Source organism: Pongo abelii, chromosome 11 (genome assembly GCF_028885655.2).
Source record: "Pongo abelii isolate AG06213 chromosome 11, NHGRI_mPonAbe1-v2.0_pri, whole genome shotgun sequence".
NCBI classification, from domain to species: Eukaryota; Metazoa; Chordata; class Mammalia; order Primates; family Hominidae; genus Pongo; species Pongo abelii.
Genome location: NC_071996.2, coordinates 106947990 through 107020078, shown reverse-complemented (window position 1 = coordinate 107020078; position 72089 = coordinate 106947990). Strand labels below are relative to the sequence as shown.

At 40.3% G+C, this 72089-nt stretch overlaps 1 protein-coding gene, 2 long non-coding RNA genes and 1 pseudogene across 4 annotated transcripts in view; 2 read left to right on the top strand and 2 right to left on the bottom strand.

Annotated features, from left to right (window-relative positions):
- CD28 (CD28 molecule) overlaps window positions 1–20652 on the bottom strand; it is a 32578-nt gene extending 11926 nt beyond the window's left edge. The window contains exons 1-2 of one of the 2 annotated variants that reach the window (XM_024243488.3): window positions 20559–20652; window positions 130–486 (exon numbers count right to left, since the gene is read on the bottom strand). In XM_024243488.3, coding sequence (XP_024099256.1) covers window positions 130–486; window positions 20559–20652 — 451 coding nt within the window. Of the gene's footprint in view, window positions 1–129; window positions 487–20427 lie in introns of both variants that reach the window. The other variant, XM_024243489.3, reaches the window with a different exon arrangement.
- Window positions 20653–31110: 10458 nt separating this feature from the next.
- Window positions 31111–41880, bottom strand: LOC134759562 (uncharacterized). The gene is made up of 3 exons (XR_010135912.1): window positions 41600–41880; window positions 36745–36929; window positions 31111–33749 (listed from the first exon to the last, which is right to left on the bottom strand). It is a non-coding gene; the product is annotated as an uncharacterized LOC134759562 (long non-coding RNA).
- A 4-nt stretch (window positions 41881–41884) lies between these two features.
- LOC129057883 (uncharacterized) lies at window positions 41885–55955 on the top strand. The gene is made up of 3 exons (XR_008522661.1): window positions 41885–41970; window positions 54796–54962; window positions 55809–55955. It is a non-coding gene; the product is annotated as an uncharacterized LOC129057883 (long non-coding RNA).
- On the top strand, window positions 55331–55658 carry LOC112132401 (cytochrome c oxidase subunit NDUFA4-like; annotated as a pseudogene).
- Window positions 55956–72089: the final 16134 nt, after the last annotated feature.

Below are 72089 nucleotides of genomic sequence, written 5' to 3'. Positions count from 1 at the left end.
TTATTTGTCTTTGTTAGTATCAAATCACTTAGGCCTTGTTCCACCCCACCACCGACCACGACCCAGTTTTCAGGACTGCATTTGAAAACCATTACTTTAGGGTGGTACACTGGTAAAGTTGTATGTTACCTTTCACATGGATAATGGTTCCATTGCTCTTCTCATTGTCTAGGTAAGGAGGAGGATACATGACTTCAATTTTGCAGAAGTAAATATCTGTTTGGTTAACATACAAATTCTGGAGGTAGAATGTCACTGATTCATTGCCCAATTTCCCATCACAGTTGAACCCCGTTTTTGAGTAAACCTGCAGCTGCTGGGAGTAATTCCCATACACAACACAGACTTCCACAGCACTATCCAGTCCTTTATGAAGGGATGCCCGGAACTCCCTTGAGAAGAGATTGTAGGAATACTTGCAGCTAAGGTTGACCGCATTGTCGTACGCTACAAGCATGGGCGACTGCTTCACCAAAATCTTGTTTCCTGGGGGAAAAAAAATCATTTGCTTAGAACAAGAATATACGGATAATTTTTCTTCCTGAAAGCAAAATATATTAATTAACTAAATGAACAGATCTCCAGCAAAGGTTTTCTCTTGGCAGAAGATGTAGGACCTCTTCAGGGGATAATTATACTGAGAGTTCAAAAGTTAACATTTCAATATTATTTTCATCCTCTTTTGAATGGAACAATGGAGCATGTTTTCACCCGGAAGGCAGTACATGGCTTTCTGTTAGCATTGAGCACCACAGTTAGGCACTCACAATTTTTAAATCTATATTCCTAAGACATTAATATTAATCATGCATTGGGCCAATTTCCTGACTGATATATTTGGAGATGGCTTTACTGCCTGACACAGACACACAAATAGAGCTGTTTCTTTGTTTGTTTGTTTGTTTTTGAGACAGAGTCTTGCTCTGTCGCCCAGGCTGAAGTGCAGTGGTGCAATCTCAGCTCACTGCAACCTCCACCCACCAAGTTCAAACAATTCTCCTGCCTCAGTCGCTTAAGTAGCTGGGATTACAGGTATGCACCACCACACCCAGCTAATTTTTCTATTTTTTTAGTATAGACGGGGTTTCACCATGTTGGCTAGGCTGGTCTCGAACTCCTGGCCTCAAGTGATCTGACCGCCTTGGCCTCCCAAAGTGCTGGGATTACAAGCATGAGCCACCACGCCCAACCTACAAATAAATTTGTTTTTAAGTTGTGATACAGGTTTTTGTAAAGGAATTAAAATATTTTGAAACATTTTTACTTTGCTTATTGCCCATTCCAAGAGTGGGACGAAGAGATAAGAAAAAATATAACCCAAGAGTTTGCTTTAATTTGTTTTCCACACCAAATTCAGAGAATAGCCTCCCCAAGAAATTCATAGATATATTCCCTTAAATCATGAAAGGTGAAAGACTCCAGAGGGGAGTTATCTCTCTGGTCCATCGTCTACCTTTACTGCTATCCCAATAAAAGGTCAAAGAATCTGGAGACCATTTAGTTCAATCTTTAAAAGCAAAGAACCTGAAACTAGTTTATCAACTCCATAAGGGAAGAGAACACATTGATCTCATTACCCATGGTATCCTCATTGTTGGCACATGACAATATTATTTCTCTTTTTTCTTTTCTTTTCTAATGACTGTATAAGGCCTAGAAACATTAGCTGGTTTGTCTGAAGTCACCAAACAAATGGCGAGCAAAGCCAGAACTAAAACCCAAGTTGGCTACGACCACCTGAGAAATAGACCACGGAAGCACTGAGAAACTGAGAATCAACTTTGCAACCAAGACACCTTCCAAAATTTTTCTTTTTTTTTTTGGAGACGGAGTTTCGCTCTTGTTGCCCAGGCTGGAGTGCAATGGTGCGATCTCAGATGACTCCAACCTCCGCCCTCTGGGTTCAGGTGATTCTCCTGCCCCAGCCTCCCAAGTAGCTGGGATTACAGGCATGCACCACCATGCCCGGCTAATTTTCTGTTTTTAGTAGAGACGGGGTTTCTCCATATTGGTCAGGCTGGTCTCGAACTCCTGACCTCAGGTGATCCACTGCCTCAGTCTCCCAAAGTGCTGGGATTACAGGTGTGAGCCACTGCGCCCGGCCCTCAAGAATTTTTCTAAAACAACAAACCACTTTGTGTCTTTGATTCAAATTTCAATGCAAACAAAAGCATTTTTTGGCTCGTTTTGGGGTATGTTAATAATTATTTACCTACTTGCATTTCTTTTAAGTTTATTTGAAGCAACATCCCGTATACCCACACTGAAGAGACAAATACAATCAGATTCATTTTTAAATGAAATTTACAATTTAACTGAATTTGAATTCATATACACAGGTGTTTTGTTTTGGTTTTGGTAAGAAGGGAATGGCATAGAACTAAATTAATAGTAACTTTTTGTCTCCTGTATAATCAATAATGCTGGCTGGGCATGATGGCTCACACCTTTGTGATCCTAGCACTTTGGGAGGCCAAGGCGGGAAGAATGCTTGAGCCCAGGAGTTCAAGACCAGCCTGGGCAACATAGAAAGAACCCATCTCTACAAAATTCTTTTTAAAAAATCATTACTGGCTTTATATCAATAACTTTAAAATGAAAAAATATCTGTGCCCAAGTCCTCCCCCTTCTGGAAATTCTGATTTAATTGGTCTAGGCTGGGGGGAAGGATTGATACTAAGTTTTTTTTCTTTATTTTAGATAATAACTTTATTGAGATATAATTCAGGTACTATAAAGTTTGCTGTTTTAAAGTGTAAAATTCAGAGATTTTTTAGTATATTCACAAATTTATGAATGAATCACCACTATCTGATTCCAGAACATTTTCATTACTCCATAAAGAAATACCATACCCATTTACCATCACCCTACTTCCTCCCTCCCTTAAATCCCTGGAAACCGCTAATCTACTTTGGCCCTATGAATTTTCCTATTCTGGACCTTTTTTATAAGTAGAATCATACAATATGTGGCTTTTTGTGTCTCACTTCTTTCACTTAGCATAATGTTTTCAAGGTTCATACATGTTGTAGCATGCATTAAAACTTCACTCTTTATAGCCAAATAATATTCCATTGTATGGATCTACTACATTTTGTTTTTCTATTCATCACTTTTTGACTATTATGAATAATGCTGCTATGAGCATTTGCATACAGATTTTTGTGTGGACATATGTTTTCAACTCTCTTAGGTATTTGCCAGCAGTAAAATTGCTGGGTCATATGGTAACTCTATGTTTAACTTTTTGAGGAACTGTCAAACTGTTGCCAAAGCAACTGAACCATTGTACATTCTCACCAGCAGTGAATGAGGGCTCCAATTTATCCTCACCCTTGACGACACTTGTCATTGTCCATCTTTTCTATTATAGCCATTCTGGTGGGCATGAAGTGATATCTCATCATGGTTTGATTTGCTATTTCTCTGATAACTAATGATGCTAAGCATCTTTTCATGTGCTTATTAGCCATTGGTCTATTCTTTTTAGAGAACTCTCTATTCAGATCATTTGCCCATTTATTAACTGGTTAGGCTATTTATCTTTTTATTATTGAATTATTAGAGTTCTTTATACATTTTTTATACTTTTTTCTTTTTATTTTTACAGAGTCTCACTCTGTCACCCAGGCTGGAGTGCAGTGGCATGATCTTGGCTCACTGCAACCTCTGCCACCCAGGATCAAGCAATCCTCCTGCCTCAGCCTCCCGAGTAGCTGGAATTGGAGGTGACCACCATCACCCCCAGCTAATTTTTATATTTTTAGTAGAGATGGGGTTTCTCCATGTGGGCCAGGCTGGTCTCAAACTCCTGACCTCAGGTGATCTGCCTGCCTCAGACTTGATACAAGTTTCTTATCAGATATGTGATTTGTAAATGTTTTCTCTCATTATGTGGATTGTCTTTTATATTATCTTAAAAGTTCCCCCACTTGATTCTAATATTCAGTTGGGTTGAAAGCCACTATGGCCTAGTGGAATTCACCTGACAACATCTTTAGAATCACCTGGAAAAATCTAAAAGCCTTTGGTTTTCCAAGGCCAATTAAATCAGAATCTCTAGGTATAGGACCCAGGCATCCATTCATATTTTTTAAGTTTCTCTAGTAATTCTAGATGGCAGTCAAATTTGAGAACCAGTGGCCTAACAGAGGAAAACTAACTTCTTATCCTCAAATCGGCCTCCACAGGTTTTTCCAACCTCATTTCCTCAAACCAAAGCCCTCCTAATTAGACCATTTAAGCCAACATCCCAAGAACACACTGTGAGCATTCCTACCTCCATGCTTTGTCTACTAACTCTTTGGCACAGAGCACCACTCCCTTCTCAGGTCTCAAAATGATTACTATCTGTATCGCTCACTTGACATTTGGTCGAGTTCTACCTTTTAAACAACTCTTGTTTCACATGCTTCAATTTGCTTAGCTTTGGATTCATGTGCATTTCCCCTAGGCCCCTGGTTTCCAAGTCTCTTGATAGAAAGGACCACATGTTATGCTTCTTTACATAACACAGTATGACTAATAGACTCTCATTAAATAATTGTTGAGTGAAAGATGGTGATTCGGCTGTATTGTTATCAGCAGCTAGGTTTGACTACCATCTCATTAAATCCTTTTTGGAAACCTGTGTCAACAACTTTAACTTCACTTATTATTTGTTCCACAAATATTTTGCAAAAGCACTGAAAAGTAAACATGCAAAGAATCAAAAAGTTTGACCTGTCTTAATACAAACATCCAATTTGTTTTTTTGTTTTTGATTTATTTTGTTTGTTTCCTTTTTTTACTTAGAAGGAGTCATTAGGTCAGTTCTAATTGGAAGAGCAACCAACTCCAGCAAGCAATGCCTGCATCTCTCCTCCTTTTCAGAGAGTGAGTGCAGGTTAGGCATTTGTATTCTGCTTGCTCACCACCCTGAGAATTGTGTTTCTATTGCTAATTATTTGGATTCTGTTTTAATGCACATTCAAATTCTTCCTGATCTGCCTTTGTGAGCTGATTTAAAGAAAAAGATGAGAATGAGAATAGGACTTCTTTGTGGAGATAAAGGGAGTGTGGGTGGGCTGGAGAGAAACCCCAGATGCCTCCCCAGTTTGACTCCCTCTCCCAGCACACACAGTGAGGTGGAGAGAGGGAAGGGAGAGAGAGGAAGGAAGAAAAGCTGTGGCATCTAGAGTCCAGTGGTTTGCTGAATATGTCCTGTCTAACTCAGGGTGTGACATGTTCCTAAGATGCACATGGGAAAGAAGAATTGATTTCCCAAAAATGAATGCTGCTCAATTCCTGTCCTAGGGCAGCTCATGATCTGATGGGGAAGAAAGATGTAAATAGACCCTACTTTAAACATAGTGACACAGTGATCTGCACAAAACTTCCGGGGGCAACAGGGAAACCAGCTAAGGATCTGAGGAGATGACTGCTGACCTGAGTCCTGAAGGATTATGCATACATGGATTTGACCAACTTTTACTAAGTAAAAGTTAGCCTGGCTAAGATGTGTTTTTGTGTTGGGGACTGGGGTGAGGTGGGAGAGTGTGTGTTTGGCTGGGGTGAGTTAGGGGACTGTGGGGAGGATAAGACAAAGAGAGAAAAAGAGTAGTCTGGGCAAGGGAGATGAGGAGGGTAAGAAAGAGTGTGGCAGACTTAGGGAATTACAGCTACCTTCTTTTTGCTGGGCCATGAGTTATGAAAGACAAGATTGTCAGAGCAAGCATAATTCACTCCATTAGAGAGCTTGGGCTCTCTTCTGAAGGTGATGAAGATCTACTGAAGGCTTTTATGCAGAAAAGTGCTAAGATTTTGCTGGAAAAGAGCTTGAAAACTATTTGTTTTCGATAAGGCCATTTGAGGAAAAGCCATCCAATTTATTGTTCATGTTTACTTTCCTCCCTTTTGTCAACATAGATCATTTTTAAATTAGCTGGCTCTCAAACACAGATACTATGCTTGAAATAGTTTGCTTACTATGTGTTAACATGTAGCTAACAGCCTCCTAGTTTAGAGTTCGAGCTGAGTTCAAGGTTGGCTGATAAAATCTTGTTTCTCAATATTTATATCCTCACAGCATTTGGTCCCACCTTGGTTCATGTCAGTAATTCAGAGAAGCCTAAATGGGAAACTATCTCACAGGATCTCAAAATCTCTATCTGCTTTGCAAGACAGTAAATGAGAGAAATTTACTTTTGGTGCTAGAAAAAGATAACCAGTGACTCTAAGTGATACTGAATATGTGTGATCATTGTGACTTTGAGTAAACACAATAATTCTGATGTCTCTTATTTTCTTTTAAAATGGGGCATGTGTAAAAATGCACACCCCTTGCTCTATGAAGTAAAAACATGGAGAAATCAAAGTAGCTGACAATCAGAATATCAGATGACATTTGGCTTTGATATGTATTTTGGGTCTCTGAGTTTCTGAAAATCTACAGTACTTCAAATAATGTAAGGACATATTACAAATGCAAGGACATATCTAGACTCAGAAGAAACGCAAATATGTAGCTCCCTCGTCCTAACTTGTGTTTGATTTCTTTTTGCTTTCCAGTTCATGCTAGGAGTGGAAGGCATTCTTCTTAAGCTACTTGGGTATTAGGAGACCCAGCCCTTTCCCTGTGAATATTTGATTTTACTTCTTGTGAGTGTTCAGGGAAGGCCTACCTAGGTCAAACCTACTAGGTTACTAGGTTAAAAGAAACATTGTCAACCCATCCATTTTCTTTGCTTACGTTATCAAAAGATTGGTCTGACTGACATTTCTCTAACTGAATTGACCAGTTGTTTTGAAGATGAATTTAGTGCTTTGCTTTTCAAAGCCTTTCCTAGCAGCTAAACCAGCTAAAGGTGTGGAGACAGGAAGCACTAACCTCAAACCTCTTTCTCTCACAGCTCCTGCTTAACAACAGGCAACATGAAGAGTGAGATCGGAGGTGAGAGGGTACTTATCTGCTGCTTGTGAGCAAGGTACTGAGAGCTAAAAGATTTCCCACAGATAATCTGTGAATCTTGTGATACAGCCGACTTCAGGAAAATTGAAAGTTGCTTGAACTTCCATGAGAATGGCAGTGGGTGGTGGGGAAGCTTGGTTACAAAAAAAAAAAAAAAAACAACTCTTGCCGTTTACACCTATTATAAACTGGTCAATTACCATATTTAGTAATGAGGTCAACCCTCTGCATAGGTGGGGTGGTAACCACCTCTAAGGTGTGGCTCCCAGCATCAAAGAACCCTGACCTTAAAAGGACCCTCCCACCAGCTCAGTTAATGCTTAGATTTCCAAAGAAAATGAAGCCTAAAATGCAATATGGGAAACATATTGGCTTAATTTAGTATCTATGGCTTACATTCACAGGGCTATAAAATGCTCTCTCTTATCTCATCTGAACTCCATATTCAACGGTGAAGTAAATCGGCAGGACAGTCATCTTTATGCCCATCTTACAGATGGGGAAACTGAGGTCAAAGAGGTAGATGAGTTGTCCAAGGTTACAGGAAACATAAGTGATCCTTGAAATTTAAGCTCATACCTCATGACTTCTAATCTATTGTTCATTTCCTTCTGCCATGTTGCATCAAAATTTCAACACCATTGCAGTGATTGGTTCTAGATCCTCTCAAAGTTGGACTTGATAGGGAGGATGGTACTAGATGTCTGGAGTGAGGGTTAGGGAGGAGATTACCATTAAGTAGGGGAGTGAATGGAATGGGAAGAGGATCAGAACAAAATAAATTTCATTTTCCCCACTATTTTATTAGAGTCTTAGCCTGCAAAAAAAAAACACTCAGCTGGAAGGAAACTTGGAGATGATCTACGCCAATCCCTTATTTTAAAGAAGAGGCCATTGGGGGGAAAAAAAAGAGAAGAAGTAAATGACTTTTCAAACAAGGTCACAAAAATAATGGAAGAGCTAAGATGTAATTTATTTATTTAGACATCTAGGAGTAATGTTTTAAATCATAAATGGACAGAAAAACAACTTTGTTCATCCAGCAAGACTGAATTTATTTCATGCTCATATCTAGAAAAAAATACGTTTCCAAATTTTTTGCCTCTAATGCACATATACAAAACATTTTGCTTACAATTTTGAAGATTTCCTGAAGGTCATAGATGGATCCCAGATAAGGCTTACAGGCAATATGATCACATCAAATGATCTTATAAATTATTTCTGATGCACAAGTAATAATTATACCATTGAGATCTTCCATTCTAGCTTACCCAAGTGTACAAAAGGGATTGAACATAGACATGAGTCAACACATAAAGTCACATTTCAGTCTGAACTTCACTAGGAAAATCCTTAACTTCAGGGCTTTTGTGAATTACATTTGTTTGTCATAGTTTTTTCTTTTCTTTATCGTAGCACCATAGAGAAATAAAATGGCACATAGACACTGGTGAACCAGAGAGTAAAGTCAGCAGCACTCAAGAGTGGAATATGTACTGGGAAGCTAAAGAAGCAGTTAGAGAGCTGGAATACATGATTAATTAGCAAAATGTGATTTTCCTCCAGAATCTTTAAGAACTTTATCAGGTTCCATTTATGCACATCATAGTCTGACTTTCTTTTGCAGTTGAAAAATCAGGTTGTAAGATTCTAATTATTTTGTTTCCTTTTAAAAATTCGGACTGAACAGAATTTCACGTGTTAGGTAGGAACCAAAAACAATGAAAGCTTCTACTTTCAGCCATCTGGCCCTATGATATTTGTGAGCACACTGTGAAGGTGATGCTGATTTCCCTGGCATAGAAGAGCACCTCCCTCCTGACCACAGAGCTGGTTAAGTTACTGTAACTTTCCTCTGAGTATATTTCCTGTTCAGGCCCAGGATGCCCTTCAACATGTGACCATCTGACCACTGGCTCCTTTTCAGGCTCTGTAAGGGATAGGCTCCCCCACAAGACAACCCGGTGGTTGCTCAGGAACCTGTGAGACAAACTGTGCTCCCTGAGAAGAAAGGGGGACTCAACAGTCTATGACTCTGATAACCTTAGCTGGTGGCCTGGCTTCCTTCTGATAAGAGAAAGAGAAGTACAAAACATTCACCAGACTGTAGCACCTTTCACCATCCTCTCTGAGCTACAATGAAGATAAAAACAAAGCTATTCATGACCTACCATGCTTTGAATGGACCCAGCCTTTCTCTCCCAGAAATTCATGTTAAAATGAAAAAATGGTAATAATAATGATAATAATGCAGGTTATGGTTTAAAAATAGTTCTGTGGTCATTTCGTCTAGTTGTCTGTTGACTGTTATCTTGAAAGTCTTCCCATTTTCACAAGAAATGAAGATTTAAGGAAAATCTCTTCACACAAAAAAAGGGGGCTTTGAATAAGCTTGATAAACATGCATATACAGTGGTCCTCTGGATCCATGGGGTGTTGGTTCCAGGACCCCTGCAGATACCAAAATCCATGGAAGCTCAAGTCATGCAATTGTTGGTCCTCTGTATCAATAGATTCTGCATCCCACAAATACTGTTTTTGATCCATGATTGATTGAATCCACAGATGCATAACCCGTGGATACGGAGGGCCAACTATATGTTGTCTCATTCCAGATCCCAAATAAAAACAAATGGCACACACAAAATTGGGCAACAGTAGGAGGGTTATTTATGAAAGGGCTGTTGGCAAAGGTGTGGCAATAGCAGGACCACGAGGGGTAGTGCCAGAGCCTGTGACTTGCAGCAGCAGAATTATGACCACCCTTAGGTCTAAAGAGACCAGGGGACAGCGAAGTTACCAGAACCAGAAGGAAAGAGAGTTGTGTAGAGGAGGCCACCATGACAGAAGCAATGACTTCCATCAAGAGAAGCACACCAAGCAGCCAGCTTTGGCCAAGATTGTGTATATCACAACTATCAGTTATACCAAGCACATTCACTGTTCTTGACAGAAAGTATGGTTTTAAAACAAAATCTAAAGAGGTTTTAATTTGAACAAGGACAAATGATTATAGGTAACAATAGAAATAGAAATAGAATCCTGATTAATAAATTTACTAAAGGCCTGGCACAGTGGATTACACCTGTAATCCTAGCACTTTGGGAGGCTGACACAGGTGGATCGCTTGAACCCAGGAGATGGAAACCAGTCTGGGCAACATGGCGAGACCCCACTTCTACAAAAAATACAAAAATTAGCTGGGTGTGGGGGTACCTGGCTGTGGCGGCATGTGCCTGTAGTCCCAGCTCCTTGGGAGGCTGAGGTGGGAGGATCACTTGAGCCCAGGAGGTCAAGGCTGCAGTGAGTGGTGATTGCACCACTGCACTCCAGCCTGAGCAACAAAGTGAGACCCCATGTGAAATAAATAAATAATTTACTAAAGAAGTTGCTTTTGGTCAGCACTAGTCTAAGCCCCACCTTTAACCTTTATTTGTGTTCCTACACAGGCAGACACTATAATGTAGAGGACACTTGTTCTTGTCCTCTTAAAAAAATTATTGTGCTACATGTAACTGTCAGAAAGTAAGTCAAAGGTCAGATAGTTCAGTAGCAAAAAGTCCCATCTGAGCACCAAGACCTAAGGCATTCATTTTTGAGAGGGAAAAGTTATCAAAAACAATCAGTGAGTACTTTCTGAGAAGAAATTTTGATGTGTCAGAGAATCGTCCTTTGGTATTCTGACTTCTGCTGTGACAGCGTCATTCATTCATTTATTCATCAAATAAATAAGGGACCTAATGTACTTGATTCTTAGGAGATGGGAAGATGTAAAAGACAGAACTGTTTCATCCTAGGAGAAATCCGAAGGCAGGTACACAATCAGCTACTCTCCGAAGCCATCCGTGGTACATGAACCCTTTAAAGGGTCATTGACAGGCACGTGAAAGAGGCCTTGTTTCCAGACAGGATGATTCTGGAGGCTTTTGTAGAGACTTCACATTTAACTGGGCCATAAGGTCTGGGGCAAATTTAGACAGGCTAAGATCATGGAAATGACCTTAGTGTGACAGTTTATTGGGAACTGGCAGAGTATTCCATTTATGTAGGATGGAAACAGATGAAGATGGCTGATACCAGTCATGGGGAGCCTTAAATGCCAAGAAAAGGCACATAGATTTTACCAGAAAGGCCATGGGAGATGTTGAAGATGTCTGAGTTGAGAATGTTGTGGTACATGCTGCTTTGGGAAGGTTAGCACAGCCTTGAGGAGTGCAGCAACCAATCTTGACTGCCCTTGGCTTGGAGCAAGGGAAGAGCTGAGGCAGAGACCAATCAGGAGGCTGATGCAATAGCACTGATGTGAGTTCATAAGGCCTGAGCTGTGGAGGTGGCAGCTGGTATGAAAGGGTCAAACAAGGCATTGGTGCTCGGTTTTACAGACTAATGGTGAACAGGAATGGAAACTGACCCGGAGTTCACGCACCAGGTAAGGGTATGAGTGGAGGCACCATTGACAAAATGAGGTAAGTTAAGAGGAAATTTGTTCATCCTGGGGGAAAGATCCAGAAGGAGTTAGAAGTATAGGACTAGAGTTCGAGGAAGCCAGTTGGGGATAGAAATGTACATTAGGAAGTTCATCTGTATTAGGATGACAGTTAATATTAAAATTGCTAAAAACCATCACCTGTGCTGTAATCCATCCCTACCACTCAGAGACACCACCCAGCAATGCAGGATGTGAGTGCTCTGGGACCAAAACTTCCTAAACCCAAAGCAACATAAACGCAGGTGCAGTGTGACCAAGTCCCTACCGTTCACAGGTCAGGTCTGCAATTTTCCTCTGATCTCCTAATGTTAGAAAGACAATCTAAGGGGACAACATAGCAAGAGCACCTTAACTTACATGAAAGTGGAACCCATACCAAGAGCCACCAAACAACTCCCCAAAATCAAATCTTACTATTCTAAAAGGTTGCCTGTAGTCCAAATAGGAGATAGCCAGGGAATTACAGCTTTCTGTACATATATATTATTATAGTAATTCAGTTAACGGATCAAAAGAAAACCCACAGGTATAAAGAGACCTCCTCTATTAATTTATTATTTTCTAAATATATGTTTTAATCTAGTAACCAAATTTGAGAGCCATATTTTCCTCCTGAGCCACGATTATCCTGATCCCTCATTCAAAACAACTCTGTAATGAAGACAACAGTACATTTTTCCTGTCTGTTCCATTCTGCCTAAATCACATACCTCTGAAGAATCTGCTCAGGATCACCTTGTCATATACAGAACCTCCAGGTAAATGTCATGGCCCAGAAGTTTAAATAATTACTGTGTTGGACCTTAACATTGCACAGGAAAATAGGAGACAGCAAAGGCAGCATTGCCCCCTCAAAGTCCAGCAGTCATTTCTAAGCACATTAGCAGCATCTAGGATCCCGGTTAGCAATCCCTGCAAGAGATTTCAGAGATGGCTGGTTTGTAATTTCTTGTATTTGCTCTATCAGGTCATAAGAGCATCCACAAGGAGATGGGGTAGTTAAGCTGCCTTGTTAGACCCGACAAAAGTTAGCTTTTTAAAAAATTCCACTTCAGAAGCACTTTTAAGCCGGAAAGTAGACCTGAGATATCCTCCAGCCCAAACTCTTCATGTATCAGATGAAGAAACCGAGGCCTAGAAAAGTTCTGTCATAGTATGACAGACTAATACTCCTAATCACATCCCCCACCTTGAGAAATCCTTGGGATTAGCTTTTGAGTTTGAAAAAAGAGAGGGCAAAAGAATAGCGGACTGGCCTCCCCAAGCCAAGGTCAAGCAACCATATCCTTGTTCCAAAACACACAGGGAAATGCTAAGATTAACATCCCTGACTGGAAACTGGAGCCCCGCCCATAATGTTGGGCAGGGTTGGTTTGAACCCTGTGACCCTGTGATCTCAGCCATGAGCTGAGGTCAAGCCTAGCCATAGTGTGCATTGTTGAGGACTCAAGCAAGAATTTAAAGTACACATGGGCAAAGTCTTCAGAGAGAAGGCGTGTATTACCCAGTAGCCCTTGTTGATATAGGTTTAACATTATGACCTACTCTGAGAGATTTGTTTGTTTTTAACCTCAGGTTCATCAGTATAGAATCACTCATCTACCATAGCTTCATTCTAACTTATCTCTACCCCTATAAGTCTCTTCTCTTCCTCCCCATCTTCTTAGAGATTTGTCCTCCTCTCTCTAATACACCCATCTCCTATGCAACAAATCTCCCTCCCTATCTCCTTGAGAAAACTGCCCCCACCCTCTTTTTTTCCTCTCCCTCCTCCTCCTTTCTTTCCTAATAATAGCCTTCTCTACCTTCAAGCCCTGCAATGCTACACACACACACACACACACACTCTCTCTCTCTCTCTCTCTCCCTCTCTCTCTCTCTCTCAGGTCCAGCACTTGGCTCCTTCCACATGTCAAACATACTTAAGTCACTCAGCCATTTGCAAACATTTATTATTACATGCACAAAATACCATGGTACACATTTTAGGTGATATAAGTTCCTAATTGTCTTTACCTTATCTATTTCCTCTCCTTTTCACTGTCTCTGTTTTGTCCCCCTCCACTTTTTCTTAATCCTGTGAAGTCTTATCTTCCTTCTCCATGTCTTTGCCTAAACTCAAAAGTCCCAGCTGGTGTTTCAGCCAAATCCAAAGCCATTATTCACTCCTTTCCCTCTTATGTTTAATGCTATTAACCACTATCTTTTTGAAACTCTTTCCCTCATTGGCTTTAGTGGCATTCCACTAGCCTCACTGTGTCCCCCTGCCTCTCTCACCACTTTCTCTGTCTCCTTCACTAGCTAACCATCCTTTTCAGCTGACTCCCATCAGAGCCAGTTTCCAGATTCAGCTCCACTCTCTGTTTTTCTACAGTTATGCCCTCTCCTTTCAACTAGCCATCCATTCCCATAACTCCAGCTTCATTCCAAAGATAAGGATTCTGAAATATTTTCTTCTTACCCAGGCCATTACTTCAAAATGACTTGAAAATAAAGTTTGAATTTCTGTTATCAGTATTCTATCCTTTGCTTAACTGGATTCTCCCCTGCTTCTCCATGACCTCACACATTCAGACTTGCCATCTGTTCTGAGAACATGAAACAGTATTCCTGGTTTAATTTCTTTATTAATCCACCTTTTCCTTCCTGAGACAACACAGCATTGGTAAGAACATGAACCCCAGAGCAAGACCATCTGGATTTACATACTTAGTAGCTTTGTGACCATAAGCAAGATGCTCTACCCACTCTGTGCTTCAGTTTCCCCATCTATGAAGTAGTATAATCATAGCAATCACAGTAACTACCTCATAGGACTTGGGAAAGATTAGATGACTTAATACAGGGAAAGCCAGGCAGAACACTACCTGGCACATTATAAGTGCAAAATAAATGTTAGCTAGCAATTATTATTAATAACGTTCATTCAAATCTTGTCTACTGTCCAGTCTAATTCCCAACTCTCCATAAAGGCTTACCTTTCAACATTAATCTTACCAGAGTATTTATTTTATGCTTCCTCATTTTGTTACTAATTCATTCATTTCCTTCTTCAACAAATATTTATTGAGTAACTATATGCTTACAGCATTGTGCCTAATACAGAGGTTAGAAGGATGAATAAGACATGATTCTGCCCTCAAGGAGTTCACAGTCTAGTGGAAAAGAAAATAAATGTGTCAATACACAATAATAATTTGGAGAAACTTGAGAGGGAAAGAAGTCCCTCTCTTTGCCATTTGGGGTCTCAGAGAAGGCTTCTTCAGGTGAGAGGTGTAGAGAACATTTCAGATTATCAAAATAATGTATGCAAACCAAAGTCCTTAAGTCATCAAATAGCATGGTGAGGTAGTGACTGCCAAGTGTTAGTTATCTGTTTCCAGATGTTACATCCTCCTGTTATATATAATCTACTCAACTAAATCACAGGGGCTGTAAAAGCAGAGAGAACTCAGTTAACTACCTAATTACTTGTACTACACAATACTTGTGTACTGATTTTATATTTCTTTTCTTTTCTTTTTTTTTTTTTTTTTTTTTATTGAGATGGAATATCGCTCTGTCACCCAGGCTGGAGTGCATTGACACGATCTCTGCTCACTACAACCTCTGCCTCCTAGGTTCAAGCAATTCTCCTACCTTAGCCTCCTCAGTAGCTGGGACTACAGGTATGTACCACCACGCCTGGCTAATTTTTGTATTTTTAGTAGAGATGGGGTTTCACCATGTTGGCCAGGCTGGTCTCAAACTTCTGACCTCAGGTGATCTGCCTGCCTTGGTCTCCCAAAGTGCTGGGATTACAGGTGTGAGGCACCATATCCGGCCTATATTTCTTTTTATATTCTCTGAGACTCTGATGGAGATTAAAATATGAGAGGTTTAATAAATATTTGTTGAGTTGAGCTACACTTCCATCAGAACTCCTCTTCCAAGACCACAATAAAGTCTGAAGTATCCAGAAGCTTCTTCAAGGAGGTGGATCTTTCACCAAAAGTCTAACATGAAAGACAAGTAGATTACATGGTGGATTGTGAGCCAATGAGGTGATTCAGATATTGCAGAAAGGGGCTCACAATTAGATCAGAGGCCAAAGTGAACTATGAGTGAGTAATTCTGAATGACACCATCAGGAACCATTAACCTGGTTATACTGTCAGCCACAGTACCCAAGATAATGAAGATGATGACAAAGAAAAAGATGACAGTAATGGTGATGCAGAGATAAGGGAGCAGCTCAAAGTTAAGTAAGAACTTCACCACCTTGCAGGTTCTCTTCCAGTAATGAAAACAGAAGCACATATAACCTGCATGGTGACACCAGACTAAATAAACATGCCTTTGAAATTAACATTGAAATAGTGAGAAATCTAAACTCTTTTTTCCAAGCCTCTACCAAATGACTGAGTAGTTCTTGATCCTACCCAGTGCACTTCTCTTCTAGTGTTTGGAGTTCTCAAAATGAGATTAACAAGGAAAAAGTTAGACACTTGCATGCAACCACCTTTCTGTGGGGCCTGGGTTACCTTCCCCCCAGCTTCAGGCACCAATTCTCATGCTATAATTATCAGGCTCAAAGCTCTGAGTGAATTGTCTTGGTTTTTTTGGTTTTGGGTTTTTGGTGCTAACATCCTGTCATTGGCCAAAAACGGCCAAATAAATCACCGTAAAAGAGACACAGATATCTTAACACAGCTTAACCAGAGACCCATTCAGTCAGTCACAAAACCACCCAGATGTAATTTTTCCAGATGCTCAGCTCAACTATGTACTGAGAAGAAAAGTTCCAGCCTCTGTGAAGTTCCATAAATAATAAATTTCTTGAAGAAAAAGGCGAACAAAAATTTAACCAACATGAAAAAGAGAAGAAGAGTCTATCCCTTGCCATGACCTGCTGGGAAACAATTGTGCTTTGAAGGAGTGTCCGTCCTCTGATTTTTAGACAACCAAGTCTGACATGAATTGTGTATCCTCATCAATGCCTACACTAGTTAAAAAAGGGCTTTTGTGTTAGAGATGATAAACCACAACAAAATTTTCTTCTGGGATGTTGGTGGCATAAAAATTTTCCTTTTGTAAATGTCAGCACACTGCTTGCAGGAAATACTTGGAGGAACATATCCACACAAGATAAAAGCCAAGTGGTAATCATATGGCATTTCTCCACCCTTGAAAAAAGGAATAAGATGTTAAAAAGGAGGAGGGTCTATGTCTTAAAGAAGGGGAGGCAGCGAGATCCTCTCCCCACCCATAGTAAAAGTTTGAATGTGAGAGCTTTGGAGTTTACAATCACAGATTCATTTCTATTTCTAATCTATCTGTGGCAATGACTCATTCCATTTCCTGGTATTGATATATTGATATTAATTTTGCAGTCCTTGCTGGATGGTTGCCTTAAAAAACACAATGTGTTAACTAGGGCACCGTAGTAGAGTAAAACAAATCCTTAAGCAATGCCTATACTTTTGAAATATCCATCAAATTTACTTGAAATGACAAAAACATCCAGTCAATTTCTTTTAACAGAAAAACTGGCCACAGCATATTGGAAGTCATGTAAATATGGCAATCTGTTGATTTTTCGACATTCATCTTTTCACCTTACTTTCCCAAGCCCAGTCCCAGAGCAACACTTAACTGTGAGAAACAAATTACTTCTTTCCGTATACAACTAGCTCAGGGGAATCGTTGGCTGAAGACTAGAGTACAAATAAAATTTTTAATTGCTTTGCTGATGACTTTTTATTAAATGTCAGTTATTTTCCTGCATTCCGTGCCTCTCTCAGAAAAATAAGTGCTAAGGGAAGGCGCTGGAGAAATTAGCTTTGTCCAAACTGGCCATTTTGACAGTTTTTTGCCCAAGTTTTGGAGAAGTGAAAAGGAATGATCTCATGGAAAAATAAGTGGTAATATTCTGATTTTTCTCTTCATACTGGATGATTAGGCTTGCTAAAAAATAGCCAATATGGCCTGCAACATGTGACCAATGTCAAGTATTTTGTGCATACCATCCTTCTATCATCAATCCCAGAGCATTTCCCTTTTAAGGCTCTGTAATTCTGGGCTGGACTCCTATCCCAAAGTCCAGCAAAATCCTCTCTGTGGATCTCAGTTGCACAATTATCCAAGTCTAGTAGAAAACATGCAAAGGGCTTATCTAAGTTAAGGTTTCCGCACTCTTCCTAAATCACACTTCTTTAACTTAGCCATAAATATCTCTCTACACTGTCATCCAACTCATAAGGAATCAGGTTAGACTTAACCTTTATAGAATAAATATTTTAAGCTATGCTATGAACAAGTAAGTTACATTATTAAATTAATGGAAAAAAGAACTATTTTTCATATACATACATACACACACATTATTAAATTAATGCAAAAAAGAACTATTCTTCATATACATACATACACACACATACACGCACACAGATACACATCTCAACACAGGCATAACAGTGGCTTCTCAGACCTAGGAAGGACAATTACACTTTGACCAGAGAATTTCCCTATCTATAATTTCTTAATGGAAGGTGTATACAGACAAAGGGAAAGCACACAAGAAGCTTTGCACTATTTGATTAGAATGCATCATTTTTTTTTTCTTCTTTTTTTGAGACTGTTGCCCAGGCTGGAGTGCAAGGGTGCGATCTCAGCTCACAGCAACCTCCGCGTCCCAGGTTTAAGCAATTCTCCTGCCTAAGCCTCACAAGTAGCTGGGATTACAGGCGCATGACACCACACCCTGCTAATTTTTTTGTATTTCTAGTAGAGATGGGATTTCACCATGTTAGCCTGAATGGTCTCCAATTCCTGACCTCAAGTAATCCACCCGCCTCGGCCTCCCAAAGGGCTGGGATTACAGGCGTGAGCCACCACACCAGGCCAAATCACACATTTTTTATGTTGTCATTCTTTTCTTGCTCGTAAGTTTTCTTACTGGAAAAGACTGTAAAAGTGTCCCCTTCACTCCCATCCCTTTCCTTCTTCATTAGATAGCCACTCAGTATCAAATGCTAAAAGTTATTAGAAAAGTGAATTGGCATTTGAAAAGTAAATATATCTTAAAGTAGAAAACAAAGGCCCTATGTGTGTGAACTCTCCAACCACTTATCTAGCTAGCCCCCTTTTAATAAATGTTCTAAAGAAAACATACAAAGTTTTGAATCTTACCAAAAACTCTTCAAAAGAGAGTGAATAAGTTGATGACAGATAGGTGTCCACAAAGCACATCAGAAAAGTATTTAGTGTACAATTACCAATTTTATATAGTTTTCAGTCAGGGTAGGCTTCCCTTGACTGTCTAACAAATTAAGAAATTTTAAATATTCTTTAAGTTTGAGAGATCTCTTAAAAATAAGGTTTAGACCTTTTTAAAATAAATGTTAAAGATTCTTGTAGAATATATTTGGTAGCTGTAAATGCTTGGTACCAGATCTCATTGCCAACTCATGTCTTTCATTATATCAACACGTTTTATAAATATACACAATTTGTGCTCACTGGCACGTCAGACCATAAAATAAACGGGTATATATGCAACTACCGTACCTCTGCAGATTGGGAAATTATACTCTTTGGGCTACGTACACTTAATGTTTAAGAATAACAACAAATAATGCAGTCTCTGTACTGCCAAAATAAGAAAGAAAATTGAAGATACTGGCTTTTCAATGTATCTTTCTGGGAAAAATAACTGTCCTTATTTAAGCATGACTGTTGACCCCTATCAGTCCAGTTTTTTAACCAAGCGGGGGCCTTTTTCTAACTCTGAGAACAAGTTGAATGAGCATCTTACTCCAGCCCACCCAAGTAACAAATTCTTTCTGTTAGGAATTGTGCTTGTGATTTTCCAAAGTTAATTTAACCCTGGATTTACCTGAGTCCATGAAATTACAAATCACACCATGTTAGATGAATAGTATACTAATCAACAACACTGGCTCTGGAGTCAGACTAAGGTGGTTCAGACCCTGCTTCCTATAGCTGCCACCTGTACATCCTTGGGCAAATCCCTTAATGTGCCTACCCCTCAGTCTCTTCATCTGAAATGAAGTTAACTGTAATACCTACCTTCTAGTTACGAGAACTGTGTGCTGCTCAAAGTGCTAGATGTATTATCCTCCTCATCATCGTCATTGGTAACTTAAAGAACTTTAATCTAAGAAAATACATTTTGGCCGATTGTAAAAGAAAACTAATTTATTAATATTGGTATTGTAGCAGCTTCTGTGGTGACTCCAGGATTCATGTTGGAACTCATTCAATTCAGGTAGATAGAGTAACTACAATTCACATTTATCTTGCAAGCCAAGCACTGACTGAGCTAAGCCCTTCACACGGATTATTTCATTTTACCTTACAATGACCTTGAGGTGAGGTTTATTATTATTCCCACTTTACAGATAAGGAAACTGAGGTTTAGAGAGTTTAAATAATAGCTAAGCCTAAGCTTAGCTAGTGAGAATTGGACCTGTGATAGGAACATAGGCAGCCTAAATTCAAAGCTTCCAGAACCAATCTACTTACAGCAACTTTCTTAAATTAAAAAAAGAAAGAAAGAAAGAAACGATACATAAGTTAAAAATTCTTGGCCGGGCATGGTGGCTCATGCCTGTAACCCTAGCACTTTGGGAGGCAGAGGCAGGTGGATTGCTTGAGCTCAGAAGTTCGAGACCAGCCTGGGTAACATAGTGAAATCCCGTCTCAATTTTAAAAATAAAAATAATAAAAAATTCTTGGGACACTATCAACTAATAGCTAGAGAAACTAATAGCTTGGAAAATTTATTTCCAAGGGACTTTTGTTAGGATACTATATCGTAGTCTGAGAATCAATGATTTTCAAAATAACACGTTACCCTATTACAGCAAAACTACACTTCAAATATTCAAATTTCACACATTGTTAGAAATTTAAAATAAACTAAGCCGATTGGAAGACCTCAAAAAATATTTACAGAAAGAAAGAAATTAACATTGTTTACCTGTTACTTGAATTGAAGGGAATAAGTTGAGAGCCAAGAGCAGCCTGAGCATCTTTGTCCTGACGATGGGCTAGGGTTCCAGCCCCTCCTCCCCAAGGAACCCGAAGTGTGAGGGGAACTGAAAGACGCACCTGCCAAGGCCTGAGAGTCTCCGTCATCCACGGCCACCACCACCGCCACCATCCCCTTAGGGCACATGATCAAGGCACTCAAACCACAAGGCATCCTGACTGCAGCATTTCACACAGGATATAACGTTGTTTTGATGACTTTAGACTTTTACTTCTATTTTTAAAGACTTTTTTTTGTCACTGAAAAATAGTCGGTCACTACATGATGGGCTTATGGGAATTATTCTTTATTGATGGATATCAAGAGTTGTGTAAAAGGGGTGCTTGCAATCCAGCAGAGATTAAAGGGGAGACAAAGTGTTCTTAAGAAGGAACAGGCCGGGTGCGGTGGCTCACGCCTGTAATCCCAGCAATTTGGGAGGCCAAAGCGGGTGGATCACTTGAGGCCAGGAGGTCAAGACGAGCCTGGCCAACATGGTGAAACCCCGTCTCCACTGAAAATACAAAAAATTAGCCAGGCATGATGGTGGGTACCTGTAATCCCAGCTACTAGGGAGGCTAAGGCAGGAGAATTGCTTGAACCCAGGAGGTGGAGGCTGCTATGAGCCGAGATCATGCCACTGCACTCCAGCCAGGGCAACAGAATGAGAAAAGAAAGAAAGAAAGAGAGAAAGAAAAGAAAAGAAAAGAAAGGAGGAAGGAAGGAAGGGGAGAGAGAAAAGAAAGAAAGAAGAAAGAAAGAAAGGTAGAAAGAAAGAAAGAAAGAGAGAGAAAGAAAGAAAGAGAAAGAAAGAAAGGTAGAAAGAAAGAGAGAAAGAGAGAAAGAGGGAGGGAGGGAAGGAAGGAAGGAAAGAAGGAAGAAAGGAAGGGAAGAGAGAAAGAGAAAAAGAATAAAGTCTCTAGCAGAGGAGAGATTTTCATAGGATGGGGACAGGTTGTGTCAAAAAGATAATGGTAAGAATTCTATTGAGGAATTGGGAAACATCTGCATAAATGTTTAAAGGAGTTACAAATATTAGAAACGTAACATTTGTGTGGGACATAAGGTAGCCCTCTGGAGCATTTAGCACACAGTGCTTGATTTATGTCAAGCCTCCTCCAACTCACTTCTAGGAACTTTGCAAAATCCATTCTACTTGCAAGCAGCCAGCCAGCTGAGTATATGGGGGAGGTTCCCTAAGAAAAGGGAAAGTCAAAACAACGTTCTATGTTCTTAGTGGGACAGTAAGGCAACCAAAAGCCCCTTGGTGTCTCATGCTCTCTATGTCCCTCAAGGTTAAGTAATAGGGCACAAAAGGAGGCTCTGTGGCAGGATTTCTGAGACTCATAACCACCACCCGACTGCACCCTTCTTCAACTCCCAGGCCCTTTGCAGACAGGGTTATTCCACCAGCACGGCCAACTGCTCTCTTCTTCCGGCACCTACGTCAGTATCTTGTACTCAATGACTTCTTCAAAACTTTTCCAGTAATTTTTTTCTTTTTTTTGATAATCTAAGCTTTGTGTAATTACTCTAGTTTGGGGTTTTGTGTATGTGGGTTGTTTTAAAAGATAACTTGTATCGCTTTTTATTCTGACTATAAAAGTAAGGCATATTTCATAGAGAATGTTTAGAAAAATTATAAGCATTAAAACAAGATTCATCCATATTCTTACCACCCTAATATAAACACTGCTAATATTCTGGTCCACTGCCTTGCATCTGTTTGTCTGTTAAGATTTTTACATGTTTAATATCATGTTTTACTTATAGTTTTCATCAGATATTTACTATTATTTTTTATATCTTGAACATTTTCCCATGTCATTTAAGTATCTTTATAAACATTATTTGTAATTGATGCATAATATTCCATTCTATAATTATATCATAAATTGTTTAACAAACCCCTAGTGTTGTTACCTTTTTTTTCTTTGCTATTTTAAAATGCTATAGTCAAACTCTTTGATGACCTAGCTGTAAGAGGAGGCAGGCTTCATGTCCCTGCCTCCTGATCTGATAAATGACAGATCAAAAGTATTTCCTCTCCTGGTAGACCTTCTTTGTTCACACTTCAATTTTCCCACAAACATAGTCTTTGTGAACCCCTCTTACTAACACATCTTTTGGTCCTTTGGAGAAATTTGTCCTTGGAAATGATTCACTCACACTTCTGAACTGTAGGTAAGTGACAAAGCTATGCCCTGAGTCCTGGAGAAGATTCACTTCTAGAATTTGACTCAGCCTTCCTGGCTCTGATCCTCTATCCAGTTAGGGGAACCCATGCCTTCCCCAGGGCCTGAAGTCTATCTGGGGGAAAATTTACAGATGAAGGTGACCTTTCCTAAAAAGTCATCCATATTCTAGAGCCACCACACTACACAGATCTTAAAACAAGAGGCTCTGAGACTCATTATACATACTGAGAATATACACAGTAGAAACAAAGATACCCAGCAGTTTTCCATGATCAACAACAAAAGGCTAAGGAGTGAGTTAATAACTGTCTTCAAGCATATTAAAGATGACTACATAGCATCTAGTTAATACTATGTAAATAGTAGTAATCAGGTCAAACTTAGCTGAAAAAGAAACAGTTCACTCATCTGGTCTAACTCCCTTATCTTGCAGAGAAGGAAGCTGCAGCCCAGAGAGGTCAGCTGACTTATATGAATTCACAAAACAATAATTAAATATTATTGGCCTTATTATTTGACCATCCATATTTAATTTTCATTCCATAGAATAAAAAGAAACACAAACTTTGACATTTGCCTTCCTATGTTTTAACATGTATGATACTAAAGAAGCAAACCATTTCATTAGAATTCTTTCACATTTGCTTTTGAAATCCAATAGCATTCACATATACCAAGAGGTAGAAATGACAGAAATAAAATGAGGACCTTAAATCCAGCAATACACAAGATACTGAGACCCTACAACATTTTCAGTAAAAATAATAGCATTTCCATACTAAGAACTTTACATTCCAGATCTCATTTAATACACAACCTGTGAGGAAGATTATTATTATCTCCATTTTACAGATGAGAAAACTGATCTGAGGTGGGGTTAAGAATTATCAGAACAAAAGAATGTCATTTTTCACAGAATTTGAAAAAGCAATCCTAAAACTCGTGTGGAATCCAAAAAGAGCTGAATAGCCAAAGCAATCCTAAGCAAAAAGAACAAAGCTTTGAAGTGTCACATTACCTAACTTCAAATTACATTATAAGACTATAGTAACCGAAACAGCATGGTACTAGTATAAAAACAGATACATAGAACAATGGAACAGAATAGAGAACTCAGAGATAAAGCCACATATCTACAACCAACTGATCTTCAACAAAGTTAACAAAAACATATGCTGGGAAGAGGACTCCCTATTCAATAAATGGTGCTGGGAAAACTGGCTAGCTATATGCAGAACAATGAAACAGGGCTCATACCTCTCACCATATACAAAAATTAACACAATATGCATTAAAGCCCTAAATGTAAGACCTGAAACTATAAAAATCCCAGAAGAAAACCAAGAAAAAACTCTTCTTTACATCTGCCAAGGCAAAGAATTTATGAACAAGCAACAAAATAGACACATGGGACTTAAATAAACTAAAAAGCTTCTGCACAGCAAAAGAAACAATCAACAGATTAAGTAGACAATCTATAGAATGGGAAAAATATTTGCAAACCATACATCTGACAAAAGGCTAATAACCAGAATCTATATGGAACTGAAACAGCTCAACAAGAAAAAAACAACCCCATTAAAAAGTAGGCAGAGGACACAAACAGACATTTTTCTTTCTTTTTGTTTTTTTAAATTTACTTTAAGTTCTGGGATACATGTGCAGAACATGCAGGTTTGTTACATAGGTATACATGTGCCATGGTGGTTTGCTGTACCTATCAACCCATCATCTAGGTTTTAAGCCCCATATGTATTAGGTATTTTTCCTAATGCTCTCCCTCTCCTTGCTCCCCACCCCCTGACAGGTCCCAGTGTGTGATGTTACTCTCCCTGTGTCCATGTGTTCTCATTGTTCAACTCCCACTTATGAGTGAGAACATGTGGTGTTTGGTTTTCTGCTCCTGTGTTAGTTTGCTGAGAATGATGGCTTCCAGCTTCATCCATGTCCCTGCAAAGGACATGAACTCATACTTTTTTATGGCTGCATAGTATTCCATAGTATATACGTGCCATATTTTCTTTATCTAGTCTATCATTGATGAGCATTTGGGTTGGTTCCAAGTCTTTGCTGTTGTAAATAGTGCTGCAATAAACATACGTGTGCATGTCTTTATAGTAGAATGATTTATAATCCTTTGGGTATATACCCAGTAACGGGATTGCTGGGTCAAATGGGATTTCTGGTTCTAGATCCTTGAGGAATCGACACACTGTCTTCCACAATGGTTGAACTAATTTACACTCCTACCAACAGTGTAAAAGAGTTCCTATTTCTCCACAGCCTCGCCAGCATCTGTTGTTTCCTGACTTTTTAATAATTGCCATTCTAACTGGCGTGAGATGGTATCTCATTGTGGTTTTGACTTGCATTTCTCTAATGATCAGTGATGATGAGCTTTTTTTCATATGTTTGTTGGCTGCATAAATGTCTTCTTTTGAGAAGTGTCTGTTCACATCCTTTGCCCACTTTTTATGGGATTGCTTTTTTCTTGTAAATTTGTTTAAGTTCCTTGCAGATTCTGGATATTAGACCATTGTCAGATGGATAGATTGCAAAAATTTCTCCCATTCTGTAGTTTGCTTGTTCACTCATGGTAGTTCCTTTTGCTGTGCAGAAGCTCTTTAGTTTTAATTAGACCCCATTTGTCAATTTTGGCTTTTGTTGTGATTGCTTTTAGTGTTTTAGTCATGAAGTCTTTGCCCATGCCTATGTCCTGAATGGTATTGCCTTGGTTTTCTTCTAGGGTTTTTATGGTTTTAGGTTTTACATTTAAATCTTTAATCCATCTTAAGTTAATTTTTGTATAAGCTATAATGAAGGGGACCAGTTTAAGTTTTCTGCATATGGCTAGCCACTTTTCCCAGCACCATTTATTAAATAGGGAATCCCTTCCCCATTGCTTGTTTTTGTCAGATTTGTCAAAGATCAGATGGTTGTAGACGTGTGGTGTTATTTCTGAGGTCTCTGTTTTGTTCCATTGGTCTATATATCTGTTTTGGTACCAGTACCATGCTGTTTTGGTTACTGTAGCCTTATAGTACAGTTTGAAGTCAGGTAGCAGGATGCCTCCAGCTTTGTTGTTTTTGCTTAGGATTCTCTTGGCTATACAGGCTCTTTTTTGGTTCCATATGAAATTTAAAGTAGTTTTTTCTAATTCTGCAAAGAAAGTCAATGGTAGCTTGATGGTAATAGTATTGAATCTATAAATTACTTTGGGCCATATGGCCACTCTCATGGTACTGATTCTTCCTATTCATGAGCATGGAATGTTTTTCCATTTGTTTGTGTCCTCTCTTATTTCCTTGAGCAGTGGTTTGTAGTTCTCCTTGAAGAGGTCCTTCACGTCCCTTGTAAGCTGTATTCCTAAGTATCTTATTCTCTTTGTAGCAATTGTGAATGGGAGTTCACTCATGATTTGGCTCTCTACTTATCTATTATTGGTGTATAGGAATGCTTGTGATTTTTGCCTATTGATTTTGTATCCTGAGACTTTGCTGAAGTTGCTTATCAGAAGGAGTTTTTGGGCTGAGACGATGGACATGAACTCATTCTTTTTTTATGGCTGCATAGTATTCCATAGTATATATGTGCCATATTTTCTTTATTTTATTTTATTTTATTTTTTAATTTTTTGAGACAGAGTTTCGCTCTTGTTGCCCAGGCTAGAGTGCAATGGCACGATCTCGGCTCACCACAACTTCTGCCTCCCAGGTTCAAGCAATTCTCCTGCCTCAGCCTTCCAGGTAGCTGGGATTACAGGCATGCACCACCACGCCCAGCCAATTTTTGTATTTTTAGTAGAGATGGGGTTTCTCCATGTTGGTCTGGCTGGTCTCAAACTCCCGACGTCAGGTGATCCACCTGCCTTGGCCTCCCAAAGTACTGGGATTATAGGTGTGAGCCACTACGCCCAGCCCATATATGTGCCATATTTTCTTTATCCAGTCTATCATTGATGGGCATTTGGGTTGGTTCCAAGTCTTTGCTGTTGTAAATAGTGCTGCAATAAACATACGTGTGCATGTCTTTATAGTAGAATGATTTATAATCCTTTGGGTATATACCCAGTAATGGGATTGCTAGGTCAAATGGGATTTCTGGTTCTAGATCCTTGAGGAATTGACACACTGTCTTCTACAATGGTTGAACTAATTTACATTCCCACCAACGGTGTAAAAGAGTTCCTATTTCTCCACAGCCTTGCCAGCATCTGTTGTTTCCTGACTTTTTCATAATCGCCACTCTAACTGGCATGAGATGGTTTTCTAAATATACAGTCTAAATATACAGTTTTCTAAATATACTGATAGGTTTTCTAAATATACAGTCATGTCAACTGCAAACAGAGACAATTTGACTTCCTCTCTTCCTATTTGAATACCCTTTATTTCTTTCTCTTGCCTGATTGCCCTGGCCAGAAGTTCCAGTACTATGTTGAATAGGAGTGGTGAAAGAGGGCATCCTTGTCTTGTGCTGGTTTTTAAAGGGAATGCTTCCAGCTTTTGCCCATTCAGTATGATGTTGGCTATGGGTTTGTCATAAATAGTTCTTATTATTTTGAGATATGTTTCATCAACACCTAGTTTACTGAGAGTTTTTAGCATGAAGGGGTGTTGAATTTTGTCAAAGGCTTTTTCTGCATCTTTTGAGATAATCATGTGGTTTTTGTCGTTGGTTCTGTTTATGTGATGGATTACATTTATTGATTTGTGTATGTTGAACCACCCTTGCATCCCAAGGATGAAGTCGACTTGATCATGGTGGATAAGCTTTTTGATGTGCTGCTGGATTTGGTTTGCCAGTATTTTATTGAGGATTTTGGCATCAATGTTCATCAAAGATATTCACCTGAAATTTTCTTTTTTTGTTGTGTCTCTGCCAGATTTTGGTATCAGGATGATGCTGGCCTCATAAAATGAGTTAGGGAGGAATCCTTCTTTTTCTAATTTTTGGAATAGTTTCAGAAGAAATGGTACTAGCTCCTCTTTGTACCTCTGGTAGAATTCAGCTGTGACGCTGTCTGGTCCTGGGCTTTTTTTGGTTGATAGGCTATTAACTACTGCCTCCATTTCAGAACTTGTTATTGGTCTATTCAGGGATTCGACTTCTTCCTGGTTTAGTCTTGGGAGGGTGTATGTGTCCAGGAATTTATCCATTTCTTCTAGATTTTCTAGTTTATTTGCATAGAGGTGCTTCTTTTTTTTCTTTTTTACACAGAGTCTCGCTCTGTCACCCAGGCTGGAGTGCAGTGGTGCAATCTCGGCTCACTGCAAACTCCACCTCCCGGGTTCACACCATTCTCCTGCCTCAGCCTCCCAAGTAGCTGGGACTACAGGCGCCTGCCACCATGCCCGGCTAATTTTTTGTGTTTTTAGTAGAGACGGGGTTTCACCATGTTAGCCAGGATGGTCTCAATCTCCTGACCTCGTGATCCGCCTGCCTCGGCCTCCCAAAGTGCTGAGATTACAGGCATGAGCCACTGCGCCCAGCTGCATAGAGGTGTTTATAGTATTCTCTGATGGTGGTTTGTATTTCTGTGGGATCAGTGGTGATATCCCCTTCATCATTTTTTATTGTGTCTATTTGATTCTTCTCTCTTTTCTTCTTTATTAGTCTGGCTAGTGGTCTATTTTGTTAATCTTTTCAAACACCAGCTCCTGGATTCACTGAATTTCTGAAGGGCTTTTCATGTCTCTATCTCCTTCAGTTCTGCTCTGATCTTAGTTATTTCTTGTCTTCTGCTAGCTTTTGAATTTGTTTGCTCTTGCTTCTCTAGTTACCTTACTTTTGATGTTAGGGTGTTGATTTCAGATCTTTCCTGCTTTCTGATATGGGTATTTAGTGCTATAAACTTCCCTCTTAACTCTGCTTAACTGTGTCCCAGAGATTCTGGTACGTTGTGTCTTTGTTCTCATTGATTTCAAAGAACTTCTTTATTTCTGCCTTAATTTCGTTGTCACCCAGTAGTCATTCAGGAGCAGGTTGTTCAGTTTCCATGCAATTGCACAGTTTTGAATGCTTCTTAATCCTGAGTTCTAATTTGATTGCACTGTGGTCTGAGAGACTGTTTGTTATGATTTCCATCCTTTTGCATTTGCCAAGGAGTGTTTTACTTCCAATTATGTGGTCGATTTTAGAATAAGTGCTATGCGGTGCTAAAAAGAATGTATATTCTATTGATTTGGGATGGAGAGTTCTGTAGATGTCTATTAAGTCCACTTGGTTCAGAGCTGAGTTCAAGTCCTGAATATCCTTGTTAATTTTCTGTCTTGTTGATCTGTCTAATATTAACAGTGGGGTGTTAAAGTCTCCCACTATCACTGTGTGGGAATATAAGTCTCTTTGTAGGTCTCTAAGAACTTGTTTTATGAATCTGGGTGCTCCTGATTTCAGGGCATATATATTTAGGATAGTTAGCTCTTCTTGTTGCATCGATCCCTTTACCATTATGTAATGCCCTTATTTGTCTTTTTTGATCTTTGTTGGTTTAAAGTCTGTTTTATCAGAGACTAGGATTGCAATTCCTGCTTTTTTTTGCTTTCCATTTGCTTGGTAAATACTCCTCCATCCCTTTATTTTGAGCCTATGTGTCTTTGCATGTGAGATGGGTCTCCTGAATACAGCACACTGATGGGTCTTGACTCTTTATCCAGTTTTCCATTCTGTGTCTTTTAAGTGGGGCATTAGCCCATTTACATTTAAGGTTAATACTGTTATGTGTGAATTTGATCCTGTCATCATGATGCTAGCTGGTTATTTTGCATATTAGTTAATGCAGTTTCTTCATGGTGACTTTATATTTTGGTGTGTTTTTGCAGTGGCTGGCACCAGTTTTTCCTTTCCATATTTAGTGCTTCCTTCAGGAGCTCTTGTAAGGCAGGCCTGGTAGTGACAAAATCCCTCAGCATTTGCTTGTTAAACAGACGTTTTTCAGAACAAGACATACAAGTGGCTAACAAACATATGAAAAAATGCTCAATATTGCTGATCATCAGAGAAATGCAAATTAAAACCACAGTGAGATACCATCTTACACCAGTCAGAATGGCTATTAATAAACAGTCTAAAAACAGCCAATAATGACGAGGAGAAAAGAGAATGCCTGTGTACCATTGGTGGGAATGTAAATTAGTACAGCCTTTATGGAAAACAGTATGGAGATTTCTCAAAGAACTAAAAATAGAACTAGCATTCAATCCAGCACTCCCACAACTGGGTATACACCCAAAGGGAAAGAAATCATTATGTCAAAAAGATACCTGCCCTCGTATGTTTAGCACAGCACTATTCACAGTGGTAAAGATATGGAATCAACACAAGAGTCCATCAACAGAGGATTGAATAAAGAATATGGGATATAGCTATACATTGGAGGTATATATATATATATATATACACACACACACACACATATATGTACAAAAGGTGGTGTGTGTGTATACATTATATACACACACACACACACACACATACACATATGCACACACACATACCACGGAATAACACAGAGCCAAAAAAATAATGAAATCATTTGCAGCAACATAGATGGAACTGGAGGTCATTATCCTCAGTGAAATAACTCATAAACAGAAAGTCAAACACACATGTTCTCACTTAAAAGAGGAAGCTAAACAATGTACATGTGGACATACAGAGTGAAATAATAGACATTAGAGATGCCAAAAGGTGGGAGGGTGGGAGGCGGGTGAGGGTTGAAAAGTTACCTATGGGATACAATGCTCACTATTTGGGTGGTGGGTACACTAAAAGCCCAGACTTCACCACTATGCAATATATGCATGTAAGAAACCTGTATTTGGCCGGGCACAGTGGCTCATGCCTGTAATCCCAGCACTTTGGGAGGCTGAGGCAGGCGGATCACCTGAGGTCGGGAGTTCGAGACCAGCCTGACCAACATGGAGAAACACCATCTCTACTAAAAATACAAAATTAGCTGGGTGTGGTGGCACATGCCTGTAATCCCAGCTACTAGGGAGGCTGAGGCAGGAGAATCACTTGAACCTGGGAGGCGGAGGTTGTGGTGAGCCAAGATTACGCCATTGCATTCCAGCCTGGGCAACAAGAGCGAAACTCTGTCTCAAAAAAAAAAAGAAACCTGTATTTGTTTCTCCTAAGTATATATATTTTTTAATTTTAAGAGTTATCAGGACAAAAACATAAGGGTATTCATTACCTTTCAGTTGCAAGACATCTAACATGGTGTATCTCTTTAGAGCTTAAATGGAGTCACTTAGGAAACAGTGGAGTGGCCCAAACGGCTCTGGGAAGTCATAATTAACTGTGCTTCATAAAAGTGTACCTGTCTTTTTCTGGAGAAATTCCAGATTTGTTAAATCCACACAAGCCCTTGATATTCAAGGACATATGCATCATGATGAAACAAACAACTTTAATCAATCAAAGAGCAGGCTGAAGTCCCAACCACATTGCTTGTTAGAGAAAAATATAATACAGGTGACCAAATTCTATAGGCTGTTTGAAACATAACAGGAACTAAGGCTAAAAATAAGATCCTGTGAGGGAGTTGAGTGAGGAATGAATCTCAGGGCCTTCACCACTTATTGCTCTCTGGTCAGGATTTTTCTCTCCAATCTGAGTAAATTGCCCTCATTCTTCCAGGTTCAGAGTAAACAGAACCTCTTCAAAGCTACTGTTTCCAGCCACCACTGGCTACACACACACACACTCCCCACTTCTGACCCATCTAAACCAGGTCTCCCTGCTATAATCTCCATTGTACTCTTTATACAGCGTACTGGGAATGCCAAGAAGAAAAAGTAACTACAGATGTGTTCGTGCCATTAAGTGTTTAATGTCTATGTCCTCCAGTAGACTATAAACACGATGAGGGTGAATCCATGTCTCTCTCATTTCCAGCTGTATCCCCTGTGTCTAGCTCATAGTAAGGGCTCAATAAGGCATTTACTGAAGGAATGAAACACTCCACCATTGCTCTCTGACCTCCAGTCAATATGCCTGCAATTGTGAATCCTTTTCTCTCTGGTACTCTGGCCATGGTAATCTTCCCATCCCTGGTTTCCCAAGGATATGATACTAGATATAGTGTTGCTGAAAACAGCATTTTGCCACTAGCTAGGACATATATATTCCTGTCTGTTCTCTGCCCTATATTCCTGTCTGAGCTGTGCTCAATGATACAGAAGACTCAAAGACCTAACACCTTCACAACTCATTTCTCCTACAGCCAAGGCCAGAGTCATGCCTAGCCACTCAGCATCTCCCTCCTCTTTCTCCTGGGGCCCCTGTGGTTCCCATCTGGACCTTGAGAGATGAGGAGCTTCCTGCACAGAATGCATACCCATACTCAGTTTACCATTTGGAATGCAGAACAGGAAAGGTAACTGACTTGGGAATTCCAGTAGCTAACACACAGATTTGAAATCCCACAGATTTAGTGATCAAATGTAGTTGGACCACTTTCTACTTATATAATAATCTCATAAAGTCACAGCCTCAATTCCTCATGTGTAAAATAGGGGTGGTAATACCTCACTCGATACATTGTCCATATCTTAAACGAAGTGTAAATCTCCCCTTGCTTGTAAGACACAAAGAAAGTTTGATGAATCTCCATTTCACACTTAACTGTAGGGGCTCAATAAATCTTTGTTGGAACAGCCAGAATGGATCCTTGAATATAGGTTCGATATATTTATGTGGATTGATTTTACTCTACAGCATGAGTGCCACCAGAACCCGATTTTTAAATTAGCATAGTATTCCTCCTTGATGTACAATCCTTTAATAACATATACCAGTATAAACTGCAAAGTGTCATTGAAGAGTCTTTAAGAATTATTGTGGTCAAGCTGGTCAATGAGCCCATGGCTCTCTCTTGTACACAGCAAGCCTACCAGGATAATATCTTCTTTGATCTAAATTCCAGCTAGAAACTTGCCTTTCATTTCAGTTTCTAATCTTCCCCAAAGCTCTGCCTTACAGAGATTCAAATTGTCACATGGTGATTGTGGGGAAATAATGAAGCCTGAGACTTTCTGTTTGAGCTATGTGGTATTATTCCAGCTGTTGCTATGAAAAACTTTGTCAAAAAAAAATAGACAAAGATGAAGTTTAGAAAGTCATGCATATTATCACGAACCAGCAGGACCAAGGCCTGAAAAAAAAAAACAAAAACACTATGCTAAGCCTAAGAGAAAGAAAAATCAGAAATAATGGCCATATTGATTGACTAATCCCACTGAATAAACAAATATTACAAGAAGACATATTTGCAGGAAAAATCCATGAGGCTTTATCAAGGATTACATGAAAAATAAGGTGTTACATGAAAAATGTGGTTAAAAGTAGCTTAAAACAATTACCTAAAAACCTTTTGATCACTTAGACAGACAGGCCTATTGCTACAAGTTATAAAAGCAACAGCTATCATTTATTAGAGGCATCCTGCCCCCCGGTACTGTGCTAAGCATTATGCATGCATTATCTCATTTAATCCTGATAACAACCTAGGGACTTGGTACTACTATTATCTCCATTTTATAGATAAGTAAATCTAATCCTATACAACTTAAGTAATTTGTTCACAATGACACAGCAAGTAGAAAAGAAGAGATTTGAACTCAACTTTGACTCAAAAAATGGAACCCTAGATTTGAGCATCATGTGAAAGATAGACACGGTCCTGATGAATTAGCAGCTTGATCATGTGATTGATAGATAGTACAGAGGTTAAGAGCAAGGTTTTTACAGAGAAATGTACCTTCTGTATAAACAGATCTGACCTTCAGCCACCAACTTTATAAAGATTCAGCTAGAAGTCTATGTGTGACTTGCAAAGTCTTCCTTTACTCCAGGATATGATGCGGTTACTTATTACTTTATATTCACATAGATCCAGACAATAGAAGATGCAAAACTTGTGTAGTTGTGACATTATCCTGGAGAAATTAATCCTGACTAGACCATGAATTTGTGTACTGTCAGCAAGAGAGATACATCATGAACCCAGGCAGTGCTGATCTGAGCTTCAGGACAGCTCCATGACAAAAGGTCCATTCACTTGATCATCTGAAAAAAAGGAGAGAGGGAATGACAGATATAAAAAGTCAATTGCAGCCAGCTCAGTGGCTCACTCCTGTAATCCCAGCACTTTGGGAGGCCGAGGCGGGAGGATCTCAAGGTCAGGAGATTGAGACCATCCTGGCTAACATGGTGAAACCCCGTCTCTACTAAAAAATACAAAAAATTAGCCAGGCATGGTGGCGGGCACCTGTAGTCCCAGCTACTTGGGAGGCTGAGGCAGGAGAATGGTGTGAACCCGGGAGGCAGAGCTTGCAGTGAGCCAAGATCACGCCACTGCACTCCAGCCTGGGCGACAGAGCAAGACTCCGTCTCAAAAAAAAAAAAAAGGCAATTGCCATCATTAAAGGCGGGGGGAAACTATCACCAATCATATTCCATCTAAATTATCATGACGGGGTAAACTTATAAGTCTCAGGACCCAAAGAGATTGTTATTAGGGAAATCTACACTTCTCAAAAATCCTGTTATTCTGAAGATCTAATGGTCTCACTGAGCCATGCTCTTTTTGGGTTCACTGAAGACCAGCTACCTGCCTTGTTGCTGACATTCCACGAAAGGTATCAACAGCTCTGTGTTTGGCTGATTTTTTTTATTTTTTTTGAAGCCATTAGGACACTTGGATATTTTCTGGAAACAGGAATGTTAATTAAATATGACTAGGGTTGAGAGGGCAAGGTAAAGAATGTATTTCACTCCACATCTTGTATTGAACCTGATTTGACCCTCTCTGATTCCCTACTGTGCAATCAGTGGAATGGTAAGGAAGCAACCTCTGACCCCTTCATGAACTGCAATCTTGACCTAGCCTTGGGAAAACTGTCATGCTTGGTTTTCCTCCTTTTGGAACAATTTTAAGGGCCTTCCTCCCCTAACATGTTGTTTAGTACAGCACCTCCAGGAAATAGAACTGTTAACTTCAACATTGCTCTCAGTGGTCTCTCATGTTACCAGGCCCCCATGGGAACCTTCTCATCCTCCCACCCGCCGTATCTCCCTTCCCCCTGCCCCTTCCCACCAGTTCCCACACTCACTAAATAAGGAAGGTCAATCTGATACATCTGTCCACATCTCCGGAATGTCACAGAGGAGTAACAGCTGTTGACCTCTGTTCTGAACACATTATCCTGTTTGTCCCAAAAGTAGCTTGGGCGAGTTCCAGCTAATATATGCAATCTCTACTTCCTATGGGGAACTTAGGGCCAGCAGAGTATACTCCCCACACTTGCTTTTTGGCATTGGTATAAATACAACCTGTTTTCATGTACCAAATCCTATCATTGCTATTAATAATATTAATAATTATAATAACAATTATGGCCAAAATTTATCAAGCATTTGCTAGATGCTAGATATAGCAGAAAGCTAAAAGCATCCCAAGTTTTTAAGCCTTAATTTTTCCTTTAAGTTTTAGAAAAAGCAGTAATTTTCTTTCTCCCTAAGTGACTATACTTCCACATCTTAATATATACACACACACGAAGCCTTTATTAACCTCTCATAGGTACAGGCGATAAAACTGAAGACTGTGTGCTTTCTCCTAGAAATATTGGAGGAAAAATAAAGGAACTTGGGGAGAAAAAAATACCTGAATCTGAGATGTTGCAAGATATCCAATAGTAAGGTAAAGAGCAAAAGTAAAGAGGCTACAGCCCAAGACAAGGTCCAAACAAATCTAGTATTTGTCTGAGAATCCATCCAGAAACACCCATTAACACCACAGTGCATATGATGTCATGTATACATTGTCTTGAGGAAAATTCCAGGCTAAACTTGTTCTTACAGAATTTAGCTTCCATTATATTACAGATGGCTCAGATTTGGAATGACTGGTACTTGGCTCATCATTCTCTTCATTGAGGGGCCAGAGTCAATAGTGGAAACACAAGGAAATCTCATCCCTTTCAGGAATCTAATCTAGGTTGACCTCTCGCACTGTTGTTCATTGTATGAAATTCACCCAGCTTTGCTATGCCAGATTGTTATAGAACTCTTCTGGAAAATTGGAATTGTGTAACTGGCTTCTAGGCAGAAAAAAAATGAGAGTAGGAAGGCCTATAATGGCCTTGAAACTGCACTTGCTTACCTAAAAACCTGTGTTCAGTGACTATGACACAGCAGGTGTTGCTCTGCACCATGATGCCAGGAGAGACTAAGGCAGTAAGAAGGCCCTAACTTGCCTGAAGAGGCTTCTCTGGCCAGAGGTGCTATGACTTGCAGGATAACCAAAACTGGCCAGATCAGCATGGCGAAGAGAGGGCCTTCCCTTCCAAGTAAAGTATACACTACTTGGAAAAGTTTTAAAGTGCATGGCTTGCTAAGGGAACCACAAGGAGCTCAGTGTGGCTGGAACAGAAAGGACACTGAGGAAGGGCCCAGGAGGTGACAGGTAGTTGAGGCCAGTGACAAAGGGCCTTTTATGCCTTGCTAAGCAGTTTGCTCTTCGTACTGAGAGCAATGAGGAACACTCACGATATGGGTCAGCACACAGGTCTGGGTTGCCAGGACAGATTTAAGAGGCAGCAGCATATGAAAGCCAGGATTTCAAATAGGTTGAATCTCTTACAGCAGCTCCAACGGATTGAAATCAGCTGTCTGACTCACTGTGTTGAACAGGATTTCTGAAACTTCATATCAGTTCAATGGGAGCATAGGAAGGGGAGGAGGCACATAGGAGATGATACTCCTGGGATTCCCGGATCAGGGTGAGAATACAGCCATGAACCCAGATCAGATTGCAGGCTGCTGTTCCCCACCTGTCCTTTAAATCTTGGCATTTTTCCATTGTTGGAGTTCAAGGTGGCTAATAAATTACTCCTTCCTACTTGCTAATTCAGTTCTAAATCCTATAAGACAGACCAAGAAAGACAAAGGAGTCAGGCAGACAGAGAGGAAAATATCACTGATAGAGGGCTACCCGAGAACGTGGCTGAGCTGTGCAGTCACAACAAGCACCCCAGAATTATTAGGCAGAACTACTCACCCGTCACAGTTCTTGCCCAGAAACCACAGGTCCCACCTCCAGGGAGAGAGTCTTTACCACTAAGTTACCACATGGCCCAGAGCAGGATGCTTGCTTTCTGCAGGGAGGCAGGTCCCCCAGGTGGGAGCAGGTGGCAGCAGGAGGCAGAGGGAGAAAGACTGAAGACATAAGCAGTAGAGGATAATCTGCAGGAGAAAAAAACGAGGCAATGAGAAATGGCCCTAGGATGCCTGCTAATACTTTAGCATTCATTAAACAGGAGCAAGCTTCCTTTGAGACTATCACACTTGTCTAGGAAAACAGAAGTTATAGCAGTTATACATTAACTAGCGTTGATCAGGCACTTTTCAATTCACACATGTTATCTCATAGAAATACTGTATAGGAGTAATTATTATTATTCCATTTTATAGATGGAAAGATCTAGTAAGTAGCAGAAAAGGATTCAAACACAATCCTTCCAGTCTAAGATTGTAATCTTGGGAACGCTGATGGATTCTTTGACTCTGGCTTCTTGCTCTTTGCCATTAAACCATCACTTCAGAATGAGCTTCCGCTAAACTGTGTGAATGAGTGAAAGGGGCATTATCAGAAACCATCGTTCGGTTTGTGTGGTGGAGGGTGGGAAGTGGAGGATGGGGGTGAGTGAATGGCCTCATTTTCCACCAGTGTATGTGTTCCATTTTCTCTGCCACTTTGCCAACATCTGTTATTTTTTGACTTGTTAATAATAGCCATTCTGACTGATGTGAGATGGCATCTCATAGTGGTTTGATTTGCATTTCTCTGATGATTAGGGATGTTGAGGATTTTTTATATGCTTGTTTGCTGCATGTATGTCTTCTTTTGAGAAGTCTCTGTCCTTCGCCCAATTTGTAATGGGGTTGTTTGTTTTTTGCTTGTTGAATTATTTAAGTTCCTTATAGAGTCTGGGCATTAGACCTTTGTCAGATGCAGTTTCTGAGCTTTTCTAGTTTTAAATTGTCTTGTAATACTAAGAAGAATTTTTATTTTATTAACTGGAGACAGACCCTGCTTGCAGGTTCAATTTCTAAAATACCTGAAGAAATGAACAAACATTTCTTCTTCCCTCTCTCTTTCCTCCCTTCAAGCTGAAGAAATAGAAGCATTTTAATTTCATCAGAGGGGAGTGAAGGTGGAGTGTTTACTCTGGGTCCACCCTCAGACATTTGGGAAATAAGGCTAACTTCTCAGGGCTTGCTGGTGATGCTGTGTCTCTATTGAGAAATTCAGACTTCCTAAAAATAGCATCCATAAGGTGCTGAGCAATGAGGGGTGGCAGACAGGCTAGTGATTTGCATTCTGCTTGCAGATGTTGTCCCAGAGGACTCTGAGGCTACCGCCCAAGGGAATAGGGAGGGCTCTGGCTGGCTGAATGGACTTTCTCCAGGTCCTAGAGGTCAGAGTTTCGAGAAAATTATGTCCATTTTTTTTCCAGATCTCTACTTAGGGAAGGTTTATGGAAATGCACAATATGTACCCAAGATTGTAGGTTTGTTCTCTCAGATCTCTCTCTAAGCTCTCTAGATCTATTACTTTCCTTTTATTTCTCAGAAATTCAGTCTCTGAATTAGTCTACAAGCTGGATAAAGTTATGTATGTGTTTCTGTGCAAGCATGAGGTTAAGTACTTATTGCCTTTTCCCTTTTTCTACTCAGTCAGAAGGCAAAAAAAAAGTCTCATATGAAAGTGGATGTGTGGGCATTTTGTCCCCAACATTCCTCTTATATCCAACTGGCAAGACTATGTCCAATACGTCTGACAACTCTTAACTTTTTGTGTGTCAGGGACCCCTTTGGTGGTCTGGAAGCCTAAAGACCCCTTCTCACAATCATGTTTTGAAATGCTTAAAATAAAATACATAGGATTGCAAAGAAAACTGAAAGTTTTTAAATGTAGTTTTCAAATTTTTTTAAAAAACAAATGTTCATGATATAGTAATAACCATGCCTCATTAACACATTAAATCTCACTATGGTATGATAACTACCATTTTTTTTTTTTTTTGAGACAGAGTCTCGCTCTGTTGCCCAGGCTGGAGTACAGTGGCACAATCTCGGCTCACTGCAAGCTCCACCACCCAGGTTCACGCCATTCTCCTGCCTCAGCCTCCCAAGTAGCTGGGACTACAGGCCCCTGCCACCACGCCCAGCTAATTTTTTGTATTTTTAGTAGAGTATGTTAGCCAGGATGGTCTCAATCTCCTGACCTCATGATCTACCCGCCTCGGTCTCCCAAAGTGCTGGGATTACAGACGTGAGCCACCGCACCCAGCCGATAACTACCATAATTTTGAAGTAGTGGTAAGCTAAGCATAAGTAATATTTTGAGATACCTGCAACAACTATAATGTGACATGAAAATATCTGTGATTCTATTGACGACAAAGTGACAAGTACTGCAAAAAATACTGTGGTTTGTTACTTAAACATATCATTGAAATGTTAAATTTCAGTTGGAGAGGATAATGAAAATGAAGGTGTAATTTTTTTCTCAACCAAGTTTACATTGGACACCTAGTTAAGAACCCCTGAATACATCAGTATATCCGGTTCCCATCAGCATCTCATCTACCCACACATGGATGACACACACACATACACACTCACAAACACACACACGCACACTACTGCATTCCCTATGGTCTCAATACTGGAATCTGGCAGCATTTTAATGACAACCATAAAGGACACTTCCCAGATGGTTTATGCAGTGAACGATCAAGGAGCAGAAAGTGCAAATAACATTGTTGACCTCAGTAGCAGAATTCTCTGTAGCCTCCAGTTCCAAATACTAGTTGGGTGTGGATGGCCACTCCCAACCATGGTTTTCTCCTTTCCTTGTGATACCTGGACCAGAATGATAAGCTCTACAGTTTCACATGTACTTGTTTTACTCCCACATTTTAGATAAAGTCCAACATTCCATTCTACTCACTATTACTCAGCAGGGTAGAACATGTAGTATCTGAGATTAAATGTGCAGCGGGAGGACCACACTCAAGCTCAGACCTCTTGCTGTGGATAATGATGTAAAGCTTCCTGAGTGCTCTGCAAACAGTCAACATCCACCATTTGACATCTTGTCCTTGACAATAGATCCAAAAATCCTTAGAGGACTTCTGCCAGTTAGGACACACTCACCCCCTCAGTCACTCTGCTATAGACTCATGAGCATTGTTTTTTATCCTCTAAAACACCAATTTATTTTAGGCCTGGGGTCTTAAACATGAGTTTTTTTTCCTCTAAAATGTTCTGCCCCTTTACTCATCCCAGGCCTTTTCCTTCCTCCTGACAGTTATTTCTCACCCCCCATGTACTTCCATTTCATCCTTACCTCAATATCTAGTTTATTTTTCATAACTGGCCACATAAAACATAATTATTTTATGTATTTTGTTTATTTGTCTGACTCTTCCATTAAAGGCTGAACTTTTTTTTTTTTGAGACAGAGTCTCACTCTGTTGCCCAGGTTGGAGTGCAGTGGCGCAATCTCAGCTCATTGCAACCTCTGCCTCCTTGGTTCAAGTGATTCTCATGCTTCAGCCTCCCGAGTATCTGGGATTACAGGCGTGTGCCACCAAGCCTGGTTAATTTTTGTATTTTTTAGTAGAGATGGGGTTTCAGTATGTTGGCCAGGCTGGTCTCAAGCTCCTGGTCTTATGTGATCCACCCGCCTTGGCTTCCCAAAGTGCTGGGATTACAGGCACGAGCCATTGCACCCAGCCAAAGGCTGAACTTCTTAAGGGCAAGAACCATGTCTGGTTTGTCCACCTGTGTACTCCAGCAGCAATACAATGCTTGGCACATAGCAGGCACTCAACAAAAATTTGGTAAGTGGATTAATCAATAATGAGTATTCCCTCTTATAATAGGGGGGAATATTTTCTATAATATACAATGTACATTCTTGGCTCCTACATGAGAGCAGTCGTGGAAGGCAGTGAGCTGGGTGACGTACCGAATATTCAAAAGCATCACTCTATTTTATGGACCAGAAGTGATATCTCATTTGGCCTAGTTTGTCTGTCACCTGTTGATCCAGCTGCCACAATTCACCCTACTTGTGCCAGAATCTAACAACTGGGGTGGATAATTCTTATTCCAGGAAAGATGGTGATATGAAGCACAGAGCTGTTTTATCTCTGGAACCATGGAGTTTGGCACCTCAAGGATGTTCCAATCCTGGCTGGCTAAGCACTCCTTCGAGCAAACTCTCTCATGTCAGTGTCATGGTACAAGTCAACTTTTGGGTGGTAGTCACCTTCCTGCAATTCACTTCCTTTGCAAGCCATCCATTCATCCAACAAATGATTAATGAGACTTTTACTCAGTGATAGGCCCATTAGTATGGGCTGAGAAGACAAAGACAAAGGATTGCCCTCAAGTGGCTCGTAACAGACAAGGAAAACAATGACAACTTGCACAAGGCGAGGTTCTACTTTCACACTGAGAGAAGCAGAGCACATTATCCTGGCTCATAAAGAACTACCTTTCTAAAATATCTATAAAACTATTTAAATGAACCAACCTGCTAAGCACACCCACAGCTATGTTCATGTGTATGTGTATATGTATGTATATATTCACATTTGCTGTCTCTCACAAGATCCTCAAAGTATCAAAGAGAAAATGAATCTCCCTCCCAGGGGCATATGAACCAGACTTTACCATTCAACGCAATTACTGTTGCTTTAAGAAAATGTCTGGAGCTGCTGCGCTGCCCAGCCCTGTAAGCACAATGGAACATTTTCCTTGAGATTACCTCACTCTTACTGACCCACACAGGAAATAATTATTTTGGTAGTCACCAGTAAACAGTGAAACATACTTACTTGAAAAATAAGCTCTTTTTGACCCTGCAAGACAGTGGCTTCACAAATACGGCTGAACCTAGTTTCCATCCAAATTCAACAATTTTGTACGTAAATGGTGCCTTATTCTTGGATTGTGAGTTCCCAGATCCAGACCACACTTCAGAGTTCTGCCAAAATGCCACAGCAAACAGTGGTTTCCTTGTATTTCTGGCTAGAGAAGAATGTAGCATCAAAGAACTATCAGATTTCTTTCCCAAGATAGAATATGAAAATTCCACAGATGCCCTAGCAACACATTTAAACACTGTAGTCATGTCTGAGAAAGTGCTGCTGCTCTTTCAGACATCAATCATTGGGTGTGCCGGAGAAATATGGCAACGTTTAAAGGAGTAAGTATCAGTCTTGGGCAGGATTTTTTAGTTGAAGTGAAAAGTCTAGATCTCCACTCCCTTTTCTGAGGCCTAATATCATAGCCCTTTCTTTCTCTATGTAAACATAAGTGATGCCATTTCTGGGTTGTACCCTTAAAGGGAAGAGGTAGGCCATATGGATTGGCAGATTTACATGATAGAAGGCACCTGGGTTCCAGATCCTTGGGCTGCCATACCAGTCCTGGGCTGCTTAGGTCCAGATTTTTAGATGAGACAGGAGAAATCATCTCTATAGTAGTCCCCAAAAGGCTGCACCCTCAGTGGAAACTGCAGAGTGTCCCAGGAACCTATCTCTGAGAGAAGTAAGGCTACCTGTTGAAAACAGGTGACTTGGGGTAATGAGGCCATGTTCTCAACTAACATTGACTCTATTCTACTGAAATCCAAAGTCACCGGATTAGGATAAAGGCTTGACCTCCTTGACAGAGACCCAAAATAATAGCAGTTTAAGTACACTAGATGGTTTGCCCTGTCTCATCTAACAATCTGGAACTAAGCAGTCCAGGATCAGTATGGCAGCCCAAGGGTCTGGAACCCAGGTGCCTTCTGTCATGTAACTCTGCTGACCTCAGACCTATATGGCCATGGCTGTTCCCAGCTACATGTTGGGAATTCTGTTACTATAGAAAAAAAAAAAAAAAAAGAATTGATGTTGGGGGATAGCCAGTAGTTTGCTACAGTCGTCAATTTTCAGATAACTCCTTTGAATGATGGACAAGACATAGCCTCTTTTGCTGCAAAGCCATTGCAGTGTGCCTCCCTCCAAAACTGCTCCATTTATCAGACTAGCTGCACCATTATGACACACTGGTATGCCTAAGCAAGGAAAGGCTGTGAGAGTAGAGCTACTGTGTGTACTAACCCCGACCAGTTGAGTAAGCAGGGCTGTCCCTCCCCCTGGGAAACTCCCTTGCTGATGCCTCTGCTGGGTCTAAGAGTGTTACCTTTTTCCTGTAGACCAAAGACTCTGCTTTGATGACCATAAGCCCCAGAGGTTATTCCATGGTGTGAGAATGTCCTTGTCTCACTCTGCCTTCTCTATGGCCCTAATAGGTGAGCAATCCAGTAGTGAGTAAGAGACTCAAAGCTCCCAGGCAGTTTCAGCTTTGGAAAGGAGAGAGGGTTTCTCCAACCCTGAAACCCCAAAGGAGTAAAGTAAAAGAAAGGGGCTACATGGCAACTTGGAACTTCTGTGTGGATTTCTGAGGTCACTCCAAGAAATAGGTTATGTTAAGAGGAAGCTTGGGGGTAACTGATCCAGCCCTCTTCTTGGGTCATTTCGGAATGAGACTCACTAACTGCTAAAGCTATAGAGAATTCTTGAGCAGGGACTTCCCAGAGATTTTCCTTCACTACAGAGGAAAGAACGAGGGGCTCCATACTGAATGGATTAGAATCCCACCTGGTGTTTACCAAACTGCCGGATATGCTTAATATCCTGGCATGAATAGGCCATCACTTGGCAGCGGCAGACAGCACCTGTTTATGGTGTCTAGTCTGTTCAAATGAACTCAATGCCACTCTAATATCAAGTAATATAAAAATACCAAAGGTATGGATGTTCAATATCTCAAAGACCAGCTGAGAAATGAATCAGTATAGGGGGCCAAACTGAAACAAATTCTATTGAGAGAGAATGAAACAGAAGTGAGTTTGTTTTTGTGTTATTAGCAGAAATTGTGATATATTACTACCAAATTATGATTAAGTCATAGCAAAAAAAGTATTTGAGTTGAGAAATATTAATTCTCCTTTATGAAAAAACAAAATATCTTCTAAACATAGATCTACAAGCTATAGAAACTTTGAGATTTAAGCAATCTCACAAAAGTTGATTTTAGTGATTGTATATAGTACATGTGTGGTGGCTGATATATAATGTTCACACACACATACACACACACACACACACACACACACACACACACACCACAGGGTACAGGACAATAAAATCTTAACAATGATTTTAATTACAAAACTATTCCAAATTCCAATTTAGGTCTCTGGTCAGGGAACATTAGGACATCCTTTTCCTGTTTCTGCCTTGTCCAAAAGCTGGGACAAACTCTTGGAGGGGGTCCAGGATGTCAGGAAGAAATTATTTTAAGTGTTGTTATGTTTGGGAGGGGCAGCAAGGCAACATGAATTGAGCTCTATATCTGCATCCACGTATAGTAAAATAAAGCATGCCCCGAAAAGACTCTGCTTTGTTCATTTCTGGCAGTGGGCAAGGGAAATTGCACAAATGTCCTACACAAAACCTTAGTCACTCCTTCCTCCATTCCCTTAGCACGGTATATGTCCCTCCATTAGTACTTACCTCATTCATTACACTGTAATTATTTGCTCACAGGCCTGTCTCCAGCACTGGCCTGTGACATGGGGAAAGAGTTAAGAATATTAGCCCTGGAGCCAGATTGCCTGGATTTGAATCCTAGCTCTGCCATTAACTAATTTCTGTGACTTTAAGCAAGTCCCTTAACTTTTCCAAGCCTCAGTGTCTCCATCTGTAAAAGTTAGTAATTATCTGTTTAATATGATGCCTGTGAATGTTTTAAGGCAAATGAGTGAAAACTACATCCCATCTTAAGGCACATCTTGAATAACTGTTAGCTGTTCTTAGTATTACCATCTAGAGATAAATTGCATCCTTTTCATCTTTGCATCCCCAGCCTTCATAGTGTGGCTAACTCCTGAAAGTCTGTAAGTTGAATGAACTAAAGAATGAGAAAATGTGGAGGAGAAAAGGCAATCCCCTCCAACGCCCTTAATTCACTCTTCTCCAAAGCAGCAGAAAAGCCTGGTAAGTTTTGAAAGAATAGGTATGTGTGGCCCAGCCCCACCCGGCTTCCTCTTGAGCATAAGCTGCCTTCATGGGGCCGTTGCCAGACTCTACCCTTCCAGCTTTGCCCTGGTGAGTAATAGGCCTACCCCCTTCTTCCCTATCTTTTTGTGGGAGACCAATCGCCCACAAAAAGCAAACACTCTAGGCTGGGTACAGTGGCTCACATCTGTAATCCCAGCACTTTGGGAGACCGAGGAAGGCAGACCACTTGAGGCCAGGAATTTGAGACCAGCCTGGTCAACATGACAAAACCTCACCTCTACTAAAAATACAAAAATTAGCTGGGCGCATTGGCAGATGCCTGTAATCCCAGCTACTTGGGAGGCTGAGGCAAGAGAATTGTTTGAACTCAGGAGATGTAGGTTGCAGTGAGCCAAGATTGCACCACTGCACTCCAGCCTGGGCAACAGAGCAAGACTCCATCTCAAGAAAAAAAAAGTAAACACTCTCTACTTTCCTCCAGGAATAGACTCTCCCTGACACGGTTTGGTGCCATCTGAGACTGGGTAGTAAAGACTGAAGAATTCTGGGCTCAGCTAGTAGATTTATAGGTCCTCACACTAAGCCATTCCTCCAACCTAACCTGACCGATCACAAACATGGTATTTTGGCTTTCATCTGCCAGTCATTTGGATCATTCCCCAGTATGTTCTATATCTTGGGCCCTCTCCAAAACTCTAACAGTGGCTTAATAACAAGAAGTATTTTTCAAGATTTTTAATTTTTCAGAATTTTAATACAGGGCTGCTCCTGGGAGAAACTGAAAGTACCCAGATTTCTGGAGGACTTAACAGTCAAAAAAATGGGGTACTGGCATCAGCTGGCGCAGTGGCTCAGGCCTGTAATCTTAGCACTTTGGGAGGCTGAGGCAGGTGGATCACAAGGTCAAGAGATCGAGACCATCCTGACCAACATGGTGAAACCCTGTCTCTACTAAAAATACAAAAATTAGCTGGGTGTGGCAGCGTGTGCCTGTAATCCCAGCTACATGGGACGCTGAGGTAGGAGAATCGCTTGAACCCAGGAGGCAGAGGTTGCAGTGAGCCGAGATTGCACCACTGCACTCCAGCCTGGTGACAGAGCGAGACTCCGTCTCAAAAAAAAAAAAAAAAAAACAGGGTGTTGGTTGTTCTCTTTTTGCCTGTCCGGATCTATTTTTAGCTCTTCTCTTCTTTGCTGCCTCTCATGAGTTGACCACCTTGGACCGCATCATCTAGGCTTTCTTGCCTTCTGGCTTCCAGCTGGGCTCCACCAATTGCAGGAGATTCAAGGGTGAAAAGAGAGAGAGGCCAGAGTATTTGTTCTATCTACTCTTTCCCTAAGTGGTTGCACTCCTCTACTTATGTCCACAGCTCCTCTTAGATGTCCCCCTCCCAGGGTTACTGTTCTTTCTGGGTCTCTTAACACCACTCACTCTCCTTGTGCCTGCAGGCCTAGGAGCAGAAGTAACAGCTTCCCAACATTGCTAGCCCCCTAGGTGCTTTATCATCTTTGTTAGTCCCCTTAATCCTGCCTGCAGCCCTACAAGGAGTCCCTTTGTTGAAGTCTCTTTCTCTTCAAGGAAACTTTTGACTGTGCCTTCTCTTTCCCACTTGGACCATGATTGAAATAACTGATGAAGAATGACAAGAAGACCCTTTTGGGGATGGACACATAGGTCTTGCAAAGCCCAATGTCAATTCACATTTGTCTCACCCAGAAAAATTACCCTTATTTTGATTACACCTCATCTAGTAGCCTTCTGATAGTTTGACCTTCCATGTTGTTCTAGCTAAAGACATAGAAGACTTTGGTCAAATCATCCCTATATACAGAGTCTTGTGAGAGTTCAATATCTCTTCTCAAATCAATAGATACTAAATGGAAAGCCAAAAGGAAGTGGTTGTGACAGAATTAACTCCATTTACTTTTAGTTCTCCAGAAAAAAAAAAAAAAAAATCAGCTGGGCGCAGTGGCTCACGCCTGTAATCCCAGCACTTTGGGAGGCCAAGGCGGGCAGATGACCTAAGGTCAGGAATTCGAGACCAGCCTGACCAACATGGAGAAACCCTGTCTCTACTAAAAATACAAAATTAGCCAGGTGTGGTGGTGCATGCCTGTAATCCCAGCTACTTGGGAGGCTGAGGCAGGAGAATCGCTTGAACCCAGGAGGCAGAGGTTGCAGTGAGCCAAGATCGTGCCATTGCACTCCAACTTGGGCAAGAAGAGCAAAACTCCGTCTCAAAAAAAAAAAAAAATCATAAATTTGAAGGGGTGGCATTCTAAGATGAAGAGCTCTAAGATCTGGGCTCAAAGATAAAGAATCTGAAGTTTAACAGGCACAAGCTTCTGAGAATACAGCCACTAAGTGAGCTTGGATACAGACTCAATTTTTATAGTCTAACTTTCTGATCTGTTTCCATCTGCCCCTTTATATTTTAACATGCATGACTATTGACCTGTGTTTACAAATGAAGGCAATTTCTCACAAACTAAAAGTTTAATACAAGAATAAATTCTCACTCAAAGGATAACATCAGTAAAGATTAGTTCATTGAGACTGGGTATGATGGCTCATGCCTGTAATTCTAGCACTTTGGGAGTCTGAGGCAGGAAGATCACTTGAGGCTAGGAGTTCAAGAACAGCTTGGGCAACATAGCAAGGCCCTGACTCTAAAAAATAATTTTTCTTTAATTAGCCAAGCATGGTGGTGCACACCTGTAGTCCTAGCTACTTGGGAGGTTGAGGTGAGAGGATCACTTGAGCCCAGGTTACAGTAAGCTATGATGGAGCCACTGCACTCAGCCTGGGTGACAGTGCAAGACCCTGTCTCTCTAAGACACAAACAAACAAAAAAGATTACCCCATTGAGAGAATTCTAAAAGGCATCAGCCAAACAATAATTACTCTTCTATAGAAAAAGTGGAAAAAAAAAAACCCCCAACCACCTTGGTCTAGCATTCCAAACCTTTCAAAGCCATCAGACCTCCTAAACTCACTGACATCAAAAACACACCATGCTCCTTCCTGCCATTTGGCCTTTGCTCACTCTGTGACTCATAACCTGAAACACCTTCCCCGTCCTCTCCATCCATCCCGCCTGATTCTTCAGCCTTCAGCCCTCAGATGCAATCCCCATTCCTCCACGATGCTTTTCCAACCATGGCAACACATGATGTTTTCTGTCCTCTGAGTATCTCTGGCACTTACTGACATCATTTACTGAATTACATGACACTCTATTCTTTGACCATTTCATTGTCTCCCTCCAATTATATTCCTGGGGTAATTCTTGGTGATTTCAGTATCCTTCCAATAACCTTGCCTCTGCTGTCTTTTTATTTATACCTATTTAGTTGACCTTTACAGCACTTCACCACCTAATCCCTTCTTGTCATTACCATTATTACCGTTAACTGAACTCCCTTCATAATCTTAATTTCAAGCATTTCATCCTCTAATCACAACCTGCAATAATTCAGATGACTCTGACTATAACCCAATGCCCTCCAGTTGACAAAGCCTACCATCTTATCACCTCTCAAGACCTTCATGTTCTTGTTTTTCTCCTTAACCAGCTTAAAGTCCAATATTCATCATGATATTCATTAACCTATTAGGTACACCTTTAATTCCCTGTACCTTCTCTACCTCCTTCATGCTCTGCATATTCTGTACCTGTATTTGAACATGGCTGGGAACAAGCATAGAATCACTTTGACTGTTCTTAATTTAAATTGTGACTTTTCTTATTGACTCTTTCTTAAAGCATTCAATTTGGGTTTTGTAGAAACAATAATCCTCTTTCCTTTTGCATTCATATGTTTACCTCTTATTTCATTAAATAATAACTAAGTATAGTAACAAATGCAACTGGTATAAACAAGTTTGGGAATAAACCAAGTTTACTCTAAGTAAGTATAAAACTGAAGAGAACAGAAGCACAGACAGTGAGTAGCCTACTAACATAGAGTGTGCAGAGTGCCATGAACCTCAGCGGGATGTATTACAGAGGATGTGGAGAACCTCTTAATCTGGCAAGTCAATTAAGAGAGTCAGTTATGAAAATGTCTACTGTACATGTATCCCTGAAACTATAGATTCTGTAAATTAAAATCTGCAGGCCGGGCGTGGTGGCTAATGGCCTGTAATTCCAGCACTTTGGGAGGCCGAGGTGGGCAGATCACGAGGTCAGGAGGTCGAGACCAGCCTGGCCAACATGGTGAAACCCCATCTCTACCAAAAATACAAAAAAAAACTGTTAGCCAGGCGTGGTGGTGAGCGCCTGTAATCCCAGCTACTCGGGAGGCTGAGGCAGGAGAATTGCTTAAACCTGGGAGGCAGAGGTTGCAGTGAGCCAAGATTGTGCCACTGCACTCCAGCCTGGGCAACAGAGCAAGACTCTGTCTCGGGGAAAAAAAAAAATCTGCAAATAAGCAAAAAATGATTTACCTCTTACCACTTCTTTATTTCCAATACAAATAGTCTATCTGGGGCTATATTCGTTGGGTTTATAGTAAGGCTATTGAGAAGCCTATCCATTTGCCTCAAGCTTCTCCACCATTTGGTAGTCATGGTACCATTTTGGCTTCATTCAATAATGGTCATTTCCTAGTTGGTGTTGCAGTATAAATATCAAGTTCTTTAAGATAAAGTAGCTTCACCCAGAAGTAAATCACCTCCTCTACAAAGCATGAAGATACAATTAAGGCCAGTGTCTCTCAATCATTTGTTTTCATTATTGTTGTCCCCCTAAAAAACATTTTCAGGCATTTTTTAATTCCCCGCCAAAATTTTAATATCATATAAACTATGTATCTATGTGTTTTATATATATATTATATATAATATACATAATATGTGTATATTATATATAATATACATAATATGTGTATATTATATATAATATACATAATATGTGTATATTATATATAATATACATAATATGTGTATATTATATATAATATACATAATATGTGTATAATATATAATATACATAATATGTGTATATTATATATAATATACATAATATGTGTATATTATATATAATATACATAATATGTGTATATTATATATAATATACATAATATGTGTATATTATATATAATATACATAATATGTGTATATTATATATAATATACATAATATGTGTATATTATATATAATATACATAATATGTGTATATTATATATAATATACATAATATGTGTATATTATATATAATATACATAATATGTGTATAATATATAATATACATAATATGTGTATATTATATATATAATATACATAATATGTGTATATTATATATATAATATACATAATGTGTATATTATATATATAATATACATATATTATATAATGTACATATATTATATATGTATATAATGTATGTATATATATTATCTATATTATATATAATATAGATAATATATAATATAATATATTATATACAATATATGACATATATTATATATATTATATATTATATGTATATATATTATATATATATATCTTTATACATTAGAAAGTAAGATTACATATACTCACAACCAATTTTCACTTCCTTGGGGTTGACATAGCTGCTGTTGAGGATTCATGACTCATGGCATATGAAGCGCAACCTGTATAAGGTTCTTATTTGGCTGTCCTCCATGGTTGACAAGGTGAACACAAATGGGAGGCTCATTTGGGGAGATGGAGGTAGTCTACTTTAATGGTAAAGCTGTGAGTAATGACCCATACTTCTATTTTTTTTCATTTCTTCTTTTTTTTTTTTGAGATGGTGTCTCACTCTGTTGCCCAGGCTGGAGTGCAGTGGTGCGATTTTGACTCACTGCAACCTCCGCCTCCTGGGTTCAAGCGATTCTCCTGCCTCAGCCTCCCATGTAGCTGGGATTAGAGGCATGCGCCACCACGCCCAGCTAATTTTTATATTTTTAGTAAAGACAGGGTTTCTCCATGTTGGCGAGGCTGGTCTCGAACTCCTGACCTCAGGTGATCCACCCACCTAGCCTCCCAGAGTGCTGGGATTACAAGTGTGAGCCACCGCACCCAGCTCACTTCTTTTATTCTATCTTTCTTTCTATCTCTCTTGCTGTCTTTATTCTTACCAACTCAGCTCTCACATTTTTATTAAAATAGTAAACAATTCAACACCAGACTAGGAATAAAGGAGACAGTATTTTCAAACATTTTACAGTATTAAACAACAGTAGCAAATATGCCTTTCCTTTTCAAATAATAATTTGAGAAGTAAAATATTTTGAGAAGTAAAATACCTGAGAAGTAAAATATCTGTGAATACTATTATCCAGTGTCATCACACCATTTCATGTACCCTCTCACCTTCATACTTGTTTACTGTCAGTAGCATATATATCATGTGTATTAGCAGCACAGTTCAGAGATCCACATGATAGCATTCAGAAAAAAGAAGAGAAAAAAATCAAAAATGAGAAAAATATGGAAAGAAAGGGAAAGAACATTGGGTGGGGAAGAGGAATCCTGATTTACATCCAAAAATTTCAAAGGGAACTATGAAATATCAACTTAATAGTAGTTTATTGTCCTACTATATTAAGGAGGTCAGTTTGTTCCTTCAATGTTCATCTTCTAATACTGAAGAGTTATTTTCTTAGATCTGGAGCCAGAAAAAAAATGTGTATCCTGTTCTGTGTATAATTATTTCATAAGCTTCTAAGAGTAGTCTTTCTGACATTTGGAGAGCAGTGCAAATTTTTGTTACTCTTATTTTCTATCTCTATATCCATCTGTCATCTCATTTGCTTTTTTGGTTTGTTTGTTTGTTTTCATTCTTCCATTTCCCTTTCCTGGTATATCCTCCCATACTCTTAATGTGCAGGAAAAACACCCCTGATTATAGACGATGGTAATTAGAGCTCTAAAACTTCCGTGCAAAATTGGATTCTGACTTGTGTGATAGTTATCAGGATGACGAGAAAACAACTTTGGGGAAAATCAAAGTACCACTAATGATTAGCTGGTGTTTGCCCAAAAAATGGGTTTTGCTATTAACAGCTGGGCCAACCTAGGCAGCTAAAATACCTAGAATGAATGCAATTTATTTGCTTTTCCCTGTAGAAATTATGCACCTTGATTTTACAAACTCAATTACTGCAAGAGGCTAGAAGGGAAAAGAGGAAGCAAATATAAGACACATTTCTTATAGGCATCCAAAAACTTGGCAAAACTTTAAATTTACCTGCCATTTTCAACTCAAATCTTTTATTTCAATATTTTTACCTACATTGTTTCTTTTGATAGAATTAGGAATTAAGTATTTGAGTGATTATTTATATAAAGTTTGTCTTCCTCCATCAGACTGTACACTCCACAAGAGCCAATGCCTTGTCTATTTTGCTCACTGTTACATCCCTGTGACAAACATGTGGCCTGTACATGGTAGACGCTCAATGCATTAGTGTTATTGAACAGACTGGATGGGAGATTCGGTTAGTTGTGCAATTAAATAGATTGGATGGGAAGAATAGTTTGATATGACACTTTTCTCGATGCAAAATGATGCCGTGAAAACAACTGTTATTTTTATTCATTCATCTTGATTCCTTTATTTATTTATCCTAGAGCTATGTGGTGCCTGAACAAAGACTATTAAGACAGTCCCTGGCTTTTAGTGACTCATAGTCTATAGAGATAGACAGACATAAACCAATAAATCATAACACAGTGAGAGATGAGAAATAATAAATATCAAGTCAAAGGAGAGAGAAAAATAGCAATCCAGTTGTCTCTTGTTGAAATCAGAGCTGTATCTCAGGCAGGCAACCGTCTAAAGTAGAAAAAAATAAAGGATTTAGAACTGAATTTTTGTTTTGTTTTGCTTTGTAGTGGGATCATTGAAAATGAAGCCAAACTAAACTGGGGGCTTTGTCCATCTAACCCTATTCAGGTCTTGGTTTAAATATCACTCCTTCAGAGAAATCTCCTCTGATCCCTTGCTGCACACACCCACTGGGTTAGGTCCCCTCCATGCCCTTTCACTTGACTGAGAAGTCCATAAGGCCAAAGAATATGTTTGTCTAGTCCACTAACTACTATATCTCCAGAGACTAGAACTATCTCTGGCACTTAGTAGGTGCTCAATAAATGTTTAATGAATAAAGTCTCCCTTGCAACTTATTTACTTTTCTATTTTCAAACCAATTTATCTCACTTTTCCACTCTACAAACAGAAAAAAAAACTTCTCCTCTCCAAATAATCTTCTTTGCCTTTTCCTTCAAGATGACTATTTTTCTAATGTTTCAAGACATTATCATTCAATAACTGGAAGTAAATTACATTTTGTATATCTATTATCCAGTAGGGAATTGGACCTGAAGAGATACCTGAGGCTTCTTCCTCCACCCCTGCCGAGCATCCTCAAAGACTAGGCCTGTTTGTAGACTCCCAGTTTTCCCATGGGGTTTCTCCACACCTCATATGCAGTTTCCACAAGATTTGGGCTGAAGAAGGGAGACTTTCTTTTGGAGAGTGAAGTGTTCTCAAGGGAACAATGAAAAGTCAGCATTTACTATCTGTGCCTGAAATTAATTCTTACCCTTTGCTTTCAGTAAAGCGAGGAGAAGCAGCACAAAATCCCAGTTTAAGGCTTGAAGTGCTTCAGATATTTAGAAACAGAAACTTAAGAAAGACCCTGAAAGAGCTTCCAGTCCTAAAGCAACAAGTTCTGAGGTCAATGGATCTTGTGTTTGGTGCTTCCCCAGGCCATCTGGCAGCCAGACAGAGATATTTTAAGTCATGGCAAGGCATGTGGCAACCTCAAAAACCACACTCTTTGAATGTCAGCCTCCTCCACCAACATGAGTAAGTCTGACATGAAGCAAGAAATAAAGGCCAGGCCATGAGGATATCAGCCCCACTGAAATGCTGTTGACTTTTTTAAAAAAATGCGATTAGTACAAGTTTCTTATTCTTTTATTTACTAAATGTTCTGCTGAAAACTGGAAAAGTCAGTCAAATTTGGATGTTTCCAGATGTCCAGATGTGTCCTAGATACAGCCTAGATGTCAAGAAGAAGCTTGAATTGATTTAAATATGGGGTTTTTTTTTCACTGTAGAAATATCTCTTCGAATTATACACAGTCTTTCACATGACCTGGGAGGAAACAATAAAATATAATTACTGAGGAGGGATATGGTTGATGCTTACAAATATTGGCTAAAAGTAGACATATGACTAGAAAAGAAAAGTTTAAAAGTTTTTTTTAATAGTGTCCTTTTCTCACACACACACACCCACATTAAAATGATTACTAAAAGAAAATATGGGGATTTCTCAGCTGGGATGTCCTGTTTAGAGTGGGGATTGAGAGGTGAAGCCAGCAGGACCCACTTCCTTGGTCGAGTGGGGACTTGGAGAACTTTTCTGTCTTACAAGAGGATTGTAAAACGCACCATTCAGCAATCTGTAGCTAGGATTGTAAAACGCACCAATCAGCACTCTGTAGCTAGCAAGAAGATTGTAAAATGCACTAATCAGCACTCTGTAAAACGCACCAATCAGCGGTCTGTAAAATGCACCAATCAGCAAGATCCTAAAAGTAGCCAGTCGCAGGGAGGATTGAAAAAAGGGCATTCTGATAGGACAAAAACAGAACATGGGCGGGGCAATAAGGGAATGAAAGCTGGCCACCCCAGCCAGCAGCTGTAACCCACTTGGGTCCCATTCCACACTGTGGAAGCTTTGTTCTTTCGCTCTTCACAATAAACCTTGCTACCCTCAAAAAAGGAAAAGAAAAGAAAAGAAAAGAAAGGGACTTTGTAGAAGTGTATTAAATACATACTTGCTGTTTTCATTGTAACAGATGTTATATCATTATATACCAAATGTAACAACTGAAGTAACTGAAATCTCCTGGAATTTCCTGTTGATTCTTATTTCATCTAGAAATAAGGATTTCTCTTTGTTTTTTTTAGTTAAAATAATTCACCTTTAGGGGAGGAGTACCACCTTCTGAGGTCCTGAGTTGATGGCAGCAGACAGAACATCTCTGGATGACCTGGCTCTGGTACCAGTCCTGCTACATATTATTAACCAGAAAAATAGACCACAAAGTTCTCACCATAAAAAAAAAAAAAGATAAGTATGTGAGGTAATTTATATGTCAATTATCCTGCTTTTGCCATTCCACAATGTATACATATATCAAAACATCATGTTGTACACCATCAATGTATACAATTTTTGTCAATTAATTGAACTAGATCAAAGAATAGCTCTAAGATTCTTCTTCTTGCCAGTGTCCCGTAATTCTTCAGTGCCCCCACAATTATTTTGAAGACAAATCAGGGAAGGACTGGGTCAAGGGTCTGCCTAAATACACCGTGCAGCTAACTGTTCACTGGAGTTTTAGAGCTTGCTCTCAAAACTTATGAGCCAGATACTACTTAGCCCAGGGCCTGGTGGCTAGGCTGGTTCTCTCATTTCCAGTCGAGGGCCTCTGCTGCAAACATGCTCTGCTAGATCCTCAGTTATACCAAGAAGCAGCCAAACTTGATGACCCTCTTTGTATTTATTGGAGCTGGAGATCCTGGAGCAGCAGTGTATCTCTTGTGTCTGGCATTGTTCAATCCAGATGTTAGTTGGGACAGAAAGAATAACCCAGGGCCCTGGAACAAACTGGGTCCCAAGGATCAATACAAGTTCTACTCAGTGCATGTGGATTACAGCAAACTGAAGAAAGAAGGTCCAGATTTGTAAGTGAAATGTTTCACTGTAAAGCTGCTTTAGAATGAAGGTTTTCCAGAAGCCATCCACATAGTTTTCCACTTAACCAGGAAGTATTTCTCCTCTAAATGCAGGAAATCATGTTGATATAATGTGTTGAAGATTACACTGATTAATAAATAACTGAAACTTGAAAAAAAAAACTTATGAGCCTAGAAAAACCTGCTGCTTTGTATTTTTTGTTTCTACTTTTGTTTTGCAGGGATGACAACAGTTAATGCTTCAAAAATGACAACAAATTTGGGAGTCATCAGCTCATAAAATATACCTGAAGCCATAAATTGGAATGAAATCACCCTGGGAAGATATATAGAGTGAGAAAAGAAATAAAACTGAGATCTGGACCAGCCGCAATGGCTCACGCCTGTAATCCCAGCACTTTGGGGGGCTGAGGCAGGTGGATCACGAGGTCAGGAGTTCGAGATCAGACTGACCAACATGGTGAAACCACGTCTCTACTAAAAATGCAAAAATTAGCTGGGTGTGGTGGCACACACCTGTAATCCCAGCTACTCAGGAGGCTCAGGCAGGAGAATCACTTGAACCTAGAAGGCAGGGGCTGTAGTGAGCTGAGATCGCACCATTGCACTCCAGCCTGGGGCAACAGAGCAAGACTCTGTCTCAAAAAAAAAAAAAAAAAAGACTGAGATCTGATTCCCCATTGATAATGGGGGTAGTGGGGGTGTGAGCATAGTAAGAGAAGTCCTAGAAGAAGCCTGGAAAGGAGAATCAATATAAGTAGAAAGAAAACTGGTACTATGAAAGAAGCCAAGGGAAAGACTGCTTTAAGGAAGCAATAGTCAACAAAGCCAAAGCTTTCTACAAGTCATGTAGGATAGGATTAAGAAGGAGCCATTAAATACAGTGCTGTGGAGCTGCTATTAGCAATGGAAGTCTCCATGGGCAGTGGTAGCAGAAGAACAATGGCAAGTGGCTTGAGAAGTACACAAGAGCTGGAGCTGTGGACTGAGCTAATATTTATCCTTCGTCTCCAGTATGAATACTCAAGCACAATGTTGCAAAATATGCACTACATAGCTGAGCTTAGTCACAGAAGGAAAGTAAAGCCAACTCCAATTGACTATATGGTGGCTTGAGGATATAGAGCCTAGACAGATGCTGGTGCTGGGGTCAAGAGTATTAGGACAAGAGACAAGGCATAGACCCTGCACAAAGAGAGGAAGTAGAACTAAGTCTACCATGTATATCCAGGATCCTCAATGGGCTTCCCAGTCTATTAAAATTGATCTAGAACTGTGCTATCCAGCATGGTAGCTACTACCCATATATGACTATTGAAATTTAAATTAATTAACATTTAGGCTGGGTGCAGTGGCTCACGCCTGTAATCCCAGCACTTTGGAAGGCTAGTGAATCACTTGAGGTCAAGAGTTCAAGACCAGCCTGATCAATATGGTGAAACCCCGTCTCTACTAAAAATACAAAAAATCAGCCAGGCTCAGTGGTGAGCACCTGTAGTCCCAGCTACTCAGGAGACTGAGGCAGGAGAATTCCTTGAACCCAGGAGGTGGAGGTTGCAGTGAGCCAAGATCGCACCACTGCACTCCTGCCTGGGCAACAGAGCGAGACTCTGTCCCAAAAAATAAAATAAAATAAAATTCAACAAAATGTAAAATTCAATTCTTCAGTCACACATTTCAAGTATTCAATAACCACATATGGGTTACTGAGTACCAGTGGCTACCATGTTGGACAGCATACATACGGAACACTTCCATCAGCACAGAAAGTTCTACTGGACAGTACTAATCTAGAAAATCTCTGGCCACCATCACAAAGAAGCAGCAAGAAGATGTGCTATCTGCCTCAATCTTTGGATGAAGGTGGAAAACTCTCCCAGTGAGAAACTGATACATTAAGCATGTATCCCTTCCAGGTGTGAGGTACAAATTTGTACCACCCTTATGTGCTAGAATCCCAAGCCAAAAATTTTACACTTAGAGTCCCAGCAGAAGTAAGTGCAGAACTCAATACACACCCACAAAACACTACAGAGTATATATTCACAACCCCAGACACATAGGATTCCACAGTAAAAAGTAATCTTATCTAAAAATGAGCTAATGATAAACAAGTACAACCCACAGAAAGAATTTGAACAGGCACTTCACAAAACTCTCGTACACTATTGGTGAGAATGTAAATTGTGTCTAATGACTCAGCAATTCCATTCCTAGATATACACAACAGAAATGGGTACATAGAAAATGTACCTAAGAGCATGTGCCCAGAAACAGTACAAAAGACAAGAAACTCATAGTAGACTATTCATAACAGACAAACTAAAACCAACTTAACTGTTCATCAATAGAAGAATGAATAAATAAATTATATATTCAATATTTTATAGCAATGGGAATAGACAAACGACTGCTACATCTAAGGGCATAGATGTATCTCTCAAAAACAATGTTAAGGGAAAGAAGCCAGACAAAAGAGTCCATATAAAGTTCAAAACAGGCAAAACTAATCAATGATCACAGACATTAGGATTAAGATTACTTTTGAGAGGGGCAGTGACTGAGAACCTCTTTGTGGGGCTTCTGGGGTGCTAGTAATATTCTCTTTCTTGATGTAGGTGGTTGTTACCTGGGTTATATTTCCTTTTTGAAAATGTTTCAAATGAGTAGTTATGATTTGTGTACTTTTCTACATGTATATATAAAATTAAATTTTTGTTCAAATAGTAATTGGAGGGATTAAAAACAAGATGGAACTAAAATTCTAGAGAGCAACAACATGGAATACCGGATAGGGATGTCAGAGCTCAACTATTCCATAGTGCTTATATTGTTCTGAGGGAGAATAGAAATATTTATTAATGTTAGTTAAATAGGCATGTTAAATAGGTATGTTAAAAAAAAATTTTTTTTTTTGAGACAGAGTTTCGCTCTTGTTGCCCAGGTTGGAGTGCAATGGCGCTATTTCAGCTGACTGCAACCTCCACTTCCCCGGTTCAAGCGATTCTGCCGTCTCAGCCTCCTGAGTAGCTGGGATTACAGGAGCATGCCACCACGCCCAGTTAATTTTTGTATTTTTAATAGAGACAGGGTTTCATCATATTGATTAGGCTTGTCTCGATCTCCTGACCTCAGATGATCTGCCCACTTCGGCCTCCCAAAGTGCTGGGATTATAGGCGTGAGCCACCGCACCCGGCCAGCATGTTAAAATTTTTAAGGTAACAAATAAAGAATAAGAAAAAAATGTAAATTTTTAAAACAAAGAAAAAGAAATATTTCATTTTTAAAGTGATGCTAAAAAAGTAAAGGAAAAGCATAAAGAAAAACATAAAATTTTTTTCAAATGGTGATATAAATATACCCATATAAATCAGTAATCACAATATAAACAAGTTAAACTCATCAATTTAAGAAACTGTTATTCTCAGATTTGAATAAAAACCAAAACAAAATGCAGCTATAAATGTCTTACAAGAAACACACCTAAACATGGAAACACATGTATTAAGTAAAGGGATAAAGCTGTTGTATTAGTCAGAGTTCTCTAGAGGGACAGAACTAATGGAATAGATACATATCTAAGAAGGAGTTTATTAAGTATTAACTCACACAATCACAAGGTTCCACAATAGGCCGTCTGCAGGCTGAGGAGCCAGGAGAGCCAATCTGAGTTCCAAAACTGAAGAACTTGGAGTATGATGTTGGTGGGCAGGAAGCATCCAGCACTGGAGAAAGGTGTAGGCTGAGAGGCTAGGCCAGTCTCTCTTTTCACATTTTTCTGCCTGTTTATATTCTAGCTGACCTGGCAGCTGATTAGATTGTGCCCATCCAGATTAAGGGTGGGTCTGCCTTTCCCAGCCCACTGACTCACATGTTAACACATTGTGGCAACACCCTCACAGACACACTCAGGATCAATATCTTGCATCCTTCAATCCAATCAAGTTGACACTCGGTATTAGCCATCACAGCTGTCTAGTCAGAAGTTGGATTGATCTAGGGTTAAGGACTTGGTGGGTGAGTGCAATGGATAGAAAATAAAATGGTGAGAGAGTGGTCAAAGGGACAGGTTACAAGTCTAGGCTGGCTTGTAAGGAAATGATACCAGAAAACTGCTGATAGTGGGGAAACAGAACAGTTGAGGAAATGGGACAGTCAAGTAAATGACAATCTAGTGGGTCCCAAAGCAGGTGTGATAACACAGAGCAAAGGAGCAAGTTTGGGTTCCGTCAAATTTAAATTTAGATCTAAAAAGGCAATTCAGTCTTTTCTGTATCTTATCCAACTTTCTTATTGTAAATAATCTATAGGGCTCTACAGGATGTAAAGAAGATAATTCACAGCAATGTCCTCTAAAGTTGAAGTAATCAGTCTTTAAACTATAGACAGCCTTGAATTCCATTTTAGAATTGTGCAGACAGGGTCAACAGAAAAACCAGGCATCTGGTCAACAACCAAAATCTCACTGGGTCTTGAGGCAATCAGGGCACAGAAATTTTAAAAAATATCTAAGCAAACATTGACCTTTCGTGTAACAATATCTAACACACATTTCCTTTGGTAAAGTTCATTTCTATTTTTCTGCATTACACACCACTTACTTGAGGGGAAATAACCCTCACAATGTATGTGAGGTCCACCAAGTGGAAACTTTAGTTCTAGGTTCAATATAGTAAGTACATCGCTATAAACTCCTTAACAGGCCTCCATCTACTGAAATCCCTTTTTTTTTTTTTTTTTTTTTTTTTGAGATGGAGTCTCACTCTGTCACCCAGGCTGGAGTGCAGTGGTGCGATCTCCGCTCACTGCAAGCTCCGCCTCCTGGGTTCACGCCATTCTCCTGCCTCAGCCTCCCGAGTAGCTGGGACTACAGGCGCCCGCCACCACGCCCAGCTAATTTTTTTGTATTTTTTTAGTAGAGACGGGGTTTTACCGTGTTAGCCAGGATGGTCTCCATCTCCTGACCTTGTGATCTGCCCACCTTGGCCTCCCAAAGTGCTGGGATTACAAGCGTGAGCCACCACACGTGGCTTTTTTTTTTTTTTTTTTTTTTTTAAGAGATGAGGTCTCATTCTGTTGCCCAAGCTGCAGTACAGTGGTGTGATCATAACTCACTGCAGCCTCGAATTCCAGGGCTCAAGCAATCCTTCTGCCTCAGCCTCCCAGGTAGCTGGGACTACAGGTGCACACCACTATGCCTGGCTTAATTTTTTTTTTAATTTTTTTAGAGTTGTGGGGGTAGGGAAGGGAGTCTTGTGATGCTGCCTAGGCTGGTCTTGAATTTCTGGTGTCAGGCAATGCTCTCACTTCAGCCTCCTGAGTAACTGAGATTACAGGCATGAGCCACCATGCCCAGCTCTGAAATCTTCTTAAAGTCTCAGCCCACATGCCACAGCCTCCTTAAGCCATCTCCAACTTCCTCAAGCAGAATGTATTATTGTTTCCTCTGCATTTCTTCTTCACATTGGTAGTGTGTTTGATATATCAATTCTTCTATTCTGCCTTTCGTATAATTATTTACATAAATCCTCATCTCTCTTAAAATGATAAATATCCTGAGGACAAGAACTACTCTTTAACTTACTCCAGAATATAGCACACCATCCTACAGTGAAGAAGGGGCCGTAAACTGGACATAGACAGTTGATCCACTTCCCAGATAGGGAAGTATGATTTTGTTTCATGGTATTTTCCTTTTCTCCTTTAAACTGAAGAGGCTGCTTGGACTAAGAGTACCATGCTGACATAGGAGAACAACTGATCTTCCAGAAAGTGCTGCCAATGTCTCTCCACTCCAAAGAGCTAGAATACCAATAAACCTAGGAAGATCCAGTTCTAAATATATATATATATATATTTAGACGGAGTCTTGCTCTGTTGCCCAGGCTGGAGTGCAGGGCCGTGATCTCAGCTCACTGCAATCTCTGCCTCCCACGTTCAAGCAATTCTCCTGCCCCAGCCTCCCAAGTAGCTGGGATTACAGGCGCCCACCACCACGCCGAGCTGATTTTTTTGTATTTTTATTAGAGACGGGGTTTCACTATGTTGGCCAGGCTGGTCTTGAACTCCTGACCTCGTGATCTGCCTGCCTCAGCACCCCCAAAGTGCTGGGATTACAGGCGTAAGCCACCGTGCCTGGCCCAGTTCAGTATATTTTGATATTGCATCTTCCTAATGTTTGTTTCAATTAGGAACAACTTTGAACCACACACACACTTTTTTTTAATGATTTTCTGTGAGTAAACCCTTGAGGAGTCATATAACCCATGCCTGTCTTTCAAGTGTGTCTGTACCAACCTTCCCGTTAAGTCTGTGAAGAGAATCCATCATGTTAGTATATCATTTCTTATGGCAAAGGCTGTCAATACATGAGCCGCTGTTCACTATGCCTGATGAGAACCTTACTAAAATATTTTCCTCTCTTTTCTACCTTCATCTTAAGGGAGAAGGGAGATGTCTAGTCAAGAAATAAAATCTCATTGGCTCAGCCAGGTGCAGTGGCTCATGTCTGTAATCTCAGCACTTTGGGAGGCCGAGGCAGGTGGATTACCTGAGGTCAGGAGTTCAAGACCAGCCTGGCCAATATGGTGAAACCTCATCTCTACTAAAAATACAAAAATTAGCCAGACATGGTGGCACATGCCTGTAATCCCAGCTACTAGGCAGGATGAGGCAGGAGAACTACTTAAACCCGGGAAATGGAGGTTGCAGTGAGCCAAGATTGTGCCACTGCAGTCCAGCCTGGCCAATGGAGCAAGACTCTGTCTCAAAAATAAATAAATAATAAATAAATAAAATCTCATTGGTTCCCAGGGTAATCTTTATAGGGGTTCGAGGATAGAGTTAAATTGTTACTACAGTTGTGGCAGACCTCAACAATGCAAAGCCCATAGAAACACATTAGTGCCCATCATTGTTAAAAAATAGTATTAAATGTGCTTAGGCAACAGAACTATAATCTAAGAGGCAGAATCCAAGTCTTAAGTCCCAATTCCTGTTTTCTGAAGCATAGTAATTTATTCTCCAAGTAAAACAATCTTTCTAGATCAGTGGTTCTCAAAGGATGAGGTTTCTAGATCAGCAGCATTAGCATCACATGAGAGCTTGTTAGAAATGCAAATTCTCAACTGTGCAGCCATAAAAAGAAAGGAGAGATCATGTCCTTTGCAGGGACATGGATGAAGCTGGAAGCCATCATCCTTGGCAAACTAACACAGGAACAGAAAACCATGAGGCTGGGTGTGGTGGCTCACACCTGTAATCCCAGCACTTTGGGAGGCAGAGGCAGGCAGATCACTTGAGGTCAGGAGTCCAAGACCAGCCTGGCCAACATGGCGAAACCCCATCTCTACTAAAAATACAAAAATTAGCTGGGTGTAGTGGCAGGCGCCTGTAGTCCCAGCTACTTGGGAGGCTGAGGCAGAAGAATCACTTGAACCTGGGAGGCAGAGGTTGCAGTGAGCCGAGATCATACCACTGCACTCCAGCCTGGGCGACAGAGCGAGACTCTGTCTAAACAAAACAAAACAAAACAAAACCAACACTGCATGTTCTCACTCATAAGTGGGAGCTGAACATTGAGAACACATGGACAGAGAGAGGGAAACAACACACACCAGGGCCTGCTGGGGGATGGGGGATGAGGGGAGGGAACTTTGAGGACGGGTCAATAGGTGCAGCAAACCACCATGGCACAGTATACCTTTGTAACAAACCTGCACGTTCTGCACATGTATTACTTTTTTTTTTTTAGAAGAAGTAAAGAAAAAAAGAAAAAAGAAATGCAAATTCTCAGCCTCATCCTCCACCTGCTGAAGCAGAAACTTCAGGTGAGAGGCCCAGCAATCATGTTTAAACAAGCCCTCCAGGAGAAGCTGATGCACAGTACATTTGAAAACCATAACTCATCAATAGCTTTTTATTTAAATAGAAAAATCAAAACTTTAAAGTTGTACTTTAGAAATCATTCATGGAAGTAATTAATGTTATTTACAGATTCTAAGATTCTTTTGTGAAACATCACTAGTATACATTTGCCAATATCAAATGCGTAAAGATTTGCCACTGACTTCCATGTCAAGTGATTGACATGATTAGCAATATTAACTCACTACAATGGTTAAAAAAAGAAAAGAAAACCATTACTCTAGGCCAGACCAAATAGTGGCCTGTGGAGCACAGTATTAGCATTTCCTGGGAGCTCATTAGAAATGCAGAATCTCAGGCCCCACCTCAGACCTACTAAATCAAAAACTGCAGCTGAACCAGATCCTCAGGTGATTTGTATATACATTAAAGTTTGAGGAGCAGGATCAAGGATCAAACTGAGAAAGTTAAAAACCTAAATAAATAGGCAGAGCACAGTGGCTCACACTGTAATCCCAGCACTTGGGGAGGCTGAAGGGGGCAGATGACCTGAGGTCAGGAGCTCAAGACCAGCCTGGTCAACATGGTGAAACCCCGTCTCTACTAAAAATATGAAAATTAGCTGAGTGTGGTAACACACGCCTGTAGTCCCAGCTACTCAGGAGGCTGAGGCAGGAGAATCGCTTGAACCCAGGAGGTGGAGGTTGCAATGAGCACAGATCACGCCACTGCATTCCAGCCTGGGCAACAGAGCAAGATTCCATCTCAAAAAAAAAAAAAAAACCTTATTTTATAAATATGTCACTGCAAAATTTACAACACACTCTCTTCCTCATATAATTCTCTCAATAACCTTGTAGATTAGGTATTGGCATGACCTCCATCTTACGTATGAGACACAAGGAGAGTGGATAATTTGCTGGATGCCGCAAAGCCAGCAAACAGAAGAGCCAGGATTTCAATCTAGGTATTTTGACTGTGAAAGATAGGCTCTTAGCCAGTACCTATAACAAGTTATTCTGATTGTAACTCCAGTAAGGTCTTTTTTTCTCTCTCTTTCACATCACACTGCCTCTCTAACAGCAATTACATTCATCGCAACCAATTAAGCCTTTCCCCTAAAACTAAAAATAATATATATCTATTTTAGTTGAACAAATATTTATGGAGGTCTATTTTTTAGCAGAGAAGCCTGAACTGGTGGAGCTTATAGTGCTAGGTTAATAAGTGTAGGTGCTCCATACATATTTGCTGAACCAATGAAACAGTGAATAATTTTATTATAATATGCTAAGTGATTCAGGAGGAGAGATGAGAGCCCTGTATACATTCTGGGGCCTCAGACATTTGCTGTAAATGATGAATGCTGAGCTGAACCCATAAAGAGAGGAAGTGTCAGCCAGACAAAGAATAAGGGAAAGAGGATTCCAGGCACACTAAAGTGCTGGGGCTTTATCTGAAGATGACAATCACTTAAGTACTTAAGGAACCATATGGTCACTCAAATAGATATGTGTGAACACATATACATAAACAGTTATACCAAAAAAAAAATCAAAATACTAAGAATCCACTCCCCAAAGCCATTAGAACTTCCAGTGTGAAATAAACCACTAGGATTTATATTATTAGCAACCACACTCTGTGAGAATATATGAATGTGTGGTTTGTAATTAAGGTCTTACCTCCCTGTATGCGGGAATGGAGAGAAAGGGCTTAGTGGTCTGAGCTGCCTGCAGGATTCAGAGGGCCAAAAAGAGATAGAGGAAACAGAGCCCAGGCCTTGGAACCTTCAGAAAATAATGGGAAGCCCCCTGCTCCTGACTTAGTTTCAGTATCAACTCTTATAGAAAATAGGAATAAGAGGGACAAATTTGAGTGACACCATTTTTCTTTTTGACACATAAATAACACACCACTAAGATGTCTGCTATTGAGAATTCCTCAGAAAGTGAAATTCTCCTCCTCCTTAGCTTCATGGTTTTTTTGTTTTGTTTTGTTGGTTTTTTGTTTGTTTGTTTGTTTGTTTTGAGACGAGTCTCACTCCGTCACCCAGGCTGGAGTGTAGTGCCGTGATCTCGGCTCACTGCAACCTCCGCCTCCTGGATTCAAGCGATTTTCCTGCCTCAGCCTCCCCAGTAGCTGGTATTACAGGCATGCACCACCACGCCTGGCTAATTTTTTTTTGTATTTTTAGTACAGACAAAGTTTCACAATGTTGGCCAGGCTGGTCTCGAAGTCCTGACCTCAGGCGATCCACCCACCTTGGCCTCCCAAAGCGCTGGGATTACAGGCATGAGCCACCACACGCAGTCATGTATGCTATTTTTTTTACATAGATTTCCTGGAATTTTTATTAATAATTATAGATGCCCAAGCAATAATTTCCATATCTTACTCTCTGTAAACCATAAAGCAAATATATGTATTTTTTTCTTTCTCTCCTACTTTTGCTTATATTTTGCTTTATCTCCAAATAATTCAAAATTATTAAATAGATTAAGTAACAATATTTAGGGAGGGAGGGTTACTTGTATCCTCTGTTTTAGGCATCAAGGTATTTCCTCATCAAAAAAATCAAATTTTCTTGGGGGGAGGGGGGAGGGATAGCATTGGGAGACATACATACCTAATGCTAGATGACAAGTTAGTGGGTGCAGCGCACCAGCATGGCACATGTATACATATGTAACTAACCTGCACATTGCGCACATGTACCCTAAAACCTAAAGTATAATAATAATAAATAAATAAATTTTTTTTAAAATCAAATTTTCTTAAGTTTATTAGGGCTCCAGTATTAAAAGTATTTTTCTTGAGGCGTTTTGTAAAAAGGGCAAATGTTTCTCACACACACAAAAAAATCTTTGATTCCTAGTTGCCTAAACCAAAGTTCACACTTGTAAGGCTTCCTCTGCAGTAGAGTGTGTTGGAATCTTGATGGATTGGGCCATGCAGCCAAGGCCCCCACAGTTGGGAGTGCAGGGACAGCATTTTTTCCTTGTCCAAACACCAATATGAACTGGGGATCCTCAAAGAAAGACATGACCCAAGAGATCAGGGTCACTTGTCCATCCAGCAGAGATCAAAGCAGCCTTCTTTCTGAGAAGCACCCTCAACTCCCCAGCCTGTCCTTAGAGAACATCATCAACAGTCTGCACAGGGGCAGAAGGAAAAGAGGCAAAGGATGTGTGGGGAATGGCGGTTCACTTCCTGCCAAGACATGAAAGCAACTCAAGAATATGCAACCACCTGCCACAGCCTTGTTTGCACTTAGACTTTTTTCATCCACATCTTGGCATCCTCAGTCAAAAATATAATAGGTCACCCAAATGTTTTAATAAAACATTTTCTAGGGCAGACTCAAGAGTATTAAAACTACCTTAAACCAAGCAAGCATAGCAATGAGAAACCTCATTTCAACTGCTCCTTATATAAAGACTTGGTTCAAAGATCAATTCTTGAGATTCTTTTTTTGTCATAAAAGCATGAACTGCATTTAGCAGAATTTTGATGAATAATTTTTTTAATTATTTATAAATTTCTACCAATTTAATACAAATATTTTCATGGGCATGTATTTGCTGCAGCCTTAATTATATGAGCAAGTAGATATTTATATACACAGTTATGAATCTATTTTTGAAACTGCTTGTGAAATGTTCTTCTATTTTACAAAGTCCTTATTCCAAATAAAAAGGACATATAGAAGCCAGGCATGGCGGCTCACACCTGTGATGCCAGCACTTTGGGAAGCCAAGGTGGGAGAATCACAGGAAGACAGGAGTTCAAGACCAGCCTGGGCAATATAGCAAGACCCCATCTCTACAAAAAATTTAAAAATTAACTGGGCACAGTGGCATGCACCTGTAGTCCCAGCTACTCTGGAGGCTGAGGCAGGAGGATTGCTTGAGCCCAGGAGGTAAAGACTGTAGTGAGCCATGATTACACCACTGCACTCCAGGCTGGGTGACACAGTGAAACCACCATCTAAAATAAAATAAAGGGCATATACAGGTTGTGCCTACATTGTACTGAAATTACTATTCATTTCCATTACTCCCAATGTTTGCAGACATTAAAAAACTGGTTGTTAATAGATAAGCAAGCATTCGATAAGTATCATCTGCTTGATTTCCCACTCTTTAGAAAACCATGAACAAACATTTAATTTTTACCACTTAGCAGTTTAACATTTCTTGGTCATATAGACAAGTAGGTTATCGAAGAGAATATACTCTCATTTCCTTTTAAATATGACCCCTAAAATAGGCGGTTTGAAAATTATAATTGCCATACCATGTCAAGTGGCTGATCATCTAGTGTGATATTTTGTCTCTAAGTACAGCCCAAACATAGCCTGTGTGAAGCTATCATTGTTCCCCATAATGGCAAAAGATAAATATCCCTCCTCTATTTCCCATCTCAGAAAAAAGAAGTGCAGTTCCCCCTACTAAAGGCAAACCCCTCCTTATATGCTCTCAACCCTACCTTCTCCCATCTCCCCTGAGAGCTTTTGAGTCATCCCTTATCTCAACCCATTCCCACCCCACCCCCACCCATTTATCTATGCAAATCCCAAATCATATAAATGTCTTATCTCAACTCTCAGCTACTATTTCATCTCTCTTCTCTTTATGAAATCTCTTGGACTCTACACTCTCTGCCTCTACTTCTTCTTTATCCCAGCTCAATCCTTGAAAGTTGGCTTCAAAATCCATAACTGTAGACCAAAACATTCTTTTCTCAATGGCCTCTCAATGATCAAATCCACTGGCCCCTCCCCACTCCTCATTCCCATCAGCTTCTCTTCCTGTCTGAAACTGATTCCTCATCCCATTCTTAGGACATTCTTTGCACTGTCTGTCACTTCCCCTTTTCTAACTCTGGTTTCTTCATCTATCTCTGTCTCCCTTGCAGACTCTACTTTCTCTTCTTCTCCTGCGTGTAAAGCATTATATACGGATCTACTCTCGGGCTTCTCATCTCTCTGGGCCTCATTTTTTGAAGATCCTTTATAGGTAAAAGATCCCCAAGTGTGCCAGTTCTGATCTGAACTCCAGGTTCATATTGCTCACTGCCTGCTAGAGATCTCCACAGACATATTTATCTCAAACGCAGTATGTCCAAACTCCACTTAACCTTCCTTTCAAGCCTGTTCCTCTTTTCCAGACACTAGGAAAAAAAATCTAGGAGTCACCTTCAATTATCTTCTCTTTCTCATTTCCCACACTTAATTACAATGTCCTATATGTTCTTTTTTTTTTTTTTTTTTTTTAGACAGAGTTTCGCTCCATCACCCAGGCTGGAGTGCAATGGTGCAATATTGGCTCACTGCAACCTCCACCTTCCGGGTTCAGGCGATTCTCCTGCATCAGCCTCCCGAGTAGCTGGGATTACAGGCACTCACCACCACACCTGGCTAATTTTTGTATTTTTTTTTAGTAGAGACGGTGTTTCACCATGTTGGCCAGACTGGTTTCAAACTCCTGACCTCAGGTAATCTGCCTGCTTCAGCCTCCCAAAGTTTTTTTCTTTTTTTTTATGAAGTCTCACTCTGTCGCCCAGGCTGGAGTCAATGGTGCGATCTCAGCTCACTGCAACCTCCACCTCCTGAGTTCAAGCAATTCTCCTGCCTCAGCCTCCCCAGTAGCTGAGACTACAGGCGTGCGCCACCATTCCCAGCTAATTTTTGTATTTTTAATAGAGACAGGGTTTCACCATACTGGCCAGGCTGGTCTTGAACTCCTGACCTCATGATCCGCCCACCTCAGCCTCCCAAAGTGCTGGGATTACAGGCATGAGCCACCACACCCAGCTTCTATATGTTCTTTTTACACGTTCTCACTTTCACTATTGACTTCTGTCTGGATTGTTCCAAAAGTCAAGAGATGGTTCTACATATCCAGTCTCCTTCTTTCCTGACCCCCAATATACCCTATACACTGCTTCCAAAGTAACACTTGAAAATATGGTTCTTTATGGTGTCACTGCCCTGTAAAATAAAGACCCAATACCTTAAGATGCTTTCGAAGCCCCTACAAAATGGCCTGCCTCTGACTGCACCTGCTCATGAATCCTTCACTGCAACAATACTGGATGCTTCAACTACCAGAGTACCACATTGCCACTGTCTATGGGTGTTACTTCTACCCAAAATGTTCTTCTCCACCTCTGAAACCCTCTCCACCCATTAAAACTAAGGAACATTTCAAATTCTGCCTCTTCTGTGAAAACTTTCCTGTTCTCTTAGAAATTTCTCCTTTCTCTATGAGACTTAGAATTCAGTGATATTAAGGTAAAGTCTTTGCAAACTTGCAAATGTGTGTGGAGAGTCTATGTTGCGTCAAACCTTGTATTCAGGATGTAAAGAATACACAGTCCCTGTTTTTCAGGAACTTCTGCTTCTTGGGGACAGAGAATACTTAGCATACTAAATTATAACCGCGGCCAGGTGCAGTGGCTCATGCCTGTAATCCCAGCACTTTGGGAGGCCGAGGCGGGCAGATCACCTGAGGTCAGGAGTTCGAGACCAGCCTGGGCAACATGGCAAAACCCTGTCTCTACTAAAAATACAAAAATTAGCCGGGCATGGTGGCACGCACCTGCAATCCCAGCTACTTGGGAGGCTGCAGCAGGAGAATCACTTGAACCCGGGAGGTGGAGATTACAGTAAGCCAAGACATGCCATTGCACTCCAGCCTGGGTGACAGAGCAAGACTCCGTCTCAAAAAAAAAAAAAATTGTAACCATGTGTGCATTCTGTGCTACAGATGCTCACAGAAGCACAGGGAAGGGGCACTGAACCCAGCCTGGGGTGTCAGGATGACTTTCCAGAGAAGCAACACTGGAATTGAAGAAAGGACAGTTGTCCAGACAGAGATAGGCGTGAAGAACATTTCAGAAGTAAAACATCACACATGGAAAGGCATGAGAAACCATGTTCCATTTCAGGAATTCAGGTAACTCAGTAGCCTGAAGTATAAAGTACATGGGGGGCCAGGCACTGTGGCTCACGCCTATAATCCCAACACTTTGGGAGGCCGAGACGGGTGCATCACCTGAGGTCTGGAGTTTGAGACCAACCTGGACAACATGGTGAAACCCCATCTCTACTAAAAATACAAAAAAATTAACCAGCCATAGTGGCAGGTGCCTGTAATGCCAGCTACTCAGGAGGCTGAGGCAGGAGAATCGCTTGAACCCGGGAGGCAGAGGTTACAGTGAGCCAAGATCATGCCATTGCACTCCAGCCTGGACAACAGAGGAGAACCCTGTCTCAGTAAAATAAAATAAAAGGCATGGGGGAGGTGGGACAAGAAGCTAGAAAGGCAGGGACGAGTTGCAAAGAGGCTTGAGTGCCTGTATCAGTTATCTACTGCAGTGGTGCTGCATAAAAATCATCCCAAAACTGTGGCTTCAAACAATAGCCATGCCTGGTGTGGTGGCACGCACCTATAATCCCAGCTACTGCGGAGGCTGAGGCAGGAGGATCACTTGAGACCAGGAGGTCAAGGCTACGGTGAGCCATGATTGCACCACTGCACTCCAGTATGGGTGACAGAGCAAGACTCTATCTCAAAAGGCCATTTATTCTTGCTTATAAATCTGTGGGTCAGCAGAGTGGTTCCTCTGGCTTGAACTGGGGTCATGTAGGCATATGCAGTCAGAGTGTGCATTGAGAAACACTCCTGCTGATCTTGGCAGAGCTGTCTCACGTGTTTGAGAGTCAGGGGCTATGAGGGGTTTAGGATGGCCTTGAATCTTCTCCACATGTGCCTCACATTGGCAGTATGTTAGCCTAGGCATGTCATGTCCTCATGACAAGGAAGAAGTGAAAAAGAGAACACACCCAATCATGCAAGAGGGCAAGAGGAAACGCCTGTGCTTTTCAAGCCTCTGCTTGCATCATGTTTGCTAACATTCCAACGCCAAAGCAAGTCACATCAATGAGCCCAGAGTCAGAATGGGAGGGAACACAAAGGTTCAGGGCGAAGGCTGTGAATACTGGGAGGGGCCGTTAATGCAATCAATCTACCATAGTGTAGAGGAGTCTGAATTTTTATACTTAGAGGCATGTTGTCATTCCTATTGATTAGAAACTCTTGAGCACCAGGACTGTATTTTATTCATTACTATATCTGCCATAGCAGTTAGCATAATAATATACCCAAAGTACACATTCAATAAATTTTGGTAGAGTATAACTGAATCCCTAGTTTATACAATAATTTATTATATATACTAGCTGCAAGTTTTCTAAACACTTATCAAGTACATTTATATTTTCAATCTATATCATCCTTGGAGTACAGAGTTCTATCTATTTATTACCTGCTGTGTAGAACAGTAATGCCTGTTCACTGCCTAAACACCACCTCCTTTAAGCTTAGCTGGGCTAACTCTAATGTTGAAAGGGAAGGTGAACAAATATGTGGGTCTTTTTCCCCAGTCTTTCCTAATTTTGCAAATTTCAAACTGGCCCTCCCTCTTCCATAAAAAAGACTTCAAGCTTCTTGGCCCATCTTCCAGCTGTTTAAACAAAGATTTTTCTTCTCTCTACTGGAGCAATTAAAACGGCCCCCATGATGGCAGAGGAAATGCTTTGGTTTGGTTTGAGGCTTCCCAAACATCA